The sequence below is a fragment of the Acanthopagrus latus genome, chromosome 15 (assembly GCF_904848185.1).
Source record: "Acanthopagrus latus isolate v.2019 chromosome 15, fAcaLat1.1, whole genome shotgun sequence".
NCBI lineage: Eukaryota > Metazoa > Chordata > Actinopteri > Spariformes > Sparidae > Acanthopagrus > Acanthopagrus latus.
This window is the reverse complement of record NC_051053.1, coordinates 9,330,499-9,400,396: the sequence shown is the minus strand read 5'-3', so window position 1 is coordinate 9,400,396 and position 69,898 is coordinate 9,330,499. Positions and strand designations below refer to the sequence as shown.

The 69,898-nt window shown below is 43.3% G+C and overlaps 4 protein-coding genes across 9 annotated transcripts in view; 3 read left to right on the top strand and 1 right to left on the bottom strand.

Moving 5' to 3' along the window:
* thbs2a (thrombospondin 2a) overlaps positions 1-17,834 on the top strand; it is an 18,634-nt gene extending 800 nt beyond the window's left edge. For 2 of the 3 annotated variants that reach the window (XM_037124804.1, XM_037124803.1), the window contains exons 2-23: positions 34-105; positions 326-879; positions 1,301-1,385; positions 3,745-3,944; positions 5,549-5,689; positions 5,776-5,869; positions 6,286-6,450; positions 7,566-7,742; positions 8,088-8,261; positions 9,368-9,495; positions 9,605-9,757; positions 11,008-11,226; positions 11,322-11,429; positions 11,530-11,689; positions 11,768-11,886; positions 11,974-12,208; positions 13,514-13,741; positions 13,858-14,129; positions 14,214-14,311; positions 14,671-14,810; positions 15,703-15,733; positions 16,095-17,834. In XM_037124804.1, coding sequence (XP_036980699.1) covers positions 39-105; positions 326-879; positions 1,301-1,385; positions 3,745-3,944; positions 5,549-5,689; positions 5,776-5,869; positions 6,286-6,450; positions 7,566-7,742; positions 8,088-8,261; positions 9,368-9,495; positions 9,605-9,757; positions 11,008-11,226; positions 11,322-11,429; positions 11,530-11,689; positions 11,768-11,886; positions 11,974-12,208; positions 13,514-13,741; positions 13,858-14,129; positions 14,214-14,311; positions 14,671-14,810; positions 15,703-15,733; positions 16,095-16,098 — 3,552 coding nt within the window. In that variant the 5' untranslated portion in view covers positions 34-38 and the 3' untranslated portion in view covers positions 16,099-17,834. The remainder of the gene's footprint in view (positions 1-33; positions 106-325; positions 880-1,300; positions 1,386-3,744; positions 3,945-5,548; positions 5,690-5,775; positions 5,870-6,285; positions 6,451-7,565; positions 7,743-8,087; positions 8,262-9,367; positions 9,496-9,604; positions 9,758-11,007; positions 11,227-11,321; positions 11,430-11,529; positions 11,690-11,767; positions 11,887-11,973; positions 12,209-13,513; positions 13,742-13,857; positions 14,130-14,213; positions 14,312-14,670; positions 14,811-15,702; positions 15,734-16,094) is intronic. The other variant, XM_037124805.1, reaches the window with a different exon arrangement.
* A 12,125-nt stretch (positions 17,835-29,959) lies between these two features.
* agpat4 (1-acylglycerol-3-phosphate O-acyltransferase 4 (lysophosphatidic acid acyltransferase, delta)) lies at positions 29,960-35,029 on the top strand. The gene is made up of 9 exons (XM_037124989.1): positions 29,960-30,156; positions 30,799-30,982; positions 31,167-31,336; positions 31,436-31,597; positions 31,696-31,849; positions 31,971-32,073; positions 32,164-32,239; positions 33,689-33,887; positions 34,500-35,029. The coding sequence occupies exons 2-9, from the start codon at positions 30,805-30,807 to the stop codon at positions 34,589-34,591; spliced, it is 1,134 nt and encodes a 377-aa protein (XP_036980884.1). The 5' UTR covers positions 29,960-30,156; positions 30,799-30,804; the 3' UTR covers positions 34,592-35,029.
* Positions 35,030-37,231: 2,202 nt separating this feature from the next.
* map3k4 (mitogen-activated protein kinase kinase kinase 4) lies at positions 37,232-57,124 on the bottom strand. 4 transcript variants are annotated; one of them, XM_037123421.1, is made up of 27 exons: positions 56,888-57,124; positions 51,467-51,657; positions 49,942-51,362; positions 48,164-48,424; positions 47,916-48,068; positions 47,649-47,806; positions 47,368-47,484; positions 47,159-47,258; positions 46,921-47,004; positions 46,561-46,830; positions 46,235-46,384; positions 45,741-45,902; positions 45,382-45,515; positions 44,379-44,457; positions 44,185-44,263; positions 42,363-42,456; positions 41,893-42,015; positions 40,574-40,674; positions 40,395-40,475; positions 40,113-40,304; positions 39,951-40,021; positions 39,742-39,858; positions 39,494-39,653; positions 39,254-39,376; positions 38,891-38,997; positions 38,224-38,403; positions 37,232-38,131 (listed from the first exon to the last, which is right to left on the bottom strand). In XM_037123421.1, the coding sequence occupies exons 1-27, from the start codon at positions 56,917-56,919 to the stop codon at positions 38,111-38,113; spliced, it is 4,761 nt and encodes a 1,586-aa protein (XP_036979316.1). In that variant the 5' UTR covers positions 56,920-57,124; the 3' UTR covers positions 37,232-38,110. The 4 variants fall into 4 exon arrangements, with proteins under 4 accessions (XP_036979316.1, XP_036979317.1, XP_036979318.1 ...); XM_037123422.1 differs by having other exon boundaries at positions 49,942-51,359; XM_037123423.1 differs by lacking the exon at positions 56,888-57,124 and adding an exon at positions 56,603-56,776.
* A 3,263-nt stretch (positions 57,125-60,387) lies between these two features.
* Positions 60,388-68,462, top strand: kcnk1b (potassium channel, subfamily K, member 1b). Its single transcript, XM_037123426.1, has 3 exons — positions 60,388-60,941; positions 63,272-63,667; positions 65,612-68,462. Exons 1-3 carry the CDS (start codon positions 60,587-60,589, stop codon positions 65,860-65,862), a joined length of 1,002 nt encoding a protein of 333 aa, XP_036979321.1. The 5' UTR covers positions 60,388-60,586; the 3' UTR covers positions 65,863-68,462.
* The last annotated feature ends 1,436 nt before the right edge of the window (positions 68,463-69,898 follow it).

Below are 69,898 nucleotides of genomic sequence, written 5' to 3'. Positions count from 1 at the left end.
TCTAATCAAAGGAATTTCTGTTGTTTTCTGAAGGAGACATGATTCTCAGGAGGAGTCTCTTCTTGCTGCTCTTATCATTTAATTTCCTCCACGCATTACCTGAAGGTAAGTGGAAAATGACTGTAATGCTGACTGAAAGTAACAACAATGTAATAATAGTCATTAATATGATGATAATGATGCTAGAAACTGAAGTGCAGTCATCCATTCCAGTGATTTTTTTAAGGTGAAAGTGAAGGTTGAAGCTTTGAAGTATGTTTCCATTTCAGCAGCTGTTGTGTTTTAACGAACTACCTGTTTGTGTTTCCGCTTGTCTGACTCGTAGATGGTGAGCAGGAGGACGAGACGTCGTTTGACTTGTTTGAAATCAGCCACATCACGCGCAAGACTCTGGGGGCCAAACAGTTCCGGGGCCAAAACTCAGACGCCCCTGCCTACCGCTTCATCCGCTTCGACCACCTGCCCCCAGTGAGCCCCCCCATACTGAAGCAAATCCTACGACAGATCCAAAACAATGAGGGCTTTGTGTTCGCAGCCAGCATACGCCAGGACCGTGCCTCGCGGGGCACCCTGATTGGTTTGGAGGGCCCCGATGGCCAGCGGCAGTTTGAGATCGTGTCCAACGGACGGGCCAACTCTCTGGACCTGGTTTACTGGGTCGAGGACTCCCAGAACGTGGTTTCATTCGAGGATGTGGACCTGTCTGACTCGCAGTGGAAGAATATTACCCTTCACATTCACGGGGAAAATGCAAACTTGTTTGTGGGCTGCAGCCTGATAGACAGCCACATCCTGGACGAGCCTTTCTACGAGCACCTGCAGGCTGAGGGAAGCCGCATGTACGTTGCAAAGGGATCCATCCGGGAGAACCACTTCAGGGTAAGATAGAGGCTCCGGGCTTTTTGAAAGCTAGACTGGGATTTCCCAGGATATGGGAGCTTGAGTTGGCTTCCTACTTCAGTCTCTTTGTGAGTTTTCCAGCTGGGCTGTGAGAGCTAAATGACCCTACAACATTCTCATACATTACAAGAGACTAAATTGGGGTTTTAGACACATTTCCAGGAGACTAACATAGGCTCTCTTCAAATTGTGGCAGAGTGGCTCCGTGTTGCCCTGGACTTTCTGTGTGGAAAGGACTCTAAATTTAGACTCTAAATTGCCCCTTGTGTGTAGAAATGAGTGTAACTGTGTGTGAGAGGGTCAAGACTTTCCCAATGCATGCTTGAATAAGAATAAGTGCACATATAATGCCAAAGTAGTCCAGATATATAATTAGGACGTGCCTTTTCTTTCCCAACAGGGCCTTCTGCAGAACGTTCGCTTCGTCTTTGACACCCCAGTTGAAGACGTCCTGCTCAGCAGAGACTGCGAGGTCTCCAAACAAGGTAAGAGTGATGAATGTGTGTGTGTGTGCGTGTGTGTGTGTGTGTGTGTGTGTGTGTGTGCGTGCTTGCATGCAGGTGTGCGTGTGTCTGTGTGTTTAAAGGTGCTTAAACCAGCATTCACCCCAACTCTCCAGCCATGCTCTTGTTAGTGGGAACCATTTCTATGTGTGTGATTTTCACAAGCCAGATGATGAGTCAAAATAATTGTATTTGCAAGCTGTTTGAAGCCTGAAACCTCACAGATGTGATTGGGAAACTCCCTCACATGCGATCCTCTCAAAAGCACGGTATCTGCGTTTCGTTAAGTATCGACCACGACAGCTTTCCATACCAAGCAGTTTAGCGTTCCCAGGCGCCTCTCTTTTAACTCTTTCGGTCGTTTAAATTTTTTATTTATTTTTAGTCTAGAAGTGGGCCAGAGAGCTCGCAGATTCGATATGAGGCAAGATCTCCCACCATTACTTCATGTTTACGGAAACAGCCGTGTCGACGCGGTGGCTGGAGGTCGAGCGGTGTGCGCGGTGAACAAAAGGAGATGCAGATGCTTACATTTATTTCCATTGGCAGTGGACTTGGGACAGTTCCCTGGGAAAGAAAAGAGAAAGTGAATGCTATAGCGCAGAGAGGGGAGCTTCCACTTCCAGCTGCACACACACACACACACACACACACACACACACACACACACACACAATGAAGTCATGAATTGGCCGACTGTGTTGCTTTTCTCAGCTGAAGCTTTGCTCACATGAGGAATAATACCTCTTGATCCTCACGCGAAGAGTGGCTGCAGAGTAAATATGTTGATAATCATCGTTTACAAAGCTAAAGAGGCACCAGCCCTGGAAACAGCATCCTCGGCTCACCGTGACAAAACAAATCCATATGCTGTGTGTGTGTGTGTGTGGTTTTGTCCACGATGAAGAGGTCGTTGCCACAAGCAGTGTTGAATTCCACCTCAATGAGTTTATTTGTTTAACAAATGTCACCAGGGCCTGGAAGTTTTCTGCACGCCGGCTGGTACCAGTCAGGGCTCTGCACTGGGTAGTACTCCTAATGCCCAGAGTCAGTCATAAACCCACACAAGCCACGCTCATAAAACCCTGTCATGTCAGACATTAATGAGCAGCACTGAACCTAGGCAAGCCTTTTTCATTTGTAATTCTCTCCTCTACCTCTCCGAGAAAAGCGGAGACTGTCCGTCAGCGAGAGAAGAATGTGTGAACGCTTTCGCAGGCGAGCTAGCACGCGTTCACATGCACACACGCAGCGTGCAGCCCCGCTGAGATTTGAATGAATCCAGCAGACTTAAAAAAAAAAAGGGGGAAAACACAGGAGCGGCTACAGTGGGACATCATTGGGCAATTTGGACGGCTTCATGATTTAGAGTCCCCCTGCCTGCCATTAATCTTCACCAATTTACATAGCGAGGTCCAAAGCAGTGGCAGATATGCGCTTGTGCTTTGGCTGAGCGGAATCCCGTGGAGCTTTGATATGTGCGTTGTGTGTTTGTTTTCAGCATCGCACAGCAGGGAAGGTTGAGCGGGGGAGCCTCTCGGATAGATGCTCGGGACTTTGATATGATTTGATGCAAACTCAACGCACACACAAGATCCCCCCCCTCCTCGTCCTGCCTTGTGATGTGCATTTCTGTCTGTCTGCGTTGCACAAAGATCACAGCTGGCAGACGCGTTAATCTGTGGTGGGCTTCCTGCTGCAGATTTTACAGATTGTGCAAAGGCTCAACATTTAGCCTCTTTATGCCCATCAAACCCCGCAGTTTTAAAACTGCATCCTTCCACAGAGTGTTATGGGATAAGTGATGACCGGAGGGATTTTCACACACACTTTGAATTCTGCTCTGCCGACATCGAGACGAGGGTACCTCCAGGACGAGACCGTGAGCTGCACGGGCTCCTCGTAAATCCATCTGTGTGGTCATTCTAGTCTGTTAAGTTCATGTTGGATGTGTCACATTAGCTAAAAGGGTCGAAGAGAGCTACGACAGCAGTGTGGTTTCACACAAAGAGCATCCAGATTTCAGTTTCTTGTTTGTCTTTTTTTTTATAGCCAACCCTGCTGTCATCTCTGGTGGAAAGATTTAACGTCACCCTTTCAAACAAGATACATTTCACGAGTCGAACACCGCTGACCGAACATCTGTTTTTTGGGAACACGATAAACATCGTAATCGCCACATTGTTGTGAGCTTTTGTCTGCGTACGTGAAAACAGGAAATCTGAGTCCTCGCGTTTCAATCATCGTATCTCTCGAATATGTTTTCCATCACCGTCGTCTGTGTTGCTCATTCGTTTGCCTCTCCCGCCCTGACGTCTCGTTTTTTTCCCTGCCCCTCCAGACGATGCTAACACTGTGAGCGAGAGCACAGAAATTGTGGATGTGAGCCCCTCCATCACCACAAACGTCATCGGTCAGAAGACGGACGATGCGGGCACCGATATGTGCGAGCGCTCGTGCGAGGAACTCAGCACCATGTTCCAGGAGCTCAAAGGCCTGCGACATGTGGTCAGCAACCTCATCGATGGCTTGCAAAAAGTGGTGAGTATTAGACGTGACAGAGTGTAAATCAACTTATTCCTTACTTTGACTTTGTTTGTGCTGCACTTAACAGCCCAATTGAAGTGACGCATGTGAAATCAGCAAAATCTTTCTCTCCGAGAGGGAAGAGAGTCAACATTTTTAAAGGAAATTGACATTTTAGGAAAATAAATGACCCAATCCTCTGTGCGGCAGCCAGGACGTAAGAGGTTTGAATTAGGTTACTAGGTAACCTACATTGGTTTTAAAGCAAACAGTAAGTAGCCGCAGGACTGTTTATAGAGTCGCCTGTGATGGCTGAACCCGCCTGACTCTTGCTATCTGTGGCAGCGTGAGTCAGACAGATTTTATGACATGTTACATGTGGATATAGGAAGTGTTCCCCTGGCAGCGATGGGGTCCGGCCTAATGTCTGGCTGTGTTTAAACAGCCCATGTGTTTCCTTTGGGAGCCTCCCAGCAATAAGAGAGTCTGGGCATGAACCTTGGGAAAAAAAAAGAAAGCGACTGGGATGAGAAGGGTCCCTGAGGCTCTTCCAGACCGAGTGGTGTCTCAGATTCTAGTGCTGCACACTGCCGCCTCCTTTTTCCAAATGGGCGGACGCACACACACACACACACACTTGCATACACACAAACCTTTGGCAGTAGTTTATCGACTGACAGTTCCCAAGTGTTCAGGCGTCCAGCCAGAGAGCCCCTGGTCTCCAATTGGGTTGGAGGTCACAAAGTCCAAAGCTAAGCAGCACTTTTTCAGTGGGCTGTTTTCCAAGCAACATTAGAGACATAAAGAAATTTAAGTCTTTGCAATTTGCAGTAATGAGAAGCACATTTTGAAAGTAGCATTTTTACAAGTTCATGTTCTCGTTACTACAATGGAGTAGCTTTTTTGAGTTCCTTTAAGAATTTGTCATTGCTTTTTCTGGTTCGCGACCCTTTTTTCCCTCATGAAGCCTAAAGAAAGATGTCTCAAAATGACCTGATGCTTCACTGAGCCAGTGAGGGATATATGCCGGTAGGACAGATTCTTTACAAGTATGACAGCATGCTTCATTCAGCCCTTGAAGGTCCAACATGTAAGAATTCTCCATCCTTTATGTTCATACTCCAACACAATAGGGGGCAGCATATCATATAGCAGATATATCACTTATCACATATCACTGCTAACTGCAGCTGCCATTAGCCAGTTAGCTTAGTTAGCCTTGCAGTAAGCAACCAGACTGGGAGCTTGGATCGGTGTTATGAGAAAACAGAGGCCAGTGCCAGCCTTAGAACACTTTTATTTCTTCACATTTTATTGATCATTTTAGTTTGTTTTTTGAACTATTGCAACTTGAAATGTTATGATGTGTGTGGTTGTGGCTTTGCTCCTCAGAGAGTGATATTTGCGCTTTAATTTGACTAATATATTTAGGTAGGGAATGCTATCCCTGTGGAAAAGTAACCTCACATGTGCGCTCTTAAAACCGTCTTGTCAGCAGGTGTATACCTTCACCTTCACGTACTGCATGGAATGCAGCGCACCTTTCTCGCGAGTTAGTCCTCACCTTTTCTGACTGATCGGCGCCCTGACTACAAATCTGTCTGTTGTTGTGTGTTCAGACGGAGGAGAACTCAGTCATGAAGGAGGCCCTTGGGAGGATGAAGAACACTAAAGAGAAAAACATGTGCTGGCAGGATGGCCGGCTGTTTGACGATAAGGAAGACTGGGTTGTGGACAGCTGCACCAAATGTACCTGCCAGGTAGTGCCAAGTCATAATGGAAACATGTATCGATGTACGGTGGATGTCAGTGACCCTGATGTAACTCTAACATTTATGGGTGGCAGGAGTCCAAGATCGTGTGCCACCAGATTACATGCCCTGCAGTGGCCTGTGCCAGCCCCTCATTTGTCGACGGCGAGTGCTGCCCCGTGTGTCTGCGTAAGTAGTCGGATTAGCCAGCACTTCCAGCATATAAACATGCTTATAAACATGCAGAGTTTTACGCATGCATGCTATTTTAAATTAATGGCTCAGCGTGCTGTAAAAAAAAAAAAAAAAACAATATTCCACACGTATTAAATTTTAATACCACAGGACCGTTGCAGCCAGTTTGTCTTTGTGAGCGAACCACATTATTTATTGGCTAAAATGTGAGACACCCAGAAAGGCTACTGTGGGCTTTTTCAGATGAGGTCATGCGATGAACGGGCCGACATAAAGAATAAAAAGCAGTGTGTGGCTGTGATCTCTTTTTATTGCCCTGTTTTGACATTACGTGAACATTGAAGGGAAGTGTTTCTTATGCCAGCAAAGGACCAAAGTGTTCACTGTGCTTTGATGCTTTCCAACTAAAGACAGTGAGGATGGCTGGTCCCTGTGGTCGGAGTGGACGGAGTGCACAGTCACCTGCGGGACAGGAACTCAACAGAGGGGTCGTTCGTGCGACGCAACCAGTAACCCCTGCGATGGACCTTCTATCCAAACCCGCAAGTGCAGCCTCGGAAAATGCGATAGCCGTGGTGAGCATAATCTTCAGTTCTTCTCTCGCACTCATGCAAAGTGTGTTTGCAGGTCTAGAGGGGCACCACCGCATGCTTGAAAAAGGTAGTGTAAAGCCTTTTGTGGCTCCAGAGGAAACTGCATGTAATCTGATAAATTACCTGCCTGGTAATATCTCTGGTTCTGCCGTATCGATTATGATTCCAACAGTGTTACAGGAGTGCAAAGTAAGACCTGTGGACTTCTTTTGCAAAACCTGGTGCCTACATAACCCACAATGCAACCATTGCATGTGTGTCATCCCAGTTTATAAGATTACATGCAGCTTCCTCTGGAGCCGCTAAAGACTTCACATTACTTTTTCACATATGCATTCGAACTCCCAAGAACTGTTAAAACACTTCAATGTATAAAATTGGTGGAACTTCCCTTTAGATATATGGCATCCAGTAGCAATGGGAGAGAGGCTCATGACAGAACTATGGAAAAATCAACGCAGAGTTAAATATGAGATGAGATCCTCCAAAGTGCGAGTTCACGCTTCCATAAATCTGTTGAAAATGGATCCATCTGAGTGAGGCTGAACTCCAGTGAAGAGCTGGATCTCATGGTCTGGTTGCAGGGTGTGCCCAGTCAAGTTAATTCCAAATAAATCATTGGCTGAAAGGGTGTTCCATAGTGCAATGAATCACCACCGCCTGCCATGCAGACCCCTGAAATATAAATGAATTTGAGCATTATATGAACTGTACGTTTGGTGGGGTGTCAGGAGACGCTTGATTTCAGAACTGATGGTGTTCGGGTGTTCGATAAACTGCGAGGGTTCACGTGTTTTATTGCTTGCAGCTAACGTTGCACTGCATCTGTGTGAGTGACTGAATCAGCCTAACCGTTGGAGAACAGTTTACCCACAATGACATAAATGCTGCCGCAAGTGTCTTAGAACATCTTTGAAACCGAGCCATCGTCACCAGAATCACATGTTTACTTGTAGAAAATGAGGTGCCCATTTTGTTTTTTTACTCCCGCAAATTAAGCACGCCTGTAACCATTTGACTGAGTGGAAATCCAGCGGACAATGCATGACGTCCGTTTTGGTTGTCTCCGCCTCACGCATTTGGTGTTTGATACCCAGTTCGGCAGGACGGAGGCTGGAGTTTGTGGTCGCCGTGGTCGTCATGTTCTGTGACCTGCGGAGAGGGACAGATCACCAGAATACGCCACTGCAATGCTCCCGTGCCACAGCTGGGGGGCAAAGACTGCGAGGGAAGCGGGAGAGAAACTCAGCGCTGCACTGCACAGCCGTGTCCCAGTAAGTCTTTTTTAAATTTTTTTTTTTTTTACTCGCACGCAAAAGCAGAATCGATTACTGACTACCAAACTTCATTATGCCTAATAGTTCCTTTAAGGCAACATTCCCCATGTGTTTTGGACTGACCTCTTGTCTGTCTCTCAGGAAATGTTGACTCAAATCAGCTCAATATGTTTTCTCTTGTGGGATTAAATTCCAGGCTTCTGACTCTCCTGCAGCAATCCAGATTTTAGACTTTAAGCATTGACATATTTTTATTTAGTGGCAAAGAATTTGAATATTTGTGGAATAAAATGCTCAATGTCAAGATTAACTACAGAAAAATTTATTTCTGTATGCTTTCAGTTGATGGTGGTTGGGGTCCCTGGTCTCCATGGGCAACCTGTTCAGCAACATGTGGAGGGGGAGTCAAAACTCGAATGCGTGAGTGCAACAGCCCTCAACCTCAGCATGGCGGCAGGAAGTGTATTGGAGAGGCCAACGACGAGGCTGGCTGCAACAAAAAAGACTGTCCAATCGGTGAGTAGCATTCACTTTACATTTTATTTTCAGCCATGCAGTCAGCGGTCGATCCACCACTTTGGTGCAGACAGAAATATCTCACCGACTACTGGATGGGTGCAATTAAATTTGTACAGTCATGCATGATCCATGATTCATGATTAACTTTCATCCAGACCTTTGGTAAAATACACACTTTGTTTTTAATTAGCGAGGTTAGCTTGTCAGCTAGCCTAGCTGGCTGCTAAAATGACAGGCCTTTGTAATTGAAGATATGCTGGACACATAAAATTTAAATCCCTTATTGAGCAGTGAGGTTGTAGCTTTACTGCTCGTATGTCAGTCACTTTGGTTTTTGGCAGCTCCTCCAAGCAACGAGTCTAAAAAAAAGAGCCATAACAACATAACGTTGGCTTGTGACTAGCTTACATTGCCAATGGTTATCTATCTATGTAAAGGATAGTGGAGAATTGTCGATGAATAAACTGCAAAATTATGACATACCCATCAGCCTTTGCTCTATATTAGCAAATGTCAGCATGCTAACACCCTGAACTAAAATGCTTAACATCTTAATCATTTTACCTGCTAAACACTCACGCATATTAGCATGCTAACATGAACATTAACGCTAAGTAGCATAGCTAGCATGGCTATAGACTCATAGTATTGTTGCTACAAGTTTAACTTTATGATTCTATCATTTTTGACTGAAAGCAGACTTGGTTCAGAGAGCAGGGTTGGTTCACACAAATTATGAAAAAAAGATTTTCTCCCTAACGTCGCTGCATAAGAAACAGAAGTTCTGCAAAGAGCCCCACAAACGCAAACCAACACTGTATACTAGTTGTCTCAGTTGGTTCAGCCAGGAGGCAATAAAAAGCCAGTCTAGGGCAAATAAAACCCTCACGTTATGAAACCACAAAAAATATGTTCTCTTGCGTAGTTTGGGTGAAAAGTGCGTCACAGCTGCTGGGGGTTTATCTTGAAGCACCATCACTGAGGTAAAAACCATCACAAATTAGAGTTAAGTCACTTGGAGGCACTCTGTTCAGATATGTCCAGGGATTTATAAATCAGTTTCCCCTGTTTATATCCATTCTTGTCATCCAAATCCCTTGCAGATGGCTGTCTATCTAACCCATGCTTTGGTGGAGTGGATTGTAACAGCGCTCCAGATGGATCCTGGGAGTGCGGCCCATGCCCTGCTGGTTTCCGTGGAAATGGCACCCACTGTGAAGACATTAACGAGGTAAAGGGCCTTGTTTTTCTCGTGTGCATAAACCATACATGCGTTTAAGACTTCAATTATGTAATTGTTAGTTTGCATTTTTACTGACGCTCTTCCCTTCCGCTTCCAGTGCGACATGGTATCTGATGTTTGCTACAAAGTCGCTGGAACGCAGCGCTGCGTCAACACCGATCCAGGTTTCCACTGCCTGCCCTGTCCCAAACGCTACAAGGGCACCCAGCCCTTCGGTATGGGTGTGGAGGCCGCCAAGAAGAACAAACAGGTGAGCTGAAGGTTACTTTGATTCAGTGGTAATAACAGACTGGTGACTGGATGCAAGTCAAACAAGTGAGAACAAAATGCGGTAAAGGAAAGGATAAGCTGTGGGCCTTGCGCTCCAGGCACTGTGGATTTTTGCATGTCAGATCCAAATTTATGAATGATGGAAGAGGCAGCACCGGTGATTTATATCCCTCATTCTAGCTGTGAGAGTGTTTGCGCAGAGTTTGAGGGGAGGCCCTGGGCCACCATATATGAATTAGGCTCACCTTGACCCAGTATCAGCAAGCAGAGAGGGGAGGGGAGGGAGAGTTGGGCAACTTTTAACAACAAACATCTGTTATACATCTCCTTCACTGTAAGATCAGAGGCAGATTGGAACAGTACTTTATTTCTGCTGTAGACATCGAATGGATCAGTGCTTTTATTCGGGCAAAAATTATATGAAGCCTTTTCTTTTGCAGCTCAGTATTTCCACTTTCCAATCCTGTCATAACTCCTGCTATAATTTAGCTGTACGACAGGTAACTTCCAAATATGCCATATTACTTACTTGATTGGAACACACTTTTTCTGCTCCCTGAATTCACAGAGTCCCTGGAGAACTGAAAAAAAAACAACTTGTTGTGCCACTCCATCTGACACTTACATAACATCCCTTGCGGACCATTTTGTCACCCTGCGGCCTCCGCAGCTGCTCGTCTTTGAGATGATGCCCCAAATTCACTAATTGATTTGGGGAAAAGGGAATTGTTTCATTGCTGGCAAAAAGGGGCTCTATTTCACAGTTTCGATGAAAGGCCCGTTCATACTGTCACTTTCTGCTCGATGAGCTCATGGAGTGGCATCCAAACTGGTGTTCTGTTCATCCTCTAGTAATGAGTGGCAGCTGTGAATACCTTGTGCTGCAATAAAGGGGCAACAGTGGGTCATAGTGGGATGTATGATGCATTTACTGGGTTTTTATAAAAATCAACTGTGCCCAGAAGTGCCCCACATTTTGGCTTTGTCCTGCATTTCTCCACAAGACCTTCACTTTAATTTGCAGCAGCCCTCAGTTTGGAGTGCCTATCCAAAAAGAATCATACTAGGAGTTGTAGTATAATCTTAACTTCGACATGTTGTTAGAGCCTGACATCAAAATGGAAACTGTTTATAAAAAATCTAATGAGAAGGACAGAGACTCATATCTTTCCTCTGTTTCCTGCCTGTTTGGATATGGTTGGTGACAATTCTGCCTTGTTGCTTCTGTAGGTGTGTGAGCCAGAGAACCCGTGCAAGGACAAGACCCACAACTGTCACAAGTATGCCGAATGCATCTATATCAGCCACTTCAGTGACCCCATGTACAAGTGCGAGTGCAGGACTGGCTACGCTGGAGACGGCTTCATTTGTGGAGAGGACTCAGACTTGGATGGCTGGCCCAACCTGAACCTCGTGTGTGGTGCCAATGCAACTTATCACTGCAAGAAGGTATTTCATTACATTTTCTTCAGCTTATTTGATTAAATCCTATCCTGCAGTTATTCTAACCTACACCACTTCTGAACTGCCCACCACTATTTCAGGATAACTGCCCTAGCCTTCCGAACTCTGGACAAGAAGACTTTGACAAAGATGGTCAAGGAGATGCTTGCGACAAGGATGACGACAATGATGGAATTCTAGATGAGAGGGTACGACACTTTCTAACACATGGAGGACATGTTTAAATCTATGATCAGATTCATTTTTCGATTCTATAGTTCCCTACCAACCTAATTTTTTCCACCACAGGACAACTGTCCCCTCCTTTACAACCCTCGCCAGTTCGACTTCGACAAGGATGAGGTGGGCGATCGCTGCGACAACTGTCCGTATGAACACAACCCTGCTCAAATAGACACTGACAACAATGGAGAAGGGGACGCCTGCGCAGTGGACATTGATGGAGATGGTAGCTATACTGAGCTAATCATGATGTTTGTATCTTAAACTCTTGAGAGTAGATCATCAACTGCCCCTTTTTCCTCAGAAATCATGAATGAGAACGACAACTGCCCCTATGTGTACAACACTGAACAGAAGGACACTGACATGGATGGAGTTGGTGACCAGTGCGACAACTGTCCACTGCTACACAACCCTGACCAGGTATTGAACTACACTACATAAAAAATGACATGATCCACGACAGTAGCTATAGTAAGTGTTAAACCTCTGTCCATATTTATCCAACAGACTGATGTTGACAATGACCTGGTTGGAGATCAGTGTGACAATAACCAGGACATTGATGAAGACGGCCATCAGAACAACCTGGACAACTGTCCATATGTGGCCAACGCCAACCAGGCTGACCATGACAAGGATGGCAAAGGAGACGCTTGTGACTATGATGATGATGATGATGGTGTACCTGACGACAAGGACAACTGCAGGCTGACACCCAACGCGGACCAGCTGGACTCTGATGGTGAGGGTTGTAATGTTTAAAGAGTTGAAAGGTTGCAGTGTTGGGGGAATCAAGCTGTGCATAGTTGTGCATATTTGCCCAATAGTATACATACAGTTTAATGCAGTGATGCGTAAGTGACAGTACAAAGAGTAGTACAAAAATCTTTGGTTTTAAAGGGGAACTTTGCTGATTTTCAGCCATCTTTGTACAGTGCGGTTAGTTTATGTGAATAAAAAAATGTTTAACTTCTTTGAATGGCGCCTGCATCAAAGCTCCCCACTCTAAAATCTGTCACCGCTGCTGCTCAAACTACAGATTGCACTATTTGTAAGCTTGTCTCCAAAGTACTATAAGGACTTTTGGTCCACATTGGCTTGCATTCGTGATTAAGATTTAATTCTTGACCAGGGAAACCGCAGTTGACAAATCAATTGCGCCATTAATGGCTCATTTAGCATCTTATTGACACTAGCTAGCAGTCAATGACATATGCCTGGTTCAGTCAATGTGCTCCATGCAGTCAGACTCTGTACTCATTACTCTGTGATGTTCACGTCTTGCTTTGGTGCGCCTTCTCCCAGACGTTTTTGCAGTTAGCAATTAGCTTCACTACAGCAGGTGTGAAATGTGGTGGCTGTGGAAAGAGTCAATGACAGGGTTGGCACGGCTGATGTCATTCTGCATGACTTCAGTGGCGGGCACACGCCAGGCTGTGAAGGTTTTATTTCCTTCAGGCTTCGCTCGTGATTAATCCACAGCGTCCAATTTGAGCAGGGTTACCTGGAGTTTGTACAGCTGTCTGTAACTGGAAACAGACCGCGAAAGCAGGAAGGGCCTGGACACTGACACGTTCACTTTCTTCACAGCTCGTCAGATAGTGTTTATTTGATAGAATCGTTTTAGCCCCTCGTGAAATAACAACGTTGATGACAGAAAGCAGCTAGCTACTCCGACACAGTGGCCTTCATTAGCCACTGGCGTCCTTTCCACTGTGAGATCCTGGCCTGCAGTCTGGCCATAATAGACTTCAGGCCCCAGATAGTTAGAGTATCAGTGGAAGTTGTCACAGCATGAAATAATGGCTGAATTTCCTTACACTTGGCAAATGTAGTAAAGCCAGTTCCCAGGGAGGAACTGCTCTTTTCCCCACTCATATTATCTTGGAGAAGCTCCTCAATGCTCACTGCAGTGGGAGTATTATGACACCCATGTGAGCTGCCATGGAGATTTTCCAAACCTATGGAAAAACAGGATAATATGTCATTCATGTCATGCATGTACAATCTTAACCAAGGTCAATGCTATTCATTTGACATATTACAGGCGATGGAAGAGGCGACGCCTGCAAAGATGACTTTGACAACGACAGTATCCCAGATATTCTTGATGTGTGTCCGGAGAACAACGCCATCAGTGTCACAGACTTCCGGAAGTTCCAGATGGTCCACCTGGATCCCAAGGGAACCACTCAAATTGATCCAAACTGGGTGGTCCGACACCAGGGCAAAGAGCTGGTTCAGACTGCCAACTCTGACCCGGGCATCGCAGTAGGTGAGCAGCACAGCATCGTTCACCCCCAACAACCACTTCATATTAATTTGCCACTCTTTGAAAGAGTTTGAACAACAGCCCGAAGATAGCCTCACACATCTCTCACACCCTCGCAGGTTTTGATGAGTTCAGCGCTGTGGACTTCAGCGGAACTATGTACGTGAACACGGACAGAGACGACGACTATGCAGGCTTTGTGTTCGGCTACCAGTCGAGTGGGCGCTTTTATGTAGTGATGTGGAAGCAGATCACACAGACATACTGGGAGGACAAGCCCTCCAAGGCCTTTGGCATTTCTGGCGTTTCGCTCAAAGTCGTCAACTCGACCACTGGCACCGGAGAAAACCTCAGGAATGCTTTGTGGCACACGGGCAACACTCCGGGACAGGTGGGCAGCAGTCTAAGTGCTAGTTGGTCTGTTTTAAAAGGCTGTATGTTGCAGTATTAAGTCTTGTTAACTTTTTTTGCTTAGGTGCGTACCCTGTGGCACGACCCCAAGAACATTGGTTGGAAGGATTACACAGCTTACAGGTGGCATCTCATTCACAGACCGAAGACTGGTTTTATAAGGTAAGAGACAGAGTTGAGCAGCATAGTTGCAATGATCAGCAACATTTCCGACAAAGGGTCCCTCCACTGCAGTGTTTCTGCCACATGACCTTTTACAGGATCACAGAAAGGATTTGAAAGATGTAATATTGTGAGAACAAAGAGAAACAGATCACCTCAAGAAAGGTTTACAATAAGAAATTGCTGAAATGTTGCTTAAGACATGAACGTAGAGGTTTATTTACCAGTTAATATAGTATAATTAAATTATATTTATTCACTTTTATGATTTTCATCCTTGAATATAGTGACATAATTTTCTGTACATTAATAAGCTTTATAATCTCAGAACACTGAGAATTTTGTCTTTGATTTTGCAGGGTTGTGGTCTATGAAGGTAAACAGATCATGGCTGACTCGGGACCAGTTTATGACAAGACTTTCGCTGGAGGAAGGCTAGGGTTGTTTGTCTTCTCGCAAGAGCTGGTGTTCTTCTCCGACCTCAAGTATGAGTGCAGAGGTTAGTGCCAACACTTTCATTACCTTAAAGTTCCTACCATAAATGTTTGTCCGTCAAATATCATGTGGGGGAGTCGGTCAAGGCACAAAAAATATCTTTGGAGTTCTTTCCTGCTAGTGGGTAAGAGTTAGGATTTTGCACAATTAGTAAATGTAAGTAGCTGTACATGCAAGTGCTTATGGTACGTGTCCACAGGATCCGTCATTTCCAGGCTTCCCATTCATTGTCTTTTTAAGCATCATTCCTGGCGCGTTGCGTTGCATTCAAGAGGTGGGGCATTGCATTGCCCGCTCCTCATTTGCATAAAGTTGAGGTCTAAGCGATCTTTATGCAAATCAGGTACATGCTGCACCACTTTCTGCATCTGAAAACATCTAGTATTGCAAACTCACCGTATTCAATCTAAAATGAAGACAAATTCAGCAACTAGGTGGCTTACTTCTCGCCTAAGATATTTTCAGAAACACATTTCAGCTAACTAATTTTGTAAAACATAAGAGGTTTCCAAAATGAGCCGCCATGAGTGGCTCTCGTCCATTCAAGCCAGGAAGTGTGCACGTTTGTAGGTTTGTTTATCCTTCTGGTCAAACTACAATTCTGGGAAGCAGCGCAACGTCTTGTGTCCAAAAACTCCCCTGTGGACACGCACCATTAGCCTTGGTGGTGATGAGTATTTTAGGTGTTAGCTATGTAGGATCTTCTTAGTCTAGTCTTGCTTTACTTAGTGTGTGTTTGTGTGTATACTGTATGTGGATGCCCGTTGCAAACACTGAAAGGTCAACACACCTTGATATGTATAAAGTACAATGTTAGAAAATGGGGGGGGGAACCTCCTCCTTGCTAGTAAAATGGCTGAAGTCTTTAAACCTTCAACATCTTTCTCAAACCTCAGATAAGCCGGAGTTGCCAACAGTGTTCACAAGGTAACGATGAAAGGAATTATGTGTTTTTGTTTGGCTGAAGCAAGAAAAAGAGTCACGCTATGTTTCTGCCTGTCCGCTTGCCTGTGTACAATGCCCCAGATGCATTGTGAAAGACCTTGTGAGTCGGTCCAAGGACTTCAGATCTCTTGTTGAGTGCTAAACAGTGGAAAATAAGCCTGCAGCCTTGTTCACAATCACAGCCACATAACGGAAGGCACGCTTTTTTGTTTTTTTTTTTGAGGCACACAGAGCACATGTTGCTGCCGCACTCTGGCACTTTGACCGTGTGAATCTCATCGACTGTCCTTGATTCGATTATAAATGTGGTGGTAATGGAAGCTATTTTCTCATCTCTTCGCAGATAACTGAATCAAGCCTGGTAGGAAAACACCAGAAGGCAAAAAGACAAGAATCCCTCAAAGTAAACATCACGTCATCGCTGAATCCATTTCAACGTAAATGAGACTTTCCGTGCTTTTCCGTGTTGTGCCACTGGAGAGGAAACCGTGGCCGACTTCAGTTTTCCTGTTGATGCATTTCCCACGCTGGGAAAGAAAAAAAAAAACGAATGAGAGTGGACAAGTTCTTAAAAAAAAGCCTCAGCAGATTATCTAATTATAACTATTGTACCTATGTCTACAATTTAAAGGACTCATTGTACAACCACTTACATGCTGTATGTGCTCTCCTACAGTTCCTTACTCTCTAAAGCTTGTAAGCGACTCGGTTGTTCTCTGTCTTTCGGCTCATTCATGGCTTCTGTTTTAAGAACAACTGGTCATAAAGTGTCTTGACATCTAACATAAACTGTAACCAAAGCATAATCATCTCTCAAGTCCATTACTATTTCTCCTCATCCCTTTCATCCTGAATGTGGTTTTTTTTTTCTTCTTTTTTTACGGAGAATTTGAGTGAATGATTGAAATAAGCCATTTTAGTAAGTGCCAAAGATGTTTATACTAAGTCTGTATTATAATTCCTTTTGTAAATTATTTATGCTTCGCCTGTTTTGTTTGTTCGCATTTTTTTTTTTGCTAGTTTGTAAATAATTATTTATTTGTTTACACTGACAAAACGCATAATTGAGTATCACGAAAGTCAAAAATAACACATTATATTACAAGATCTTTTTTTTTCTTTAGCATTATCATGCACTTCCTTTCCTTGTTAGTTTTTCTTTTCCAGACAAACTGTAGCGTAAAGCTTCAGAGAGGATAAACATCAGCTGCTTTTAAGTAATCACATACATAAGCAGCTGCCGAAGAAAGTTTATTTGGGTAGTATGTGTATGTAAAAAAAAAAAAAGAGAAAATAAAGCCACTGTTTATTTTATTTTATTTTTTTAAGCTGTCCAGACAGTGCCTCGTTGTCCTCAAAAGTGATATATCACTTTGGTACACGTGAAACATTTCTCAGTGCTTATTAACGGTCCATCGCCAAAATTGGCTACAAAATGTGCTTCTGGCACCGCAGCACCCTTTTGTTTGTTTTTCTTACCTGATAATGAAAGACTTTGTATCTGTAGCACAAACAAAAAAAGATTAGGGGGAACACGTCAGTTTAAAAGTTAGTGAAATAAAGAGAATTGCACAAGTGCCTGATTCCTTTTGGATCTGATATTGTGTACCGAGCGCCAAGTGACATATCACATTAAAAGCTGAGGGTCTGAGGTTCAGCAGGCAGTCATTATGTGCGATGGAGTCACGATGATCAAATACAGTGAAAATATTTTATACAAATTACTTTTTTAAATGCATATGTTTGTCATCAGTATCACTTGCGGATGTTGTGAATCTTTGCAGTGTCGGTTGGAAAAAAAAAAAAAAAAAAAAGGAATCCCGACGAAGGTCTCCACAAACAGAGTGTGACTGTGTGACTGTGTCGTGTGGATCAAGGACATGTCAGTGAAAAACCTTTCTGTGGTTAGTCTGTATAGCATTCGTGTTCTTTCATGTTTGGTTTCCATCTTGTTCATTTTGTTTGAGAGTTTGCAATGCACAAAATGTAAATTTCTTTTGTATACTTGTGTTGTTAGATATACATTTTCTACAAACATTAGTGTAAGATTGTTCTGTTTCATAAATAAATCACTTGTACACCATTTTTGTTGCTTATATACATGAGGACCGACAGGCATCTCATTAATAATCACCTTCATCCATCTATAGTCATCGACTCGTCATACAAGCTAGATCTAAACCAGCTGCCACAAAAAATGGAGTTTCATTTTTAACAGAGGCTTGATAATTTTCATGAAGTGACTGGGCACTGTGGTTTTTAACAAATGGTACTCAAACAAGAGTAAATTACACATTTGTCTGGGACTATTTTCAGTGGCAGATTAATACATATTTGGTGCACTAATGAGCATTTACAGCAGCATCTATGTCAGACTGAGTCAAAAACTGCAGTTCATGGTAAAGAAAGGAACATGTCACACAGCGCAACAGTTCGGCTGATTTATGTATTTCTAATTTGGCACAGCAGAAAAACCTACATCAAGTTTTGGCTGCATAAGCAGACGGATATCATCAATTCATTGTTGGCTGTTGTTTTATCACAGGAATCTTGTGCAAAAAGAAACATTTGCATTAAGAATCCCCATCTCAAGCAAAACTATCAATACTTTATTTTTATGTAAGCAAAAAAGCACTGACAGTGTAACTTCAATTCAGAGAAAGAAAGTGCACTCAAACATATGAGCACCTACATTTTTATTTCCTTTTCAAATGTCCCCACATCTTTCCTCCTTTGAAAGATTTACAAAGCAGAGCAAGTTTGCTCTGACCCATGTATGGATGAAAGACTGTGAACAGTCGTTTAAAACCTCCCCTTTTTCAGCTTGAAAGAAAGTCAACCTCCCACCACAAGTCCCACTCTGAAAATTCCCTTCATAGTAAAATAGAATTAGAGCATTTACCTCAACAGAAGTCTTTGTTATAATCTACAGTTAAGTTTGCAAGACTCAATTCATACAGTTTAGAGAGATGAAAATGTTATTTTTGTTGTTGTTTTTTTCAGTGGTTTTGCTCCAGACCATTTGTCTCGCAGTGCTGAGACCATGTCGTGAAAGGGTTAAGTAAATGATGGCGAGGCCAGGAAAAAAATGCGCTATTAGGGAAAGTGGGATAGTCTTGCTTGCTCTCGTAGCTTTGTGGCAGAGATATTTGGGTTGAGGCTCTTGGAATAGTCCACGTGGCACACACCAGAGACCATATACTTTGGCTATACGGGTCTGGCATCGGTGGTTGGTTCGAAGCCCAGAGCACGTTCCAGGGTGGTTCACACAACTTTGCCAAAGGATGTCAATGTGTGACACAGTAAACCAGCTTTTTCTGCTGAGGCGGGTATTTAGCGACCAGCAAGTATTTTCAAAGAATGAATAACGTCAAAGCACACTGGCTGCAATTAACTGAGAGAACACAAAAGGAAAGTTCACTTTCACCCACAGTTTCTAAGAAGAAGGTGAGTGGTTGGATTTGGCACCCGGTGTGAGATCATCAGTGCTGAACAAGTTAAAGCTCAGATAGTTTGGTGTTGATATGTATTCATCTCAGCGGTCCAGATGTGGAGCTCGGCACCAGATTGTCAGTTTGAACAGCACAAAGAGACACAGGGAGTTGAGGGTGGACAGGGAAGCTTTTTTTTTTTTTTTTTTTCCCAAAAGTTTAAAGGGAGAACTGCTGTGCGGTTCATGTTCCCCCACACTCACATCGGTGTGAAATACCAGCCTGTCCAATACCTGGCTGCCATTACAACAGATGATTTCCTGCTCACTGAATTCCCCCATTCTATACAATCTCCACTTCCTCTTCACCGCTTTTCTTATGCCCATTATACATAACGTCTTGTAATGTGACTTTATGAAAATAATACTCTGATGAAGCTGGACAGATGGAATAAGCCCCAGAAAGGGGAGAGAGATGTTTGTTTTTTAAAGTTATTGCCTGTTAAAGGGTCACTCCACCAATTTTATACATTCAAGAGGGAGTACAGGTACATGAGAAGCTACATCAGATCTGAAAAGTTGCCTTTTATCTACAAACTGCCTCCAGTGATGTCACGTAGTGGTTACATTGCATTGTGGGTAATGTAGGCACCAGGTTTTGAAAAGCAGTCCACTTGTCTAACATTGCACTCCCACAACATTTCTAAATTATTACGGACAGTTTAAAAACAGATGATCTAAATCGATGCAGTTGAACCTTTTTAAATTCCATTTAAGTACTTGCCTACATTACCCACAATGCAATGTGACCATCACTGGAGGCAGTTCCTCAGACCACAGCTTCCTCTGGAGCCACAAAATGCTTTATACTTCTTTTTTCCCCACATTTGCAGCATTACTCCCCAAGACCTATAAACACACTTTAATGTGTAAAATTGGCAGAGTTGTCCTTTAAATCAGTAGTTTAACATTTTGGAAGGTACACGAGTTAGGAGAGGAGATTGATACCACTGTCATGTCAGTGCTGTGTGAAGCTCCAGCCAACAGCCTGTTAACTTAGCTTAGCACAAAGGCTTCAAACAGTTGGAGACAGTTAACCTGGCTTTGTTTAATCGCAATAAAACCTGCCAACCAGCACCTTTATAGTGCACAATAAATTGCATATTTTTCGCAGAAAATAAGACCCTCAGCCTACGCTCAAAAAACCCCCAGCCACCCAGCTCGGTGCATCAACGGAAACATATTTTTCATCAAGGACCAGCAGTAGCTTCGACTCACGGGAAACGCACGTTTTTCTTCCTGCTTCCCGGAATCCAAGTGAGATCAACATTTAGCGTTCCCAACTGGCTCCCGTAATGAGTGAACCTATGTTGTAGCCGAGCAAAGTAACTGAGGGGCTGCCAAGGGCAAGTGTGAAGGAAAGAAGTAGGTCTGTCATTTGAAATAAAGTCAGTCATTTATTTGAGGGCATGAGCTCCTCTAGTCATTGGGAAAATATCCACGGTCCTCCTCGGTGCCAACCTTGGGGGCGCTCACTCACCGCTCCCAGAAAACAGAGGTGCCAGGAGTGTTGGGAACAGGAGCTGAAGTCCTGCAGCACCGAGGGCTCCAGGCTGTCTGCGTGAACCCAGCTCTTTGATGTTACTCGTGGGTTTGAGATGCTTCACTTCAGATGCTTAAAAATGACTGACATCAGTTAGCAAGAAAGCAAGGGAAGGGAAAGGGAAAGAGGGACTCTTCAAGTGGAAAAAGAGGGAGAAAGAGAGAAGTTTTCCCATGCAGAGGTGATTATATGTTTGGATGTTTGCTCAAATCTGAAAAAGGGCTCTCATTTTTTTTATTTTATTTTTTTTTGTATGTTCAACCAACCCAACCCAAGAGAAAAAAAAACAAAAAACATCCAGGGTGTCAGAGCGAGGCTTGTTTCCACTTAGGTCTTGATGGCACCGGTGTGAAACAGGGAACAGCTGCATCGGGTCCCATTAAATCAGGTTGTGAAGTCTTGGCCCGGCAGTAACCTTACGGAAAACAGAGAGACGGAGCAGATAGCTGCAGGCGCTCAAAAATCTGATTTATCTTACGAATAAAAATAAACTCAGATCAAATGCAGCCCTCATACCTTTTGGAAAGTGGAGACAATCAAGATAACCCGTATTTCCTTTCCTTTTCTTTCGCATGGAGATAAATCACCTCTCTCTTTTTTTTTTCTTTTTTTTTTCTTTTTTTAGTTTTTTTTTGGATGGTGCATGAAATTGTTTTAATATTTGGGAATCTGCGTTGGCGTGCGTTGTGGTGCTGGAGCCAATCAAGAGGTCCCGTGTCACCAGATAAGCTTTAATCTCGGAAAACGGCGATGTTAGGCACGATACGGTCCCCGCCTACCGAAGGAGTCGACTGTCCAGGTCACGTAGAAGTCAGAGAGAGACTGAACCATAGGGAAATACAGCGAAATACAATTCAGTTTGCTGTGCGCTCATCTAAACACTTTGTCTGAATGAGGGCCGAAACGTGACGAGTTTGAGACGGACTCATGCGTCCCAGCTGGAAACCAGACCCCTGCTCTGCCACGCTCGGTGATGGGTGCTGTCCACGGGAGGCGTGTGGAGGGGTGTCAAAGCTTTTGGCGCGCATAAACACTTTTACACAGTCCAGACATCGCGTTACACCCCACCTGCACCTGAAATAACAGCCGGAGCCAGATCTGCATGGTGTTGAGAATCGTCACAGGGCTGCATCTGTCTGCTGCAAACCACCAGAAGTACAAAATAATTCCCTGGTGATTCAAGCCGTATCACTTTACTTAAAGATTTAGCATATATAATCAGTACATGAACAGTTCACAATCAGCCTGTATGTAGTTATAAGCACATGTAAGTGTTTACCGAAGTAAAAAAAAAAAGGCTACTTTTCAACTTTCCCTTCCTCGTAGAGTTTCCTTGTGTCACAAAGACAGGTCTAACAACACGGCTACAACATTTATCCCAGTTCAAACTGGAAACATGGATCTCAGCGTAATGAGGCGGGGGGACAGACTTTGACACAACACCGGCACTTTCCATAGAGTTCCATCAGTCGGGTATCGACCTGAGAAAACAATTCCCCTTCCTGTCCAATGGCAGCAATGGCGCAACTGGTGTTTTGACATTTAATTACAGCTGTGATCATATTTAATGGCATGAACACACTGTTACAGTATGTTACAGAGCTTGAGGCTTTAGTTTCATTCTTGATGTGGTAAATTATAGTAGAAACCTTTCAGCTCTATCTGGTGGCATTAGCAGATTGCAGTTGCTCTTGTCATGGAGAGTGAAGAGTTAACATTTATGACTGTATTTCATTCTTATGTATTTATATGCTATGTGGACTATAACAAAATATAATTGCACACATTAGAATACCTCATATTTTCATTCATATTCATGTTTCAGGGTTAATGGTTCGGCAACTCAATCTGATGAGTTGGCAAATCTTTTTACTCACCTTTTCTATCATTTAAAATCCAACAGTGAACAAAATGATCTGTATCCAATACAGACAACAAATCAAACATTTAAAAAAAAATGGTTTGTTTGACCATAGTTTATACGTGCATGCAGAAATTAACAGTTACATAAAATGCTTTGTTGTTTTCTCTCAGTCCTCATGCTGAAAGGGGTGTACATGGAGGCACTGAGTATGTCTGTTCCAAAGGCAGCAGAGGCACCGTCAGCCTGACGGACGGACACGACAGGAGACGAGGGCCTCGCCGCGTCTGCTCTTTATGAGCGGGACTACAATGCTACAAGCTCCCCTCCCATTTTTTCACCAGTGGAAACAAGTGATCACGTCGTATCCTTTTACATCTCTGATGGGTTTTTCAGCCATGTTGCGCTCTGCTGTAATGGAACATCCACTCATGAAAATACACATGGCAGGCTGTTTGAAGATATCAGCCATTCACTCCTCTCGCTCCTTTTTTCTTTTTCTTTTTTTCCTCCGGAACCACTGGAAAATCCGTCAGGGTTTTTCCACTCGTTGTGCCAAAATACTTTGTATTAATGATATTTGTAGATATGGGATATTATCGCGCATTTCATCTTCTTGAATCAACTGCTCACTTACTTAAGATAAAGTTGTGGCTTACTTAGCAATAGAAGGCTAGAAGTTCATATTGACAATACATGAAATTATGACCACACGAAGCTTTGTAATGTTATTTTGAAGGAAGGTTTTGGATTTATGACACATGTCTGAGTGCCTGTCATAACTCAGAAGAAATGAGCTGCTCCTGAATAAGTTCTGACTTTGTCGTGTGTGTGACTTTAAACTCATCTCAAAAAGAAAATACACAGAAACATCTGGAAACGTCATCAGTTCACCCTCTAAGACTTAGAGGCTAAGTGATAAGAACGTATACAGCTGTCCGCTGACTGACTCCAACTCGGTGCCAGCGGTTCACTTTGATGGACTGAGGTTGACTCATCTCCAAAAGTGAGAAAAAGAGCAATTGTAGCTGCTTTCAACATATATGATACATCTTAGAGAGTATGTGGTGAAGTCTCTGGCTGCACTTGCCGCTGTGCCAGGTCACACCGCCTCCACATCTAATGATATAGCTGGATATATATATAAAGTCTGGCTGGTTGTGGAGCCAAGTTTTTTTTGTATGTTAACAGCTCTTCCGACTGCTGTGAGAGGGTTGTTGGCTGCACACATGTTCAGGAGCACAGCTGTTGGCATCGTCCGAAACGACGCAATGTCAGAATGCGTGTGAAAAAAAAAAAAATCTTTCGAGGCATTTCTTGGTTGGAATAGTCTTTTTATGTTCGCTGGAGCAGTAAAAAATGGCCCTGATAACGTCGGCCATTAGTCAGAGAAGTTGACGCAGAACCATGGGGGCTTACTGTGTCTGGTGACGAGTGGTTGTGAGGAGCTAGTGACTGGGAACTGTATTTTTGGACGGACCTTCAAGTCATAAACGAATCATCACATTGATCTGAAGGGCCGCAGGAACACAAAAGCACAACAAAGAAGTTCCAGAAGATCTTCATTTATGTATGTAACATTTTCTTGGCTAGATTTTGAACAATTGCACTCTAATACTGATAATAATAGTGTTCTGCATTGATAAATAATTACGTACATGAAATGCGCATAGTGTCACAATTTCATGTTGTATTTCAGTGATTTAAAGGCCCAGTTTGAAGGATTTAGGTGATCAAGGAGAAACCTCTCGAGCTCAACTATCACACTCTGCACCAAGGCAACGAAACGTTAGAGATATAACGGCACAAACTGCCGCTCCCACACATGTGCGGCTCTGTGACCTCATGTTGATTCACTTTCTCATCCCCCAGCACTCAAATCCCAATTCTGACATCTGTCAGAGGAGGCAGGAGTAAAAGTTGAGAAAGGGGACATGTAATTGCATAACCATGCAGTATTTTAATCCTCCTCACCTTGGTGATGGCATTACATCAAATAACTTCACTCGGGCCAGCACTTTTTGGCACTGGAGCCAGGCCGCATGCGTGGGCCCCTGGGAGCAGCCGAGCAGGTGTCTCCAGCAAACCTCCCAGTGCTTCACTGACAGTCGGATGTGTCGGTGGGGCCCGCAGTTACTTGGTCTGATGAACGAGGCCGCCGAGCCGAACCCCAGGAGAAACAGACGCATGCATACATCAGGATCTCATTACTGGCTTACTGCGTATATACACTGTGTCATATAAGGTTTAGGTTCCAGGCTATGTTGTCACTTTTTCTGATTTGTACTTTTTTTTTCCCCCTGTATGTCCATGAGCCCGATGCATGCACTGAGAAACTCTGAGTGCATTGTCTCCTTTCATGACCTTCCAGCGCACAGTCGTCCGGGGGAACTTAATCAGATTTAGCGCCTTATTTACTGAAGCCTGCACAAAAAGAAAAAAAAAAAACCTTAAACGAACGCAGCTTTTTCCAGGTCAGAGTTCTCCCTGATTTATTCAGACCATTTGCGCAAATGTAGTCACTCACAGTTTTCCAGTCAGAATAACAGCTGATGCAGCTGACTGTGAAGTCTGCTCAAATCATTTGCATCGAATTTGTTGTGCAGCTGCACAGCTATTCTTTTTTTTTTTTCCTTCTTTTTTTTTTTTTTTCTTCTCACACTTTCAAAGCAGTCTTTACTTTAGCTTGCACATCTGATGATAAATTCACTGCATGATGGTGATTACACACGTCGGCTTTCTCACGGTCCGGCCCAAAACTAGAGTGGAGTGTTGAGACACGTCCAGCGACCATTTACCTTAAAGAGTTACGCAGAGGGGTCGAATGAGTGTTAATTTGTTTCGGGTAAAAGGAGTCAACGCTGGTCACAGTCTATTGATGCGGAATAGCTCATAAATCACACTTATGCAGTGATTTCACTTAATCCTCGGTGCATTCTTCATACAGCGCGCTCATCCAAATCACCCCTGTGTTGCTGAGCCAAAAGAATGGTTCTTCCTGGCTGAAAGCTGCTGGCTCGGGGCCGCTGCATTAACCTGATTCGGCCTTGACCGTCGAAAAAATGTCGGCTGATTTTTATGAGGGCAAGTAATTAATGTCGATGAATAAAAAAAGGAGCAGTCATCAGCTGTTTAAACGTTGTCCGGCGACAAAAGAGAGATTTTGGAAGATTGAGGAGGATGTTTTGGTGCCGAGTCCCCCAGCATCGTCAACGAGGCATGTTGTCCAGCTTCATTACATCTGGTCTGGCCTTCAGTTTGATCTCGCAGGGAAGCTTTTTAAAATCATTTTTATAGTCTCCCCGCTCGATTTAACAGCGGGCGATAAATAAGGGTAGGGGGTTGTCATGCACCAAATGTCAAGACTCACGACATTACTCTTATATGGTATCCAGTTGCCTGCTGTACCAAAAGAGGGCCCGAGCGGGGCAACTTTAACAGTAACACATAACTCATTTAATGGAAGCTGACATTTCGTGGAACGGGGTAATTTCTTGCGGTGATGTGCCCTCCCCCAGCACCTCCCAACACATCTTTTTAAGTCCAGTAACCTCATATCAACTGCACTTTTTTTTCCCTTGGAAGAGCCGGTGAAATGTGAATGAGACACTCTCCCTCCAGGCTACCCACTTTGGGCAGGAGGCATGCTGATGGTCAGTCTTTACAGTTTAACAACTGATCTCAAGACGTATGCTCCCACCGTGATATATGTTTTTCATTCAGCGGTCGTTCTCATGGACTGCCTCATGCATAGTTGCGCTTTCGGTTATGTCCTACAGCTACAGCAAACGAGGTCGCTCCTGGAGTATCTATAGAAGACAGGCAGATGTATGAGGGGTTATTTCAGTTTATCTCGCTTCTAGTAGCTTGTTTTATATTGAAGCTGGATTTAGTGACATTAAACATATTTTGGAAACGATCCAATATTACAACTCACTTTTCAGTGAAGTAGGAGACATCTTCTATCCACATGCCTGACCCAGCACTGCTAACAACAACAACAACAAGCCAGTCGCTACACATAAATCATGCAAATTTGTGACTCTGTGAAGCAGTGTTATGTCACAAAGTCACAGAATTAAAGGCGGGACTACTGACAAGGCGTATTCTGTGGGAGAGAGGAGTTCCTCTTGGGGCAGACGTTGACCTTTTTAACTTTTCAACATATTTTACACGCACAATGACATTTATAACACAATAAGGGAAAGGAAAAAATGAAAGGAAAACACATAAGAGGTCTCCTGTAAGGAGGCGGGACTACAAGCATGATTTGTGACATCACAAATTGTTTGGAAGCCAATGCTGGACCAAAATTCAGCGGACAGCAATTTTGATGTGGAAACCTCCCAGTGCACATATACAGAGAAATGAACTTTACAGTAAAGTAGGAGACATCTTGTGTCCAACAGTTAAACATGCAAAAAGAATGTTCATTCATTCTGGGATTTCTAATGAAGTGCCATTTGAAAGGATGTTTTAATGGGATAACTATACTTTTGCTCCGCACAAACCATGTCAAACACATTAGATATCCTCTATGTACGCCCTCATACAAGTGTGGAGGAGACCTTTAAACATTTGAGAGAAAAAATTACTCACAGAAGCTTATTTATTATTATTATGTACCTTTAAATAAATCTCAAGAGGATCTTTAGTACCATGCTTATGCAAATTGCCCTCTAGAGCTCTAGCAGATAAACTGTTCAACCCTAAATTAAGAAGTAATGCATTGCCACTTTTAAATGCTGCTCTGGCTGAAAGTGAGTTAGGTATACATAAATGTTGACTCTGGCCACTTCGTAAAGGTGCTGTGGGATTTATAAAAGCCAACACATGTGATCAGCCTCTGAGTGATTCCTCCTCACTCCGGCTAGCAGCGTAAAACCTGCTGTGCCTCATCACTTCTGGAGCTACAGAGTCACTTACTGCGCATTATTCCCCGGAGCCCCCTCACCCCGCCTTTGGTATTCGAACATAAAGGGCTTCCTGAGCTACTTCACCGTATTTCTGAACCCCTTCAGACAGGCACATCCTTCTATTCAAGGTTATTCGGTCGTAAACGAGGGTTGATCGTTATGGGACCTGTAAAAAAAAAAAAGAGAGAGAGAGCTTGGAAACACTTCTCAACAACCCCCAAGGTGGGACGGTCACAGGACCCCAGTGACCTCCTTCAGGGGTCCCTGGGTTGCGAAGAAAAACAATCAAAAGCTGTTTGGTTTGGCACTGATGCTCCGTATAGATAAAACAGAAAGTCGATGTGCGCAGGCCGAGAAGTCCAGGAGCTTTGTCATCTCTGTGCAACAGGGAAAGTCTGGAGCTGTGTTAAACGCATCTTTACTTCCCTCTGGGGTTGGAAAAAGGAAATGATCTTGACACAGGCTTTTTTTTTTGGTCAAATAAGGTAAGCATTAAAAGTGAATGTCCAACAGCAGACAGGAAAAGTATTGAGCGTGGCTGTTTCCACTTCAGCTCTATGTTACTTTCAGCTGAGGCATGATATTATTCTGTGTGAGAGGAGAGGGTCTATCTAACTCAGTGTTTCCATGAGCCAGCTCACACAGATGTAATTATTAGCTGCGAAAAACCTGATTGATGCCCGACTGCTTGACTCACTTGACTGTGACTTCTCGTTGTGCCTCACGGAGAACCTTTAATTACGGGCGGTGGATAACTTTGCCCGGTTTCAAATATTCATGTCGCAGAGTCAATGGATCGACCTGACCTGACTTTGTGTCCAGAAAACTGGTTTTATATCATAATTGAACAAGTTAGTGGAAGCTCTCCTGGTTCTGAGCTACAAAATCCAAAAGTCCTATAAGAAGTTGTCAGACATTTAAGGAAACAAACAAATAATGCTGTAGAAATTTTAAAGCTGCATGAAGGGAAATTTAACGGAGCAAGTAGTGTTTACAAGATCACTCCTCATTCTGTCTAAAAGATTGCCTTCAGATCTCTCAGGCCTGCTGCTCCTGGCTGTCCCTCTCTCTCCAGGCTAAGGGGTAAAGGTGATCGTACGCTCACAGTAGCCGACCCCAAATCTGTAGAACGGTTTACAATTTTCGAGAGTTCCCCCTCTGCAGACACTTAAAAGGCTACACTTCAGATGTTTTCTCAGGTTTTTGAGTGACCTCTGGGTTTTATTTGGTTTTTCAATCATTTTTCAATCACTTCTCCCACAGTAATTGTGGAGGCAAATATTTTACTTAGTTAATGTTACCAGTTACTTTGCAGATTTGCAGGCTGAAAATTAGGTCTGATCATCAGCATGACAGATAGTCGGTAAAGTGCAGTTAAAGTGAACTACACATATATTCACATGTATGTAGATAGTGTATACTCAAAATCAGTTCAAATCAAAAACTTGCAGCGGTGCCTCTGCTGGAGCATGCCATCCACAAAGTACTTAGTAAAGTAATTCAAGCAATGTTTGGAGTAAAAGTAAAAGGTGCAGGAAAATGCACATATTCAAGTAAAGAACAAGTTCAGTGCTTGAGCAACTGCACTTAGTTATCACTGTCAAGTTCATTTAAGATCAGATATTGAATTAATTTCGGGGGCAACTGCTCCTTTAAGTTGCACTTACGACGCATCGCCAGCAGGTGGTGCTGTCCACCAAGCAGCGGCATGGCTCACCACATCACTGACATCATGGTGAGGACGGAGGAAGCTGCTGTGTAACCGAGGTCATGACTCATATTCAGGCAGAATGAAACAAGGAAGTAACTTTGGTGCAAAAAAAAAAAGAATGTAAATTAAAAAAAAAAAAAAAACTACCTTCCTTGTGATATTATATTACATTTGTAAAGAAAAGGCCACTGCGCATGTGTCCCAGTCCTGGTTTGACATCCTCGTGCCTTTCCTATTACCAATAAATTCAAGGCAGAGAGGAGGAACAGGAGGAAAGAGGGCTCACTCGGTTACGGTTTTGTGGCACCTAAAAACACTTGTAACGTAATTGCGTCAGAGGGAGGAAATATTGCACTAAAAGAGAAAGTAGTTCACTTTTTAACGGTTTGTGTGGTCCACATCACCGAAACCTACATGTAAGCTCGATTAAAAGAGCGAGTTGAAGGCTAATTGAATGAATGTGTAACTTATTAAGTTGTTATAAGGCTGTTACCGTTCTAACAGAGCGGGGACGGTGCGGCTTATGTTCCTAATCTCCTTCGCATTTTGCGGAGCATAGACGATCTTTGCGGCCGGTCTAGCTCCAGAGTTTGTAGAAGAAAGCGCAGCTCTCGCTCTCCATCCTCCTCGGCTCCAGGCGGGGCTCACCAGATGGGAGTGGCCCCTTGCAAGGGGAAGTTTGCGCTCAGCGGTGTGTCAAAGGGGGGAAGATACAACTTGCTATATGAATCACGACTTGAAATCTGTCGGAGGGCGGCTGTAACTCCCTGTGGCATGGAAAAACATTGAAGACTGGTGCTTTGTTTTGTTGTTGTTGAAAATATTTATTCGTCATCTTTGAAAGGTCAGAGGTGTTTGTGGAAGGACAGCTCTCTTGGATCAAGGTAAATGTCACGTGTTGGTTGTGGGCTTAAGGTGTGTGTACCTGTGTTTTATGTTCGTTAACGGATGAGTAATGAGGCGATCCTTGCCAAATGCTGAGCCTTTCGAAATCATGTTTGTCACATGTTGTTCAGCTTTATTACCATCTGTTAAACCTAGGATTTGACATGTTATTAGATTATAGATGCAGTTTGCTCTGCTGACATGCAGCCCTGTGTTGTACAATACAACAACTGTTTGATGGTAAATATGAGGATAGTGTGGGGAGCAGATATGGGAAAATGGGAAACCTTCCAATGAGCTGCCAAACTACAGTATGATGAGCATGCATATAAGATGATAGTGCTGAACTACAGATCGTTCTTGATAGTAGAGTTCCTATCCCTGGAAAAGTCATGTGTCTGTCTGTCTGCACAGTCCAGCTCAAAGGCTCCATTCAGCACATGAGATGAGTCCAGTCAAAGGAAACCTTTATGTCAGAGTGGGCTGAGTGGCAGCTAACAGTCGCTGTCACGGCCCCGGCCAGCACTGGTGGCTGGCAGCTCTGCCCTGTGACAGGGCTGACTAATGAAATAGTTGCGTGTGTGTGATGGGAGGAGCTGGTGTTGGTGTTTTAAATGCTGAAAGTTGTGCAACTCCTGCAGAAAACAATGGGCGCCCTGCAGCTCCTGAAATCCCAGTTCGTGTGCCACCTCGTCATCTGCTATGTGTTCCTGTTCAGCGGCCTCGTTATCAACCTGCTGCAGCTCTGCACTCTACCTCTGTGGCTGGTCGATAAGCAGCTGGCCCGCAGGATCAACGTCAGGCTGGGCTACTGCATCAGCAGCCGTAAGTACTGGTTGGCGACACTGAAGTCTGGCGGCGGTACCGGGTGGACACGTTGTTGTAATAAACATAATCAAGGGCCAAAGAACACTGATCGATCTGCATGAGGCGTAACACCTTTTTACAAATGCCCCGTTCAAAGTAATAACAACCGTCTTCCACGATTTCATGTCCTGATGCTCCTCAGAGATGGTAGCCGCCCTGGAGTGGTGGTCCGGGACAGAGTGCACGCTCTACACAGACCCGAAGAGCTTTCCTCTGTATGGTAATGAGAACGCAATTGTGGTCCTCAACCACAGTTACGAGATAGACTTCCTGTGTGGTTGGACCTTCTGCGAGAGATTTGGAGTTCTCGGGGTGAGAGAAAGTCTCCCACAAATGCCACAGATCTACCTTGAGTGCGTTTTTTTGTTTGTTTCTTTTTTAAATGTGCTTTAAATGTTACTGTTCCTCCAGAGCTCGAAGGTGTTAGCCAAGAAAGAGTTGAGTTACGTACCTGTCATTGGCTGGATGTGGTACTTCCTGGAGATCGTTTTCTGCAAAAGGAAGTGGGAGGAGGACCGCAGGACGGTGGCTCAGAGTCTTCAGAACCTGCAGGATTACCCGGAAAACTTCTGGGTAGGTTTCAGCATGCTGTACAATCAGCATGACTGAAAGTGATGGTTTTATTATTTTGGATTTGGAGTAATTCTTTTAATCTGCTTTCCTTGGTCTAGTTTTTGCTTTACTGTGAAGGAACACGGTTCACGCCGAAGAAGCATGAGGTCAGCATGCAGGTGGCTGAGAGCAAAGGTTTACCCAAACTCAAGTATCATCTTCTGCCCAGGACCAAAGGATTCTGGGTAACAGTCCAGAACCTCAGAGGAACCGGTGAGTTGATGAAGTGTTCTGTGAGCTGGATGTCTGTTTGAGGAGGAAGCTGGAGGCATTTGCATATCAAACAAGTCCAACAGTCGCAGTTAAGTGCCGCCGCTTGCTTTGTCCCACGCAGCTGCAGCTGTTTATGATTCCACACTGAACTTCAGAAACAACGAAACACCGACCCTGCTTGACATTCTGAACGGGAAGAAATACCACGCGGACTTGTATGTGAGGTACGAGGATTGCTACATTAAATTTCCTGTTAACTGGCGTAATGGTTGTTTGTCAGGCCGAGAGATCTGACTTCCCCCTCTCGCTTGCAGGAGAATCCCTCTAGAGTCGATCCCGGAGGACGAAGCAGAGTGTGCCGCCTGGCTCCACAAACTCTACCAGGAAAAGGTTAGTGTGCTGAAGGTGGCGGTGTCGGATGGATACAGGGTTTCCCAAAGGGGAAGTTGAGGCAGTAACCAACCACACTGTGATTGCCTGAACCATTTGTTTAGAGCCTTGTGGGGGGGGGGGGGGGGTTAAATATTAAATAGATGTTTAAGTGTTAAATGGCTCTGTATTGTCTCTAACCCTCTCCCTGGACATGCAGTAAAAGAGGTACTGTATCTCTGTCTGGTGTCGCTGCCCTCTTCATCCAGTGAGGACAGAGACCTCCATGAAGAGGCAGTAATGTCTGCCTGGCAACAGGGCAGCCGGCGTACATTACCAAACACGCAAAGCCAAGAAAAAGGCTTGGAGAAAGGAAAGAGGCAAAGAGAGCTGCCTCTGCAAACGAGAATGAAGTTGTGCAGAGCGGCGACACAGAGAGGATGGAGGGGATGTCTAACTGAGAAACGGACAGGAAGTGAGCTAAAACGACGACAAGGCTTAAAGCAGCTTTGAATATAGCGTGTCGTTTTCTAGCCTTCCTCTGATCACAGTGCCGACAAAAGACATCGTTCGATGACACTGGGAAGAGGCAAGGGGCCGTGGGAGTTGTCTGGCTAACGGAACACGCCGCAACAGCAATGACATCTCACGCTGCATCACCAGTGAGCAATGCAAACAGTAGTAAACTAAAAGGCCCACGTCCTTTCTCTCTCTCTGACGGATCACCTGGTGTTTCTCTCGTTTTCCTGGATGTTAATGCACCTAAAGAGGGTAAAGCAGATATGACACCATTGACATTGCAATATGTGACATGTATGTGAGAATTTAAATTTGAAACGTTCAAAAATGAAGAAAAAAAAACGATCAGCAGGATCTGAAGCCACAACAGTGTTGACACAGTGTCAAAGACGGCTATGTACTGTGCTGCAGGGGTGCTTACTGAAGGTAGCCAGCTAGCCCCAGCCCGTCCTGTCTTGTAATACCTCTTTGAACCTCAAGAAGCAATATTCTGATACAGCAGCCTTTGCTACTTCTCACACACTCTCTTAGCTTCAGCTTAAGTCTAATAAATACATAAAGTCAACTCCCTTCCCCTGCAATCTGAGGCAGCCGCCAGTCAGCTAATACAGACATAAGGGGTTGCTCTGGTGATATGCTGCCACCTATTTGTTAGGCGTGAACGTCAACATGTGGCCAAATCTTACATATTGCACCTTTAAGGTCACTGTTGTGTTTCATAGAAGTTGGGAAGATTCCTGTCTGACTTTAGCGAGTTCCTCCTTATTTCAGGTGAGGTGGGCTGCGTTCGCGTTAAAACACGGTGGGTGACCTTGGACTAAAGTGTTTTTGGTGGATTTGGCTTAAGTCTGTGGTTTCTCTCATTGCTTTCCTGTTCCCACGCTTACTACACAAGATATTTAGATTTTTTTTTTTTGGTTTTGAGTTGTTTCTGTATGAATGTGTCACCAGGACAGTTTCCAGGAGTACTACACACAGACGGGGCGTTACCCCGGGCCCACGATGAGCCCTCCACGCCGACCCTGGTCCTTGATCAACTGGCTCTTCTGGTCCTGTCTGCTCCTCTACCCGTTAGGCCTGCTCGTCGCACAGCTGATCAGCTCCGGATCGATACTGACCATCTTGGCGTCCGTGGTTCTCTGCTCTGCAGGTTGGTTTCATACATTCCCCCCTGAGGTGAAGTCACCCTGAAATTAAAAAAAAAAAAAAAAAAAGTCCCCTTCCTTCAGTTTAACCAGCTCCTTTTTGTCCAAATGTTCCATAAAGCAGCAGATTTGCCAACTCAAATGTAAGTCTCCTTTTTGTTGAAAGTACGATTCATCAGTCTTGGGAGCATGTCCCTAACAGCGTGCAGGCATGTGCTCACCCAGCAAAGTTAGCTAACGCTCAGCCATCTGAACATTTGACTTAGATGTTAAATGGAGAGATAACAGCATGTCAAAGTTTCCACAATAACTGCGGTAAAAATCACAAGCTCGCTCTGAAGCATTTATTAAAGTGTCGGTTGAATTGGAACAAAATTTTGCATTTTTTCCAGACATTGGTTGCTGACAGACTTTGCTCTCAGCGTCCAATCTGAAAACAATCTGAACAACCACGTCAGCCGAGTCCCATCCTGAAGAGAGAGGAAATTTACCAAATGAAAAAGAGTTTGCTGTGGAAATAACAGTGTCTTGTACAGGATCTCGAATCCTGTCACATCTATTCTGCAACTTCTCGAATAACATTCCAGATGTCCCCTCTCTCAACCTTCCCTCCGCAGCTTCACTGGGAGTTCGCTGGATGATCGGCCAGACTGAGATCGGCAGGGGCTCCAACTACGGGGACAAGGAGGTTCCTCTGAACAACAACTAAAGACTGCCGACCCGCTCAGAACTGCTTCTTTGCACAGCTACTAATCTGCAAGATTGCCGGCAGCAGAATGTGTAAACACTCCTCAGACAGGATCTGCTGGTCTAACAAGTGCGAACCTGCTTGAAAAGCACAACCCTGCCAGTTTAGCGTTGTCTTAACGGTGCGCTGAAGAAGCTGGAAAATCATGAAATCGGACCGCAGTGGGTAAGCTTCCTTCAGGGAGCTTTCAAAGAAATGAATAACAACTTTACCACATGCTCCTCGAATCAAAATGTAAATATTTGAATACAGTCGGGACAAATACTTTCACTGGTACTCAGGCTGAAAGTCAACCAAGTTGAAAAATGGACTACCTCTTTGTTTTTAATGTAAAGCATAAAAGGCATTTCGATGGCAGGAGATAATAAATATTCTACTTAAAAAAGAAAAAAAAAAAAAGGATGAGTTTGTGAGTGGTGTTTGTGCCCAGGAGCAGGAGTTGTGCTGTGTTTCAGCGTCTGTGTTCGGTTGTTTTGTGTCCAGGGAGAGCAGGCCCCGTTAGTCATGAACCGCTCATCAGCAGGGCATCGCTTTATCTTTACGACTGTAACAAAAGCTTGGACGGCAATCAGGTATTTCAGTCAGTCTCCTCCCTCAGTTATCAGCTGGAGACTCAAAGTTTGCAGCATTAAAAAAAAGCATATGACATCACCAACACTGTGAAACATCAGCCCGTGTCATTCCGTTAAGGAAAGGGAAAAATGGGAGGGAAAAATCACATTAGGTAGGGTTTATTCTGTGGTCACGCCCGCAAAGGACAATAGTTTGTTGATAATCACTAAAAAATAGGAAGAGAAAATGGAATATCAAGCTATAGCAACCTCTGGTGGTGATGTCATAATACTGTTGGCTCCTAATACAGAAAGCCTAAAAATTTGAGTTATTTCAAAATTACACACGAAGGCGAGTAGATCACCAAATTATGACGTAGATGGTGACATCACGGAGGGCGCTGGTGGCTGTGGTGGTTCGTTCGGCCACTTTTCCTCCAATAACCAATTATATAAGCCAATGTGACTGGTTATAGCCCAAAGCTCAGTGAGGACCAGAGCTGATTCTGATGTGGCATTCAATTCAAGTTTGACTGATGAACCATTCACTAAAATTTTAATGTAAATACATCCCCTTTTACTATATGTTGTGATTTAATAATGACAAAATAACTAAATATATTAAATGGAAATATTAGATAGTTTTTGAGCAGCAATTTAAATTCTCCATAATGTAGTCCTTTGAACTGGACTCAGCAAAGCCTTATATTAGCCTTAGAGACATTAGAATCAAGTTGGGGGGGGGGGGTTCTCCACAGTCATGGACAGTGGGAACAACCAAAATGACCATTAGCTCAAACCACATGTATGTGCGTTAACCAAGTTTTAAACCTCATTTTGAGGACCTGTAACCACAAGCTAAACCAATAAATCCAGTTACTGTACTTAATATTCCAATGCAGAGAAAGAGGGTGTGATAAAAAACTAAATAAAGCATCTAGTTTTACCAAGGGGAAATTCATCTTATTCCCAGTATGTGCACTGAAACCCATCAACAGCTCAGCATGCATCAGAATCACTTACAGTTCAAACACATTTGACGGTCAGGTCTCTAGTGTGTGTGTACTGATTCCACAAGCACACAAACACATCACAAATCTAATGGTAGTGAATCACCAGTAGAAAGGTAGGCGTGATGGTAATATATGCCAGAATATTACACATCTATTCTTCAGTGTAAACTGATATTATCTTGACTTTGAGGAAATGCTCTCACAAAACCGCAGCATAGTTTGGGCGTCGGGAGCTATTAATGGTTGGTGATGCAGCGGCAGTGTTTCACTGAAAAGGTCAGCTACCCGTGCTGGTTTTGTCGCACACCAACTTGACAGCTCCATTCAGAATATGAAAGGAGAAAAATCCAATCAAAGTTCATCCGTGTGTCAGGAGAGGGCTGGGTGCTGTAAGGTCACACCCTGAGACAACACCGGCCTCGAGCTGATAGGCCTGTTTGACGGAGCAGAGCTGAGCGATATTACACTTGCGAGGTGTGTGTGTCCTCTGACAAGGTGGCTGTCTCTTTATTGCATTAACGGTACACATTGCGCTACACTGCTAAACATTTGCATTCTGCAATTCTCCACTCGTTACACATCTTTGAGTGGAGAGGAATTGCCCAATATATACATTTCTTGTTTCTTTTACTGCATACTGAACATGACATTTTTACTCTATGCACCTTGTGCGATGTTTCCTGGACACTCAGCCTCCTGCAGCTGTTGAAATCCAGGTTCTTGTGCCAGCTCATCATGACTCAACGGCCTCGTTAGCAACTTCACCTCTGTGGCTGGTCAGAAAGCAGCTGGCCTGCTGGATCAACATCAGACAGGGATACTGCATCCGTAACATAAGTATTGTTCTTCCTATCTGCCTACGATAAGTTAGCCAGTGGGAGTTGGCTGACGTTTTGCTGCCAGACTGGCTGATGAAATTATGAATCATTTTCCTAGTTGTTCTTCTACTGCTGTCCTACAACAGATTTGACAGTCACCTGTATTTTCTTGTTGCGTCAGGAGCTCGAAATGTCAAAGAAAGTGGAAGAAAACAGACATTTCATTAAAAAAACGATTGGTTTATTAATATTGTTTGTACATAGCAAACACTGTAAGAGCAGCAGAGGACCAGAAGTTGTGGTGTGTGTCAGTGTCTGGTTGTGTGGATGTTCAGCAGCAGGGAGGGAGAGCAGGCCCCGTTTCTCCTCTCAGTTTTGGCTACGCTCCAGTCACATGAACAGCTCTTCAACCGGCAACCAGTAGACTTGAACATTGCTCCAACTTGACATTTAAACTCCTCAGCAAAGGCAAAGAAAAAATACAATTAAAAAAAAAAAAAAATTCCTTCCTAGTGCCCACGCTTGCAAAAATGACAAGTCATAAATTCATGTAATATTTGGATGGTGTTCGTTTCAGAAACCAGTCCACTCGGTTAGGCTTACCACACCTTTTTTTTTTCAGCCCTAAAGGGCAACTGGTTCTTCCCTCCTCTACTCAACTGCCCCTTGGGTAAACAGTTTAAAAGTGCCATAGATTTCTTCCCCCCCACCCATGTCCTCCCATTTGTTTAAAAAAAAAAAGAATCCTCAATGCCTTTTCAGAGGTCTCTTCACCAGTGAGAACAACACATGTGGCAATAGTTACTTTAACTTTACAATATTGTTTATACAAGAATTAAAGCCAATCCTATTCTTACAGTATGTACAGTCCCACCCCGGCCCCTCCATCCCCCAGTCCATGGGTACATAAAGACACAAAAAACCTATACTTCGTAGGTCCAGTTGTCCTCTGAAATGATATTGTATTAGTTCCTCAGTTTAACTCCATGTGCCTTCAGCCATAACTTCTTCTCCCCGTCCACAGTTCTTTTTCTTTTGCCGACAGCATGTACAGTAGTGCTTTAATTTGTAAACTTGAAAGCCACAGAGGAGGTCCATTCACTCTTCATCCGTACAAACCTGAAACAGACAACAGATAGCAGTTGTAATATGGGAGCTTGTTGGATGCTTTCATGTGATTTCACGGGGTTTTAGCCCTGGAAGCGCCTCACCTTGACAAACGGGTGGTCTAGCAGCATGCTAGCTGTCCAGCGGCGCTTGGGTTCGCTCTCCAGACAGTGGCCGAGGAAGTCCTTCCCCTCTGTGCTCAGCTTCTCCGGGATGGGGGGTTTATGGCCCATTCCCACTTTGTACATGATCTGGAAGTTGTGCTCATACTCGTGCCAGGGCCTCTGCAAAGTGAGATAAAAGTGAGAACGGAAACTGATTTACATGTGGTTTTTACTTCCGTTTTTGGTGGAGGGTATTTTTCTTAAGTAAGACGAAAGAGGAAAATGAATCAACCACAATATGGGCAAGAGCACTGCCTATGACACGTGTAACTATTGTTAGGTGTTGTAACTTCAAGACATACATTTTGAAGTGACTGAAAAAAGCACCAGCACACTCAAATAGGTGCAAGTTGAAAGATTAAAAGAAGATTTTTGCGGTTTCAGACTTTTTTTTTTTTTTTTAGAAAAACCTAAATAACCACTATTATTTAATTTCTCTAGATGCAGCGAATATGCTTAAGAGCCAACAGCTCCACAGGTTTGATAGACTCAAAGAGCAGTTTACTGATAGGACAACCAGCTTCTTTATTTAAACCTGCTTGATTTGAGACAAATAGAAAATATACTGAATGTAATTGTGAAATTCTTCTTTTCCGTCATTCCTTACCTTTCCAGTCACCATCTCAATGAGAACACAGCCCAGACTCCAGATGTCCGCTGCTCGTCCATGACCTTCACCCTTTGCTCGGGTGATGACCTCAGGTGCCATGTATGCTGAGAAAGACAAACAATTTAATTGAAAACACTCATTTGTTATGCAATTATATGTAATAACACATGAAAGAAATGCATAAAATAAAGATTGTAAAAGTCAAGTCATTAACTGCATCCATAAAACATCGCACTATACTAATACAGCACATTATTTAATAAGACACAGCATGTGGGTAGAGGCCTATTTGTGAAGGGAAAACATTTAAATGTTGAACAACAGTGACCCCTGGTGGAGGCACAGGAGATATTTTCTTACCTGCTGTTCCCAGTGTGCTGTTCACCTCCCCTGGCATTGTGTGAGTGTTGTTCCTCAACTTGACTGAGCAACCAAAGTCACCCAGCTTGATCAGGCCTGATGATGTCAAAAAGATGTTGGCTCCTGATATAAAAAACAAAAAACAAAAACAGAGAGCGGATCAGAAGCATGTAAACAGTTTTCTGTACTTCTAATAAGGATAAAAACTCGACAATGTGACAAAGAGCGTGTGGCACCGACCCTTGATATCCCGGTGGACGATGCCGTGTTCGTGGAGGACGTTGATGGCTGTAGTGATCTGTTTACTGTAGAGCCTGATGACATGTTCCTGCAGCCCCAGTCTGGACACCTCCTCCAGAGTGCCCTCATCACAGTACTCCATGAAGATGTACATCTCCTCCTACAGGTGGAGAGCATGGAGATTTACACCGAGCTGCTTCGGTAAGTGCCACATGATGCCTGAACTGACATAAACATATTTCTCTTACCCGATGGAGCTCTACTCCAAAGTATCGCACCAAGTTCGGGTGTTTAATGCCTTCAAATATTTTCAGCTCATCTGCAGTCTCCTTGATTGTTTTATGATCATTTGGCTGGAATCGGATCTGTTTCAACAGCAAGAAAAGAAATGTGTTACCTCAACCTCAAATGTGCGTCCTTTTAGTTATTTTGTAACTGATACCTGTGAAATACATACCTCCTTCATGGCCATTAGCTCTCCAGTGTCGACATTGATGCAGGTGTACACCTTCCCATACTGGCCCTCACCTATTGTCATACACAAAAACCATAACATCACAGCCTGCTCATGCCTCACATAACCCATATCCAAACAAAAGCCGTCAGAGGGCAGTCATACCTATCTTGTTGCCCCTCTGCCATTTGAAGGTCACTTTCCTGAGCCCAACATGCATGACGTTGTCATAAGACTTGGGTGTGTGGCACACTTGGCCGATGATGTTGCGCTGCTTCATCACGGCGTAGCGCTTGTCCTCAAACTTGCGAATGGAGCGACGCACGGCCTCCATGGGGCTTTGCCTGGCTGCTGTGTCTGAGACAGGAAACAGGATTTATTTAAAAAAGCAATTCATGACCGCATACTTTAATAGATCCAACATGCCTCATCACTCGAGACTCTCACCCTTGGACTGGCTTATAAAAGTGCGGAGCTCCCAGCTTCGCCGTGCAGCGCTGTTAGGGTCTCCCTTAGGATAGGAGGGCTCTGGAGGACAGAATCACATGAGAAACGTCAGCCCATCAGTGCGGTTATTAAGCACAATGTGGATCAAATCACGCAGACCGATGAGTGACTGTGCCCACCTTCTCTGTCCTCCGTGGGGCTGGAGTGGCGACTCAGAGATTTGAAATGCAACTCTGCTGCAACTGACGACAGGCGGTCATTCTCGTGGAAACTGGATCCCCTGCGAGGAAACGGAAGAAACTGATGCAAAAATGTCGAGTGGAACACTTCTGATTAAGATGGTGGGTCTCAGTCTGGGGGGTTTTCTTTGTTATTGGCCCGATTTAAGATCAGAGTACCAGGACTAGACTTTATTTTCAAGCTCTTGATAAAATATAATGCACTTAAGTGTGCCCTAGACGGACACTCCTTCCTAAAAGCATCCGGACGTGCAAAGCAATCAAGAACATCTTCAATATGAGATAAAAATGTTGCCAGTCTTGCTCAAAACAAAAGTGACATAATTACTGTAAAGTACATGAATAAATCAGCCCATTAAATACAAACAATTCTGACAAAATCATCTGAGGTTTCAGGAGAAACAAAGATATTTAGTATGCCTTTTGAAACCCATTAGCAGTTCAGCATGCACCAGCGTCATTAAACAGCTCAAACACACTTGAATGTTAGATCTCCAGAGGGCATGTTCTGACTTCAAAAGCACACACAAAAACACAAGCCAAAAATCTAATGGCAGTGAATCACCAGCATCAAAGCAAGACTAACAGCACTAAAAAGCGCAGTATCATAGCTCACTCTTTCAATGAGGTAGAGTGTGTGTTTTTTTTTTTCCATTTTCACACCATGCACAACAATCACAGTCTCTTCCCCTGACCAGGATTGTGTAAGGCCAGTTCCCTGATTTGGTGACATTTTGCAGGGCTCGTAAAAGCTAAAAGGACGCTTTTAAGGCCTTCAGTAGCCTGCATCGATGCCATGCATTTTAATAAGAAGCATCTTCGTTTAAGTTGTAGCCAGTCTAGATTATTTAAAGTGATCATAGCTGAGCAGCAATGTGGTAAACACTGCCTCAATGCATTAGAGATTTAATTAAAAAAAAAGAAGGGTTCCTGTTTTCCAAAGATCTAAGCTTCATGAACAAAAATTAACTCAGCAGGCTGACTTTGTGAATATAGAAAATAATCCAATATCTGTCACACATATTCTTGAACACGTTTCTTTAGATGTAATCAGAGGGCTTAAAGCAGGAATTCAGCAATCTATAAATGAGAATTATGAATCAAAGCTACAAAAAAAGCAGAAGAAAAATATATATATATATAAACATATCTTTCTATAAGTGTGCTTTCCTATTGTGAGGGCTGTTGTTTTTGTATCTGAGGCTGTGTTTTGTCAGCAATTTCTACCAGGTGACTTGGGGACGTGGGGACATGGCTACCTGACGTCACTGGGGCTGCTGCTGGGTGCTTTGGTGTGGCTGTGTTCCCCCGGGCCCTGAGGGACGGGCCGAGGGCCGTTGGGGAACAGCTGGTTCCGCAGGTCGCAGGGGAGACTTCGAGAGCTGTGTGGTGAAAAAACAAACTGAGGAGCTCGGCCTTTGGAGGAAAGGTGGCTTTGTGTGGGATGTGAAAAGATCATGTTTAAGGGTGTGGACTGGGTGGCTGGCTGAGGGACAGATGAACACGCCCACTCTCCGAAACTATACACATTTCAAAACACTCTCACAGCGTTCACACACGCGCGCACACACACACAGAATCCAACATCACACAAGAGCTGAACAACTACTGAGCGAAAACACCGGGAGGCATAAAGAGCAGAGGTAATGAGCCATGCAGGAAAGAGTACGGACAGTAAAACACATTAGGCACACAGGTTATTGTCAAAACTTCAACTGTCGTCACCTACCTGAACCCTTCAGCATTAGGGATGAACAGGTTGGGGTTTGGTGGGTCACTATGGCAACGAGGGACCTTTACAGGACGAGGACTATTTCTGGGTGCTGAAAAGAAAAATATGAAAAGATTATTTCAACCATGCCGCTTACAAAAGGTGTTTGTCATTCTGGGGGAAATCTACGATGAAGCAACATCACAAAAGAAACATTCATTCAGCTCTGAAGTGGTGAAGTGCTCATGTTTTGACAACCACATACAGCGACCAGCCTGTCTGTGTTGTGTTGCAACATTTAGTTCTTGGCTTAGCTGTTCTAAAGATCAAACTGTCTCTTAGTTTGCACATTGAGAAATTATTTCAGCTTTTTTGTTTTGCATTTCTTTAAAAGGGCTGCTCCATTGTTTGTATGGCACCTTCATTAACAGATGAGTTTAATAAAAGAATGGTCAACATAGATCCAACAGGCAAAATATCCAGACTGTTAGCCCTTTGTATGTGTAAAATTCCTGAATATTACCCTTCATTAGATCTGCACTCATGGATCCACGTCTTCCAAACGCCACACTTCCAGTCTTTAAGAGAGTTCTATTATAAATGTGTAAACGCCAAGCCCAAGATGACATGCCCCTCTAGATGTCATAGAGATGTGATTGGGGTCATTTTCTGGGTCTTCAAAAAGCTCCCACAGAGCAACATAATACAACTAGCTGTGAAGAGTACCGTAATCACGAGGGGAAAAAAGTACTGATGTGTAAAATCGGTGAAGTGACTCTCTACATTGCAGAAGGGAGACCGTTCTACCTCCAGCAAGAAAGCTATAGTTTTGTCTGTAGGATTATGGAAAAACTACTAGGATGGATCCAAGGATGGAAGGTAGTAACATGGGCCAAGAAACAGAAATTGAATTTATTTTTACTTTTATAAACATTTCCAGTTGGGCATTTGGCCTTGACGAAATAAACGCCATATCTCTTAAAATCCAGTAGGTGGTACTTCAATAGTGACAAAAATAATAGCCAGTTGCAGAAATAAAATGACTCCATATCACAAGGTTATAGCAGCCCTTTTCTCCAGTTGTCATCAACAAATCAATGCAATGTGCGCTCCACCAGTGCAGCCAATCACAATATTTGTGTCTTCGAGCAACTATCCCTCTCAGCATGAGTACGGCAAAGCACAAGAGACTGTGATGATGGTAATGAGCATTGTGTGGCTGACTACGTCTCCATTGCACCTACAGTAATGCAAATCAACAGTGGTTCATTGCGGAGCGGGTGAGTGCCTTCATCGCCAAACAACTTACCGTAGTTCTGTGCAGCTCGCTTTGCGGTTTGAGTTTGCAGCCGCTGTGAAGTTATAGTTTTTATACAATCCCATGTTGTCTGCTTTGGTGATATTCATCCTGCTTTTTATGTGGCAGATATCTGAGCTGTCTGCTGTCATAGAAGAGTTGACTGCTGGCCTTGGCAGATGTCTGCGCTCTATGATTGCCTATTTTTGTTTAGTTTTATCTGTCCTTATTCAATCAAAAGAGTTTACTGAGCAAACATGCTCTTCTTCAGTGACATCCGACTTCACAGTCATAGTAGCAGACTTTCACACTTGCCCTGCTTAAAGGAGTCTGAGTAATCAAAAAGGTTACTCAGACTAACAAACATAAGGTCTGTCTCTGCTGTTGCATGGGAACTGATTTGTAATATCACTGCCTATGTGCCTGCTTTGTGTCCCTGTGACACCCAGGTTATAAACTAACAAAAGAATGTAAACACTGAATTAAATTCTGACCTCCAAATGTGGAAGTCACCAACAGTTCGGATCACAATGAGCATCTTACCAATGTACAGGCCGGTGACTGGGCTGTGAGGTTTTCCAATCACATGTCCAATACATTCATTCATCAAAGCTTGTAAATTCTGCAGAGAGATATGTACATTTAATGTCAATCGATAATAAATAAATATTTTTTCAAGCATGGTTGTTGTGCAATTTGTCAACAACAACCAAGAGAAGATTAAAGGGATGTTTTACCAGGAAGTCATCCTCTGGCAGCGCTGATATGAAGGCAGGTTCAATGGCCTGAAGAAAATCAAAACCCTGAGTCGCCCACCTGGAGGTGAAACAGTTACTCGGTTAATCAGGGTCTCCCAAAAATGTTCTCTTGCTGTTCATTTCATTCTGTCCCTCTCCATTTTTTGTATCTGAACAGAACAAAAGGTGCAGCTTTCATTTAAGAAAAAAACCCAGCCATCATTCAGGTACAAATATTGGACATCATATAATCATAATAATACCATATGTAGGACAAAGGACATGGTCTAAGTGGCTCTTTGTGTTCTCCTCTGTATGGCCCACACAGTTTTAGATCTTATAAACAAAACAACTCAGCTCATGCTCACTGACATGTGCCTATTTTTGTTTGTATAGTTGTCATATTTATATATAAAAAGGTCTCTGTTATTCTCCAAATGTCATGCTACTATTTCAGTTGTATTCCATGAAATAACCTAAAGGCTTCGGTCTATTATTGGAGTACAATATTGCCATGGTAGCTTGTTATGGGGTCACAACGACAGCTCTTGACAAAGAGAGTAAAAATAAATATATTTCAACATGATGTCTCTCTTCCACAGAAGATTGATATAACTGGCTGGAAATAACAGATCAGTTCAAACTAACAAACAGCAGGGCAAATAAGGAATGTATCACACAAACAAAACCTAATTAACTACTATGAACTTGGGCCGAGAGAGGTGTTTTATGTTTTTAATAGCCTGCAGTTTGTTTAATGTGACGGGGAACATTGTTTACTTTTTACCCAAGATTAATTGCCTCAGTAGGAGTGCTTATTAGTTAATGAGGTTAATGCCCCACCAGAGGGCATGGCTAAAGCATCTCTGAGCCACATGCTCTTACTCATCCCTCTTAAATGCTGGAACATCACACTAGCTATCCAACCAGAGGGAAAAAAACAAACTAACAAATTACTTAAAACTGTATACAAGTGCTCAACTGATAAAAGGTAAAGCCTTACCTTGGTTTGGTGCCCCTGCCACTCTCACATTTCGTCAGGACATAGGTCATCCATTTGCGGGCAAAAGCTATGTAGCGCTCCCCGATCCTCTGCCTGAACTCCCCAGACATCAGGCGCACCACCTCCTTGTGGTACTGAAAATAACACAAAGCAGTCAACAGGAGGACATTTAGATTACCGCCTCAACTCAACCTCCCCTTATCAGCAGACTTCACAAGTACACCCAAAACTCAGTGCTACAGAAGTGGACATATTACATCACAAGCTCTGACCAAGAAAAAAAAAATCAGAAAAGGCATAGATAGGCTGTGTAGCATCTACAGCATCACTTTCCTTAACAATATACTGTACTGTGTTACCTCAAAGGCAAAATTGTAGCCTTGTATCATCGCCTCCCTGTAGTACTGATGCAGAGTGGCCGACTCGGACTCCTCTACCTCTGCCTCAAACTCTGTGGTGAACATGTACTCGACTCGGTCAATGGCAGTGCTGATCTTAATGCATAGCTGCAGTGCCTCATCCTGTGATGAAGAACGAGGAGGAAGAGTTTTATTATCGTTTTCTAAAATCTCTAATTCAAAGTGATCAGTAAAAGCATTCAAAACAAAAACTGAAAACGTGAGACATCACAAATATATGAATGCAACAGATATGAAAGTTTACTGGCCTAATAGTAGCAAAGTGTCTTTATCAGGTAACATTAATAGAGCAGAAATTTAGGGTGAATGATAGCAACTGCAGTGGAAAACAAATCTGAAAGTAGGACACCAACGTGCACCTGTCTTTAGAGCAACACCAAATAAACATGGGGTTTACCAGGGTAGAGAGTGTCAGCATGTGGTCACGTGCGTACCTTGAGCTCCTCCAGAGCACTCGCGATGAGAGGCTGACTAGATGTTTGTTCCCGGCTGAGAGTGAGCACGTCCTCCATGGACTGCTGAAAGGCCTTTCGCTGAGCAACCAGATGAGCCGACTGCATCACGACCAAGAGCATGTTCTCCACCTGAAAAAAAGAGTTTGCATAGCTTTAAGGGTAAAATCACTTTTCAACCATTTTCAATTAAAACCTGTTTACTTGAAAACAGTCAAAATAAGCCCCTTTCAAGTTTATATAAACCTGACTGAAGACACATGGACCAGTGAGGGACTTATTGAGATCAATTAAAAAATGTCCCGTACCTTCATGGCCCTTAAAGTGTCAACAGCTTCCATCTGGGGGACCAGTTTGAGGAGCTGTCCGTCCCACTGAGCCCAGTCAGAGTCAGTGGCAGAGTCCCCAGCTCCGTGTTTACTCATGAGCAAGTAGGCTTCATCCTCTGCAATTTCATCAGGCTCTTTGGAGCAGTCTTTGCCTGCGGCAGCATTGAGAAGCTGCAGAATGAGAGGCCGCTGATCCATCAACCCACAGGGGACAAACACTTGCAGCTCCTCCAAACCTGGAATTTGAACCTAGGTATAATAGAAGAGGGTTAAACAGGTGCGTAAATGACCTGAGAACTGAGGACAAAGATAAATACGTGCAGAACAAAGGAAACGCACCTTGACATGGTTTCTCTTCTTCAGTGCCTCCAGGAGACATGTCACCCCATTAGTGATACTGAAATCGGCAGCAACCTCTAAGTCCTGCAGACATGGAAGCAAACAAAGTGTGTGTCAGAACACACAGTCCCAGTTCTTTGGTGAGCAGAGAAAACAGGGTCACAGACAGACTGCAAAGTCAGTATTGTTGTGGCTTTCTCTTTCAAGGGAATGACAATTCATCACTGCGGTCTCTCACCTTGCGAAGCATCTTGGCAAAGCCCAGAGCCTTGGACGCTCGCTCCCTGGCCTCGTGGAACAGCTCTTTAAGTGACCGACTGGTCTCGATAACCGACCGCCTCACAGAATCAAAAGGTTCAAAGTTAAAAAAGCAACAAAACATCCAGTGGGACAAAATATATCAACAGTGACTGAAACATAAATCTGATAGTCAGTTATTCCTCTTACCTGATCTCATCTGAGGCGGTGCTGTCATCTGCACTTTCCCAGAATTCATTACCACTCTTCTGCAGGCCGGCATCGAGGAACTCTCCAGTGGATTTAAGCAGCATCCCAGCAATGTCACTGCAAAGAGCAGAACAATCCTCATTTTTATATAAATAAAACTCTCGGAGGATAGGTTGAGATGAATGATTAAGAGATTGGTCCACAAATCAATCTCACTGCAAGTGTGGAGGATGAAATCCACAAAGACTTATATCAGTTTTGTTTTCAGGTAGGGGACTGACCAGAAAAGCTTCCCAGACTGGGCCTCCCCTCCTCGGATGTAAGGAGTGATGACCTTGGTGAAGTTCCACTCCTCCTCTAATAGGTTCTTTAAGCTGTGCGAGGCCTGAGGCAGCTGCTGCAACATCTGGATCCAACTGTGCATGTAGTCAAAGTAGACCTACAAAAACAGTGGCAGATGTTGGGATAACCATATGATCCTTAACATTCAACTTGAATTTCAATAACACATAGATTGACTGCAACAAATATACAGGATTTAGTCTTACCACCAGCATCTTGTGAAGGTCCTCTTCAAACTCGTCAATATTGGCATTTGTCTGCAAGCCCTGATCATCAGTCACTACACCTCGCAGCATGAACTGATAATACTGCTTCATCAGGAGACCACCTTTAAGAACCTCTTTACACTCACGCACCAACTGCAAAGCACAAACAAAATAAGTATTCAATATAACTAAGATTGTGTTGGTTAGAAGTAAAAAGGCATTCAGGAGTCACTTAAAAACTCTCTTGCCTGTTTGATGCTGAGCAGTGAAGGCTCTCCAGCAGGCCTCTGTTCAAGTCGCAGTTTAAGGCATTCGTGAATGACATTGAGAAGGACTCTGCAGAGCACGAGGAACGCCGGCCGGAAGGATGGGAGGTCCATGTCCAGCAAATCCTCCCAGGAAACCTGGTCTGCCTCGAGTTCCGGATGGGCCGGACCACTGCAGGACTCATGGCGTGACAGCTCTGGCAGGTAATCACTGTAAAGCATGGGGTCTGGGAAGTCTGCAAACTGCAGGTGGAAGATAGTTCCAGTAAAGTCAATTCATAATATCTAAAAGAGCACAATTGCTAGCCAAGGGAATAAAATGGTGTTACATTAAGTGCCTGCATACTCGGATTCATGATAATTCAAAGCTGTTTTTTATTTTCATTTTGCCATCTAATAAATTATAGTTGTCAAATGACACATAAACACTGATTTTTTTCTGTAAAGGGATTAGTAAAGCACATCTTCTGCTTCCTCAAATTGCTTTTTCATTGTTTGATTCATAGAGACTGCACCTGCAATGATTCTGCGAAGATGCATCCCTGTTGGATTGCACTGCATAGCGTACACTACAAAGAAACAGCCCTAGTACTGGACAAATACATGCTCCTGTTTCCAGTGTTGTACAGCTACAATATGCATCTCCTTCGTCACATTCAGCACATTAGCCCAGGAAGTGCTCACATTCATCACTGCACACTTGCAAGAGCACTGTTGTGTCTGTGAGCCTCCACGTTTTGATCAAAGGTCACCAACACGCAGATGAGCTGATTATTCATTGCAATTAAGTCAATAACAATCCTCTCCTCTTTACTACTATTTTTTTCTTGTATTGGCTTTCTCCAAGTGTCAACACACCCTCTGTTGTTCACAACCTCCTGGGACTAATTAAATTACTAGCATTTGCACTGCAAACGTTACATTTTTGACTACAGTTCCATACCGCAGATGTGATTGCTTTGAATGAGTAAACCACACCATACTACTGTTTTAACTGGATTATGACATGTATTCAATGGAAAAAATGTTATTGCTACAATACAAATAGCAGATTAGCACAAACTTGGGAGACCATAGCCTTGCATTTGACAACACATATTAAAACTGTATGTGATAAAGAAACCTTTACGTCCTTAAACTTCTATGACGTTTCAGTGACTATTAAAAATTGAAATTTTGCTTTAAATACAAACTGTATTGACCTCATATTCTACAGTATGCCCCTTTTCCTATTAAGTGAGTGAAAATGGGGCATTTAGTTGCACCATTGAGCAACAGAGCATGCTTCAAGCTTTATCACCTCTTTTTTTATAAACCTAAAAGGTCCAACAGAAGTAAATTATTTATAAGGCTTCATCCAATAATTATCTAATAGTCAATTAACCTCCCAAATATCTATCAATAAACCGAGTAATCAATCTGTCTATAGAATGTCCCCCCCAAAACAGGAAAAATGTTCATTACTGTTGAAGAGAGCCCAAATTAAAATAGCTTATTGTACTACTCGTTGCAGCTCTAGTTTTTATTATTTTTTACAAAAACACAGTTGTGGTCACCTCCAGCATATACCAAAATGTGTGACACAGCTGTGATGCAGGGCTTTGGCCAACATGAACTTCCATTATTGATTGATCAGATTTTTAAATTCTTATTTAATCAATAAAATGTCAGAAAACAGCGAAAATTGTCATCATAGTGTCACTAGATATTGTACCCATTAACTGTGCAGGTAAAGAAAAAGGTAAGACAGAGATTCATACCTCTAGTGCAGGGGTGTGTCGGAGCAGTGCTGCTCTGGACCTCTGTAATGAGCGGTCCATCAGTTTGTGCAGTCTGAGGATCAGTTTACGTAGTCCCATCTGTTTCAGAGCTTTATCCACAAACGGTCTGTAGATGGCTGTGGGGCAGAATACTCCCCCTCCTGCAATCACTTCTGTACTTACTGCATTAGCAGTTGGGAGAAACTCATCTTCTGAAAACATTCGAGCAAACTTAGGAGTCAGGGAGGGAGACAACTCTTCCTCTGCTACATGTCCTAATCCGCACTCCTCCTCCTCAGCATCCCTTTCCTCTCCTTCACTGTCAGCTGTAAAAGTTGCTGTCGAGTCATTCTCCTCATCTTCCTCATTCTCCTCTTCTTCATTACCACGGGAGCAGCGAGGTGAAGGGATCTCAAAGACAGGCCACCCGATACGGGACAGATCATGGAGGCCCAGCACAGTGGCCATGACACGCAGCTTCTGGTTGAGGTCCTGGGTGATATTGAGCCACAGACAGAGCGCCTGCACCCTGCCCTGGAAGTCTCGTGCTGCATACTTTTCATAATCCTTCTGCAGGGCCTGCAAAGAGGGGTACAAAGCTTCTACCGACTCTAGTAACTCCATAACACGCTTGACCTGTTCAAATGCCAGCCGCTGACGCTGAAGGTGCTCCCTGCAGTCAGCGCCAGAGCCCAGAGGCTCTGCTGCATTCATTGCTGATGAGGGCGAGGCACTAAACCCCCAGGGATCTACTCCACAGTGGTTGGTCTCTGCTACAGCAGACTCCCTGTCCTCTCCACAGATTAGATCTGGGACACTATGATAGTCCCCTTCAATTGCTTGAGAACACTGGGCCCCTCTCAGGCTGGCATAGTTTACCTTAAAGTGCAGCACCTCATTGATGATATCAGGGATGGCCTGGCGGGCGGTGAAAAGAAAAAGGTCCTGGTCACCTGTGGAGCGTTTTGCATGCCAAGCCTGCAGCTCCAACCAGATGACCTCGTTGTTGTGACCCATGAAGGCCATGTTCTCCAGGCCCCTCTGCTCCTTCTCCTTCCTCTTGGAGGACATAGACGTGAGCTTGAGCAGCAGCCGCAAAGTTTCAAAAAACTTGAGGCGGTCAGCAGGACAGTCTGTCCTGGAGGTCTGGCGGTGGGTCCGGGCCATATGGGGCATAGTCACAGGAAGCTTGCAAGTGCTGCAGCCCAAGCTCAGGTAATGTTTCCTGGGATCCATGTTGAGGGCACCAAAAGGGCTCGACTTGGAGAGTGGATCCAGCATGAAGTTATCGAAGGTCTTCTTTTGGTCTCTCTCCGTGGAGCGCAGCGCAGCCCTCTGCTTCTTGCCCTGCTTATAGCTGTGCTCCTCAGGAGTCTCCGCTGGCCGGGGACTCTCTCTCAGGCCAGATGGGCTAAGGTCTGCTGAAATTAACACAGAAAATACATAACCACCAGTTACTGCAATGCATGAACAAAAAGGCAATATGATTTGTGATTTCCATTTATGAACAGATTCATTAACCTACCCTTGTTGGGAGACCGACCAGCACTCCTTGCCTGGCTGTTCCTCTGATGCTTGCCAGACATGCGTTTCATCTGACGGGGGTTATAAGGAGGTGATGTGCCATACACAGCTTCCTCTTCCTCACTGGGAGAGTCCCAGGATTCACCCACCTCGGAGTTCTGCTGGGATGCATCTTCCGCCCGCTTGGCCCGCCTGTCGACATTTAATGATTGCAGCAAAAACGGACAAGACAAATTATCAACATTTGCATATTTCTAATGAAAGTGATGTTAACAGCAGGAAAAATCTCTGGCATGTCACTATGAGACTAATTTCAATCATATCATAGTCACACGAAAGAAATGTGTGTGCAAGGTCAAACAGTGCAGGGTTGTTTGTACCCATAACAGGGAGTGCACCAAATCTCCTCTAATGCCACAGCAAACAGGTTGCTAAACTGCAACTAGACTGAATGTCTGCTGCTACCTACAGCAGACTGACGAGTTGTCTGTCCTTTGGAGCCTGACTGGCTGCCTCCCAAATGTGCAGCGGCAACACTGTGTACGACCACAGCCCTCTAGACGCAGGATAATAAGCTGTGGGTTCCCTACTGGCACCCTCTCATGGTCTAGGTAAACATGGCTGAACCAGAGAGGGAGAAATAGTAACCCTCATTAAATCTGTCTGCTAAGTCATCATCTGTACTGCAAGATTTCGTGGAACACTGATTCACTCACCCACATTGTGTAGATGTGCAGACACAGCGCTAATGCAAATCATCATGTCACTTTGTGCAATTACAGTTCAAATAACAACGCCGCTAAACAACATTCCAACTGCAATATTGCAGATAATGGACAGCCGTTGCAGAGTATGCTGGGTCTAGTTCTGCAGAAAGGAAACACTATAATCACTTGAAACACTTCCCCGAGGAAAAAAAAGAAAAGGAAAAAGAAAACCGAGAGTGCAGGCAGCACGCCTTTTCAGATTACAATGTCAGAGGCTGAGCTTTATTCCCTAATGCCTTTCTGAGGGGTTTTTAATAGGATTAGAGAGAAAGGTTGGAAGGTCTGACCCGGGCAACAAAAACAAAGAGAGAAAAGGAGGGCCATGAAAACGGGCGTTCTATATGCTCGTTACCATGTGTCTCTCCATCGATCATCTGACTGAATGGCATTCCCCAACACGCGCCTGTTAGCGTCTGTGCAGGCGGTGTTGAAAGGGGCACACACTGGGGGGGACGTGTGTGTGAGTGTTAAGGGGAGTAATCGGGGAAGCGCTTGCTTAAGCTTTTCAGAGAGCCACACAGGGAGAAAGTCCAGACTTCTATTGCCCATCTGCCCCACTGCATTCTCTATGCACACACACCGAGTCCCCTGGGAGCAGCTGTGGAAGTACATGCAGGGCAGACAGACACCTGCTGCAAATCCTGCAACTTTATTTGACTCAAGACTTCATGAATGAAACATACTGCAAAATCAACATGAGGAGCACAGCCATGTGAACCATAGCAGTCTTGAAATTACAGAATAACTCCCGCATGAAAGAACACTGGTGCCTTTATGAGTGTATTGTACGGGAAATTGTGAGGGGGCCTGTTCTGCAGGAGCACAACTCGACAGTGATCTTTTCAGTATGCAGCCACAAAAAGGCACAGTAAGCGATCTTGTGTGTTACAATAAGGCATTTAGTACAACAACAACAGGCAAATTTTGAAATTTTCAAAAACTGAAATAGGTAGCAGGAAACAAACAGAAAGAGTACATGCACAGTAAAAGCTCCCCCTGCGTCCATCATGAGTAAGATCAGATCGTGAGCATCTGTAAACATTCCAAAACGTGCACGTGTGTGTTAAGTCTGAGGACAAAAATAGTCCATGCATGTGAAAGAGAACACAAAAAGACACTTCTCTATGCACACAACACCATGACTAAATCACTCAGGAATGACAGCGGAACCAATGACGCCATTGCCGCCGGTTGTTTGTTTGGTTGCCATGAGACACTTGGAGCACAGATTGTGCTGCAGCAGTAAAGACCGAGCAAATTCCTCTTCTGAATTCTTTGCTTTTTTCCTAAACCTACGCGCAGGCCGCACAGAGAAAGTTACTGGCCAGCATGCCCTGCAGTTAACCATAGCTGCACTATGGTCTTCAAGCTGTCCCTGCCTGGCTGCTGCTGGTGAATTATCACTGCAGATGGTGTCTGGCCGGTCTCAATGGCTCATCTGATGGCTCATTGGGGCTCCAATAAAGGCTGGTGGAATGCTAGAGCCCCTAGGCAGAAACACTGAGTGCATAATAAACAGCACAAAATCGAGAGTCTTTTCTGTAGAGCGACTGAAGCAGTGATACCGAGGGCTGCCAGAGTCAGGGGGGCCTGACCTTTGACACCGACCATCCTCACCATTGTACCAGGAAGGGGCACTCTATTGTATAGTGGTGACACGTGGCCAGTGAGGCCCACGGCTGAATAGCACACAGCTGGTTAGTGAGCACACTTGCTCACAATGCCCAAACTAAAGGGATTTTTTTTTTGAGAGAGAGAGAGGAAAAGGAGGAGAATGTGGCCGGGGTTTTTGTAAGAGCAAACTCTCCACCAATTAGGTCAGGCTGGCATAACTGATGCTCGATAAGCTAAATCCAGATTTTGATGACCTCCCGCTGTAAAAAGGATGTGTGCTGGCCGCTTATTTCAGTGCAGGGTTAACTGGAGAGGCAGTAAGAATAGACAACCTATTTGTGCACATGAACAGCAAATCAAAATGGAAGAGTGTTTGTGTATGCATCTCTGACCTACTGTTTATCACTGATAAACAGGCAGAGCTGGTGCAGAATTTGTGCTGGAGCCCGGCAGAATACACAAACAATGTACACGACGTACTTGACCCCACCCTTGGCTAGAACAGTGTGACACTGCCAAGAGTGGACCTCCCAGCCTCTCCTACAACTGTGCACAGCATACTGTACACCCAAAACACAGGAGTTTGTTCCTGCAAAAATGCTGCAAACAGCCACTTCAATTCCTGAAAATGAGAATGTCAATGCATCATTAAAACACTGCTGTGCTTTTATACATGGCATTATAAACTGCTTGACACCAGAGAACATCCTCAGTCTAAGAAAAGATTTAGTCCTTACTGTACCAGCACAAGCTCATGCCATTAACTATGAGTCATATGATCTAAATGTATCTAAATGTAGACTGTGCTTGCAGACTGTGGGCTGCAGCATGAGGTAAACGGTGTAATGACATGTTTTTCACCTAATGCCACTTGCATCATAAATGCAGTGCAGGCAGAAGTCTGCTCCACCTTGAAAATTCAATCTGAAACTACAGAGAGCCAAAAGCAACAGATTTGTCGGTTTCAATCACTTGCAGTTGTGCACGTAAATAAACGTCAAATCAAACCGACAAACACGTCATGCTGCACAACTTCACAATCTTTCCCCCGTTTCCTTGTCACTCATCTTTTTGCAGCTTATTGGTAACATCAAAAGTGTTAGTAGTTACAAAGATCCTATTGTTTAAGAGGAAATGGCAGATGAGAGTGACAGAATGTGAGAGCAACACTCATTTCTCTGAAGCAGGTGTGGGCAGAGACAGGATGCGGATAGGAAATGCTACAGGATGGTCCATCTGTATGCTGCAGCCTGTGCTCCTGGCAAACGCAGGCATTAATGAGTTCTGCCCCGTGAGCGTGTCCGGGGCTCCAGGCAGCCATCCACTGCTCACAGAACACCACATCCTGAAATCTATGGAATGCTTGTGAGCCACATTGTCTTCACACTGACTCTGAGAACAAGATATTATTGACAAAGGACCACTGTACTTGCGAGGACAGTAGCAGCGGCTCTCTCTCCATTCCCATGCAATCAGAAGAGCTTGAACCGACCTCACAGTGAGCGTTAACGTATATACACTCCTCGAGGAGGATGAAAGGAAAAGATGACTCATATTTGCATTTTAAGAGGCCTGTTTTAGTCTGAGCAATGAATGTATGTTTTGCTCCTGCAAACTACACAACTTTGGCCAATGCACCTTTATGTTTTACAATGGCCCACGTTATGTATGTTCCGTTGTAATCTCATTACTGAAGATAAGTAAAAGAGACTGTGCAGCAAAGCCAAAGCATGCATGGCTTTCATCTCAAAGCTGGATGTAAAAAAAATAAAATAAAATAAAAAATAGTAATAATAAAAATGTGACAGTGAAACACCTCAGCTAATGGTTCTGTGTTTTTCTCTGCGCAACAATGCCAGGCAGCAATTACAGTAACAGGGCCAGTATTGCACAATCACGCGAGCTGTTTGTGTGTCCACTTCGGACTGAGTGGCCACAAGAGAATAACAACTCACTGGTGCTCGATCATGACTGAAACAGGCGACACTATAAAAGAAAAAAAAAAAACAAGCTACTAGCTTGAAGAAAAACAGGATCATAGCAGATGACAGAGCTGATCCTGCGTGTTAAATGCCTCTCTCTCTCTCTCCTCTCTGCAGACACACGACTGCACGAGAGGAGGGGGAAGACATAACAGCAGATTCCTGAGGGGTCTGTCTGCCGGCGGTCAGGGGCAAATACTGCGGAATTTCGATTAGGAGATGTGCACGTATGAGAAAAACATCTCGTGCGTGCGTGTCTGTGTGCATTCCCCTGCGAGATTGCAGAGACACGAATTACTGTCCAAGCAACCTCGCCACCCGAGCACTGCGAATACATTTGCAAGACAATGTGCCACCGACTTATAGACATCTACGTGAGGTAACAATGACCCCAAAATGCACAAACTGCGAGCCCGTGTCATGATTCAGCAGTGGCGAGCGAGACAACAACAACAACACGAGCGCCAAGTCTAGCTGCAGGATTAACAATAACAGTGGAGCAACATGCTAGCTAAAGCCTTGCCGAAGTTAGTGCTTCGGTGTTAAAAGGAAATGCATGGGCTGGCACCATGAAATAATAAACAATACACACTCAAGTCCACTTCGCGAACCCACGCTGCAAAACGTACCTAACCTTGGCTCGGTCAGTTTTCTGTAAGCGAACTTGCGGCTGAACAATAAAGTGACAAGCGACAGCTAACAGTAGATGTTAAGCTAGCCCGCTCCCTGACATGTTGCACTGTTACAGCGGTGAGTAACTGCCCGTAATGTTACCTCAGCATGGGGCGAGCATTTTGCCTCTCTTTCTAGCGACCGAGAACCAGGTGAGCGGTTGATATCTGCAGCGAGGTGCGCCTGAAAACGCTGCTCCAAAAAGTTTGCAACTCCGAGTGTGTTGCAAATGCAGTTAACTGCACGCGTTGCACTATTTGGCAGGAAGTCGTTTTCTCAGGGATGCGCAAGCGCTCCTATAGAGCCCGCTGCAGTGTCACGTTCAGCTCCCTATTTGGCAAGTGCGAGGTCCTGATGGTGTAGTGTCTGTTCAACAGCTTCGCGTACCTGCTGGGCTTGTTACGATCCGGAGGCTCCATAGCAAAGTAGCAGCGTCTTGGTCCTAGCCGTGCATGGGCTAAACCATGTCGCAGCGATATAAGATACACTTTGCACCGTTAAATCCTTGCAAGAGAGACGGCTTTGTGTCTCTTTAGAGCACTTTCTATCCGCCGGTACAGTTGACTCTCGCTTGTGCGTATGCCGTCGCCATCTTTCCAACGTTCATTGAGGAGGAGTGCCACAGTCTTGCATTACTACGGCAACCCGGATAGGTCATTTACGGTCAAAGCTCTGCAGAGCTTGTTTTTACCCTCGGAGTACAGTCACAGTGAATCAGTTATCATATGCTTGCCTCTTGACTGAAATGACGAATTGTCATACTGTAAATCACTTGTTCTATAGAGCAGTGAGAGATGTGAATCAGCTTCTAATTACCCGTTTGGATCATTGAGGGTTTTACTAATTATTCATGACAACCTACTTTATTGGTGCCAGTGGGAGAATAATTTCTGATGGCACTTCACCATTAGAGAGCACTATATTGCAAACAGCACTACAGTACAATAGTAGAGTATGGTACAGTAAAATAAAATAAATAGCTGCTGGGCCCCATATCCCACATTTTTGACCAACTGTGAATTAGTATTCTTGATATTACTTAAAATGACCAATGCACAAGTGGTTTTAGCAATGAACTCAGTATGCACACAATGTCAGGGCATCTCTTCAGGATTTGCCTTCTTCCTGGGCACTGCAGAGGCACCCCTGAGCAAGGCAAACCCCTTACTGCTCAGAGCACATGGCCCCCTTGTTCTAACATCCTCCATGCATTAATGTACATGTATACTGCAGAAATGTGATTGTGATTTTGGGCTGTAAATCTAAAACTGACCTGACTTGACTAGTTCTTAAAACAGGTAAACCATAAGGCTGCTCACTGGCTGATACTGTGGCCCTCTGGGGGCCCCTGGTGGTTTTAGGGCAGTTGCCCCCACGTTTACATTTCTGTCCATGCAATTAACCATCTGCAAGCTCATGACAGCAAAATCTAAAGCAGTAAATAAATGAGGAACTCATAACTCGAGAATGAACTTTAATAATCACAGTTATGATCTTGCATCATCCCCAAAATGTGTCCATTTTGATCCAACTGCTCTAGGCATTTATGTACAAAGGGTGACTTTAGGTCAGTTGCAACTTCCCACTCACCCCCCACACACGAAACATGTCGAATCATCTATAGCAGTTTGTGATTATCAGACACATCCTGTCTTTACAAGACAAGAGCTACTGTTACAGCATCTACTGAAGATTCTCTGAGTCAAGAATACTAAGGTGCAAAGTACACAGAAATGTCACACAAGAACCAAAGGAACATCTGTTTGTCAAGCTTATATCCACTGTAACTTCCAAGAAAGCAGAGGAAATTGTATTGTTTGTATGAGTAATTTCAGAACAATTACCTTTCTCAGAGGACATTGTACTGATATATTTTGGGTGCAGTACCACAAATGACAATATAACACAGTTGGATGATTTGAAGCCAAAACATGGTTTAAGTTTAAAGTGTATTTTTCTTACCTACATGCTTTATATTCATATCGTCAGAAACCCTCTACTGAGAAAACTGTAGCCTATTTGTTCATGATCAAAATGATGTGTCATATAGGAATAGCAAAATGACTCACTGGAGTTTGCTATAGCTTAATAAAAAAAAAAAAACAACACCAAGAAACACTCCAGAGAAACAGCTTTAAAAACAACTGCAGATATTATTTAGAGAGGCCTTCACACTTTTATGACTTAATTTAAAAATATCAACACACTGACACTGGTAGGCATTCTAGACTAAGTCTTTATGGAGGATAATACCAAGCCTAGAAGTAAATCCTAGCACCTAAGATAAGAATTCATCAATCACAGATCAAAGCTGCATCTATTCCCTGTTGTTAATACAAAGTTTTTGCTGCTATATTTGTAGTGACTGCTACAATCACAGGATCCCAAAGGTATAGAAGACATTTCCGCAGGTTAATGACTAACACTAAGTTGCTGCTGCCTCTTAATGCACAACCCAATCTACCTCAATGCTACTTTGCACCTCATGGAAATACTATCAATGTCTTATTTTAGTTTATTTTGTCTATTTTATTGTATCTGACTTGTTTGTGTCTGTGTAACTAATGTGTTGACTTGTTTGTGTCTGTATACTTAATGTGCTGACTTGTGTACTTAACGTGCTGCATATGTACCTAACGTGCTGACTTGTTTGTGTCTGTATAATTTACGTGCTGACTTGTGTACTTAACGTGCTGCATATTTACCTAACATGCTGACTTGTTTGTGTCTTTCTACAACTACTCCACATGCCTTTAATTGCTAATTCCTTTAATCCATTCTAATTATGAGATAAAAAAGGTCAAAATGATGTGATCATAATGTGAGATGATAATTTGATGAAAAAAGATATTTTTATTTCATAAATAATATATCTAATACAATGATTATGACTTTTAAAAAAATTATTTATACATTATTATGACTTTAATCTCATCATTTCAACTCTTTATCTCAACTCTCTATTACACAATTCTTCCTTTTTTGTCTCATAAATTTGATGTATTTATCTCATAATTAAGACCTTTATTTCGTAATTCTGACTTGTTTGACCTCATAAGTGTGACTTTTTATCTCACACTTTTGATTTCTAATGTTATAAACAAGATTTACCAAGATTTACTTGATTTTTTTATCAAGCTAATTTCTGTCTTCCTCTTTTTCAACAGGTCAGTGATGCTGCAATGCTGGCTATCATGTACAGGAGTAGGCCCATTTCATTAACTACTTTTTAAAACTTTTTTTTTTTTATTATTCAGGTGTCTTTCGTCTGCTGTCAAAGCTGCCTTTTCTGCACTCCATTCTGATTTATAGCCGTTTCTTTGTTTGTTCTCCGTGTGATCGTCCCTTTTTCAATGAATGAAACTCGTAGGGATACAGTGACAATAGCTGTTGACGTCTCCGATGGTCGATTGAAACTGAAAGGCATCCAAACACACCCGACTACCTGGGAGGAGAGACAGTCTGACGTCACAGGCCTTTGTCGCCGCCACTAGCCACCACCACATCACCCGATGCCTTCATCGTCACTTGAAGCTCGGAAAAGTAAAAACTACAGAATCGGCAGCCCTTAACTGGGTGTTTTTCCTCAGGAATTAAATCTAGATTGGAGTGGTACACTAAGAAATGTCATGTAGTCGCATCGTTTTTACGAGACTGGTTACAAATGTCTATTTGAGGCCTAAAATAGCGGCAGAGATTAACTAGCGTAACTGACACAAGAAATCGCATGCTTCTAATTGTTATATTGCCAGGTCTTCTTACATTTGTTTTTATCTCTCAATGCGAACTCAATGACGACTTCCATGAGCAGCCTATCACACAAAAGTAAATCAGCTCCTATAGTTAAAATACTGTTCTTCTCATCGTGTAGTGGTGATATTTCCGAGTACGCCTGAACGCCTCAAGTGCCACAGCAGGTTTCGCGGAGGGGGAAGTGAGTCTCCACTTCAGCTTTGTCTTTGACGACATCCCTCTGTAAAGGATATATTTCGGCTGCACTACAACACGTGAGACGGTTCAGTTAATAACGTAAGGTTATTATTATCTTCATATAGCCAGCAACGTATCACCGAGGTGGTCTTGAAAATGCTCCAGTCTCTAGCCAGCAATTCGTGTGTGCGGTTGATACAGAGTCACAAATCGACGTGGTATTTTGCATCTCTGGTGTTGGGGTACCTGCTGTATCTCGTGTTCGGCGCTGTTGTGTTTTCGTCGGTCGAGTTGCCGTATGAAGACCTCCTGCGTCAGGAGCTGAGGGCCATTAAGAAACAGTTTCTCCAGGAAAATGAGTGTCTGTCGGAGGAGCGTCTCGAACGCTTCCTAAAAAAAGCCCTGGAGGCCAGTAATTATGGGGTTTCCATCCTCAACAACGCCTCGGCCAACTGGAACTGGGACTTCACCTCTGCGCTGTTTTTCGCCAGCACCGTCCTGTCCACCACAGGTAAGAGTCGGCCTTCGCCGGCAGTGTAGGTGATGCTGCAGACCACCAGGTGCGCAGCCAAGGATATAAAAATGTGTCAGTATATATTTTCCAACCAGAATTATTTTAAAAGTGGGCTCATGTTTCCTTGCATGCTCCTTTATTCTGAAAAACAGCATCCTTTTGTCTGACTTGCAGTGTATCTGGGCTGCTGCTAGGCCACAGCAAACTATGGCCTACCCCTGCTGATGTTACTAGGCAGGTAGTGGCTGCCAAAAATGTGATCTGACATTTAATGTCCTTTACTGCATCACTTTGATATCATTTGATCACATGATATCATCCTACTGCAATACTGCTTATCTTAAGATTTCCGGCCATGAAACTGGGTGTAGCGCCAACCTCAAATGTAGAAATATTGGATGCATTTGCCCTTTACCATTATTTGTGTTCTATTCTGGTACAGAAGCTTAAGCCATATTCACTCCTGCATATGTTGGCACAGTGAACACTGCATGTACTGTAAAGCAGCTGCCCTCGTCCAAAGTGCACAGTATACTTCTGTTTTCAGGTCAGAAGGGGAAGTGCGGGGCTCAGTAGCGCACACACCTGAGTCAGTGTCTATATCAGCCTCATCCTTCTTTCCCCCCTAAGCTATTAACTATTCCAATATATGTGTTTACATATATTAACTAACCATTTAAACAAATAGTTTATATTCCCAAGGCATTTTTTTACCTTTAAAGGCAGTTTTTGTAGGACACAGTGCATAGAGTCACCTTCTGTTATCTAGTGTCTCACGTAACAGCATTGCTTGTAGATGAACGTCAGTCAGGATACCTGGAGAACTTTAGTCTGACCACAAGGCAGCTTTTATCTGTGAGGTTTCAACATGCCTGATTGCGCAGATACCATGTACCCAGCTGCTGAAAACTCCTCTTCTGTTGCTGCAACAGAGACTTGACAGACATCTAGATCAGATATATCGCTGACTCTTCTTCATTTGCTATTTTCGGTCTCAAAATCTCACTTTCAGAATTAGTGTGATGCTCTTTTTCCAGCTATTAATGATAGATAAGACACCTGCTGCCGAATGCTGTTGGTTTTCTTTTCTAATACATTTGTTATCCAGCAGTTATGACAGATCTGTTACAAGATACAGCACCATCATGATGGCATAACCTTTAATTCTCACGGTGTGTAGCCATGCATTGACCTTTTTCTTTGCAGATGTAGTTGTAAAGCATTTAATCAATCCTGAAGCAGAAGTTAAAAGTGAATTGCTTGGGATTTTCTTACAACATGTCATAAGCAAAGCGATTGCAAATTCCTCATTCACACAGCCATGGTATTTTCAACACACTGGCTAGGGCCACTTCACGCGAACATGTTATGTTTTCCTTGCAATGCCTCGTTCACTTGAACAAAACTTAAATACTCTTGACAGTTATCACCCTCAGTCAACATGTAGTGGCTTTAATTGCCAGCCTGCAGCTGGATTATTGTCTGTCATTCTGTTTAACAAGTCTTGTAGTACTTTGTTGTATCTATTAATGGAACATCAATTACTATGTCTGTTCCTTTTATCAAATTAATCAGTGAAACTGTGCTCAGGGATGTACTGTATGCTCATACAACCTAACCTTCCCTGTTTGAATAAAGTGAAATAAGAAAAAAACAGGCTGAAATACAAAAACTTTTGACTAAGGCTGAGTGCAAATGAGTACACATGTACAAGAACAGTATGAAGGTCCACATTGATAAAGTCTGTTATCAGTGCTTTTTGATATTTGTCTGAAAAAGGGCTGCAATAAAGAGCTAATTTAATCTAGTTTGAATTAAAACAGTGTGCATTACAATGTAAATTCAAAGTGCATGAACATGATGTAGCAGAGACATAACAACAGTGTTGTGTGTCAAGTCATGATGTAACATTTGCCAGAATTTAGTACAAGAAGTACTCTTTGCTTCTGATGAATACCCAAAGGCAAAATGGTAGGTCTTAGTAAAATTAGTTTGAATTTCTGTGTTTGTGCTGCCTTTTCATCTTTAAATATTTAACATTTGAACTAAGTGACTTTGTTGCAGAACAACAAATTAACCACTGGGCTGACACATCCTTTCAAAGATCTAACTACATTTGGGTTCTGTTAAGTTTAATGTCCATAAAATAAGCACAGATACAGTTATTTACCCCTTTTCTAAAGTAATGGTCACCAAAATGCTGTTGTCCTCTGTGTGAGATGGTCGAAACATTTAAAAGTAGCTGTTTTGCTCTCATGTCAGTCTGCTCCAGCAGCTTTCTTAATTATAAGTTCAACTTTTTTTCTGTCCTGTTTGTTGTCCCTCAGGATATGGTCATACAGCACCCCTGTCAGATGGCGGGAAGGCCTTCTGCATCATCTACTCGGTGATCGGTATCCCCTTCACACTCCTCTTCCTTACCGCTGTGGTGCAAAGGATCATGGTGTTCAGCACGCGGAGGCCCATCATGTACATCCACACACACTGGGGCTTCTCCAAGCCACTGGTGGCCATTGTTCACGCCACTCTCCTCGCCACGCTGGCTGTCTCGTGCTTTTTCCTCATCCCTGCTGCCATCTTCTCCGCGCTGGAGGAGAACTGGAACTTCCTGGAGTCTTTCTACTTCTGCTTCATTTCCCTCAGCACCATCGGTCTAGGAGACTACGTACCCGGAGAAGCTGTGAATCAGAAGTTCAGAGAGCTCTACAAAGTGGGCATCACCGGTGAGTGCTGATGACTCTTCCTATTTGGAGCTGGTTCTATGGCAAGGTTGTGGGAGCATAGTGTCTATCTATCATTATTGAGGTATCATGGTAATGTGAAGCTCTGTGAACAGCATACTGTCGAATTACAGCAGCCAAAATATATTATATAACAGAGCAGTGTTAATGTCAGTGCCTCTGTTTCTCATAACCTCCTGTACTCCCTGTTGCAAAGAGGATATTACTGCTTGTATTGTGTGCACTGGAAGAACAACACACATTACGTGAGCTGTAAAACTATAAAACTATAAAAATCCAGTATAGGTGCCACCCTGTGTAACATTTAGTATGATGATAGTCTTAGTTTTGTAAATAGTTCCTATGTCTCTGACTTAATGATTCACTGAACATATATATAGCAGGTTTTATGATGGAGAACTTTCACCTTCCCAGGTCTGACACAGTCACCTTGGTCTTATTTTTTGACCTGTTAACCCTTTAATCTATCTTGCAATTTATATATGGCAGTGGTTGTTTTATCTCGGCTTTAAACACTAAAATCACAAACTAGTCACTGCACTTTAATTTAGAGTTCACACAGAACAGCTTGGGTTGATTATAGACCAGAGCATTTGTGATATATAGTTTTACTGTCCACAGTACAATTGGAATCATTATATAGATTTTAGAATAGACTGCTATTACAAATTTACTACTACCAACAACAACTGTTTAATAATACTTTTACTATTAACACTAGAGGGTTAATAACATGACTCAGTTGCAGGCGTATCTGTGTGGCTGACTTTTGCATACATTGAATATTTTTAAGCTGCTTGATGCTACTGACAAATCCAAATGATAAATCCTAATGCTATTTCCCACATGTTCAAAGGACTATTAATCTGTCAGGTTAGACAACACAGTGCGGTGCAGGACAAAGATCGAGCCAACAGCAACTAGAATTAAAAAAGCAAAAAGCCAAATTCATGTTGCGGGCGTGCATGAATGCCAAACGCTACCCTAGTGAGCTGTCACCTGCACGTGTGTGGGCGTGTGGTACGCACCAGCCAGAGAGACGTCATTCTGTAGGCACAATGTGCCAGTCTGTAGGAGGAGAGGAGGCTCTGACAGAGTGCATTTGTTCGCACAAATAACATCAGACAGATTTGTACAACTTCCTCCCAAGAAAAATGACACTTCTGTAATCGGAAGTGACATCAGCACTATCTACGTGCCTCTGGGGCAGTAAAAGAGAAGAAATGAACAGTCAGCCACAAACAATTAACAATATTTGTCCAGTGTTTGCCAGTGCCTTTGGTAATAAGCTGTCTCTCTTGTTGTGATTTGCACTCTGTGTGCAAACATTAAGCTCTTCTCTGTTAAGTGAGTCCAAATGAAAGAATATCAGTACCTGTAAATGCCAGACTTATGCCTACATATAAGGGATTTCAAATGTAATTAGTAATCAGACTCAACATGGCCCTGCTAATGGTGCAATACTCCTGTTGAAAGTATTAATGGCAATAATGCTAGTACTGTACATGCTTCTGTGGTCCACAGCTGGTCACAGGGGGTTCACAGGGTTTTTCATGATAGATGCCAAATATGGTGAAAAGTGAAAGTCAGTCACTGACAGTTTTTACCGCTCGCGCTGACTAATAAACGCTTTCGGGGTAATTTCCAGCATCATCTGAAACTGTTTCTCCCCTTGAAGAAGCTCACCCTTCAGCAAAGCACACACTCCACTGCCCTCTTGTGACGGTTCATATTAACAGCAGGTTATGGTGCAACAGTGAAGAAATGCATTGCTTGTGTTTATGTAGAGATGAATGTTACAGTGCATCCTTGTCAGGGCTGAAGAATCATGGTTTGATCTGCTGATATGTAACAATACCACTCACTGCAGCTAATCACTCATATTTCTTGTAATCCCCTTCCTTGCCCATGTGTTTGTCTCTTCAGTCTATCTGATCCTGGGCCTGATAGTCATGCTGGTGGTGCTGGAGACCTTCTGTGAGCTGCAGCAGCTGAAGCAGCTGAGGAAGATGTTCTACCTGAAGAAGGAGAAGCCGCAGGACCGCCTCGCCATCTTGGAGCATGATCACCTGTCCTTCACTACTGTGTCCAAAAGAGCCCAGCAGGAGGACAAAACCCATCCGTTTGTTAGTGTCTCGACTCTGGGCTCTCCCAACGATGATCCCATGATCCAGTAAACATCGACAGAGCAAGCATCTGCGGAAGGATGAAGACGTGAGAGTAGGGGGTAATGCACACAAGACTATAACTAGATAGAATGAGTAACTCATACGTCTCAGCTGTAGGCATTCTGCAATGCTCAATCCTGCAAATTCTAGTCATAAAATTAGTTGAGACTATTCAGATCAAGCATCCTTTACCAACTCTCAGTACTGATATTATAGTGCTATGCAGCAGATATTAAATTAATGTGTATTAATAAGGCAGAAAACTAATATTTTAACAGTGACGATAAAGACAAATGCAGTGATAAAGAAAAGCCTTCTGCTGTATTTATGACTCACAGGAGCTAAGCTCCTTTAAGAGCTGAACTATTTATTGCATATTAGGAACATTTTAGAAAGTAATTGGTCTCTTAAATCTAGCGAAAACATAGAACAACTGTCTGTAGTCAGTCACAAAACAGTAACATAAATATGTACGTATCTTATAAATACTTGACGGGTACGTGGAATGTACATAATCAGGTAAATGTTTTAGGATGTACAGTATCGAGACATCAAGGATTAACACACCTTTTAAAGATGAGCCAAAGTGTACACAAGACATGAAGACAACGCCAGTATTTCATTTTCATTTTGGTTGCATAATGTGGTTCACATGGTCAACTGAAAGAAAGGTTACAGTTTTCAGTTCCTAAATGAAGCATCTGAAAGAAGAAACAATAGATTTTATGAACAATAAGCGGGCTGAGCTCAGGAGGAGTAATCCTGAAAGTGTGACTGGAAGTTTGCAGAAACAACAGGTGTTGTTGAAGAAACTGCCAGTAAGAAACAGTTTACTCTTCAGTCTATGTTTTGATATATGTTTGGCTCATCTTTACAAAGCTGTTTACTGTTCTGGTGGCACTCCACATTGTCACATTTCATAGTGAGGGAAAATATTTGTCTGTGTATTTTCTGAACATGTTGCAGTGGTATTTCAAAGTAGTCCATGTGTGATAAGAAGCACTATAACTTATAGATTTGTCTGAATGACTTACTGTGTGCTGGACTGTGTGAAAAGGGAAGTGAGGTTAGCCTGGCCTAAAAGGGAACCACACACTAAGGGCCCCGCTGGTCCGTTGCATTACACTGTCAGTAATCAAAGCGCAGTTTGCACATGTTCTGGAGACAGGCAGCAGTACAGAAAGAAAGGGACATGGTTCCAAAGATTTCATCCGTCACAACAGGAGATATTTTTAGTGGAAAAATCTCTCTCTTTTTTTTTTTAAGCAAAGTTCTTTGCACTAAGGAAAAGTAAAGAGCGAGACAGTTGAACAGAAACTACTTAACTGTATTTTCATCATTTGAATGCACAAATGTATATTTTTCAATACGACATGAGGAAGGTTTACAAAATCTTGTTAGTAAATAATGAAATTAATTCTTTACTAGGATTGGTACATGAGGAAAACTTCAACAGCAGCAGGAGTGCAACTAAAACTTCCCAGTTCTGATTATCTGTCACATTTGTAATCTGCTCAAAAACCAAGTCCATGTCTGTCCACGATAACTGTCCATGATTGGAACATAAACCAGTGGATATACACTTGCAAGTTTGTACGATAAAGCACTCCTCTGTGTATTTTTTTAAAGTATTTGTATCTGGAGGAAAAATGTTATGACAGAATGTCCCATTTTCGGTCCACTAATATTCTGTTTAGTGCAACCCACACGTACAGTGTAGCAAACTGCTGCAGCGCAGGATTATATGTCATATTTACCTTTAGTACAAACTTCTTACTTCATATTTTTCCGCTATGTTATGCATCAAGACACAGTCGCAGCCTTTTATGAAGTCTTGAATGTAATGTTTTTATGCCATTTGCTACAGTGAGAGTGCAGCAAATACTCCTTTGCTGCTTTGCTGGCTCTGTTAATTTAGGAGAGCTGCGGCAAAGGTGTCATGCCCGCTTGCAAAATGAGCTTTGACAGTGTCATTATCTGATATCTTACTAACTGATCTTTAATATTGTATTTTATCGATTGACGAGGTTATATTTCATGTTTGTTTTTTTCCACCAGTCTAGGCCTTCATGTAAACTGTGAAGCATTGTTCATTTTGTCTGCTGCGCAAAAGGGAGAACTTGAATTTTGTCGGGGTTGGGGTTTCTCTTTTACTGTAAGATGTTTCATGTTTGGTAGCTATACTGAATAGATTGATGTCAAGCCTTTCGGCCCTTCAGCCTGACTGCTCTTGGCAGTATTTGTCACGCACATACAGTTTGTCTTGAAGGTACGAGCTGTCGGGGTGAAGTAGTTCTGTTCAGGGAGTTAGCATTGTATTAAACGGAAGCACACTGACATTATTTATTTATGCTGACAAAAGTAACGTGTCTGGAATATTTTGAATCGTTGGTTTTCTGTACATATCTCTTCAGTTGGCATTGTTGGTGCGTACTGTGGATTCACATGCACCATCCAGTATTTAAGTGTTATGATTTCCAATATTGTAATACAGGTTTGACAGGAGTACAGAGGTTTTATGTGAAATTCATTTTAGCAGAAGCAGTGAATCCATGAACTGTAAAACATCATTGTGTCTTAAATAAAGTTGGTGGTTTATAAATACTTAATCTGACTCTTGTTGAATCCCTCTTTTAAAAAGTATAAAAAGTAGCTGATTCATTGTTAGCTTATGGGGCATTGTGCTCTGAAACACGTGTGATAATATAACATATTTACCATAACAGAGTGCTTCAAACGGATACACCTAAACCACTCGGAAGCGCTGGACAAATATGAAATAAAGGTTATTATCTGTCGAGTCTTGGGCAGCATGTTTAAAGAGGTACTGTTTGAATCATTCGTCTCATCTGTAAATATGAAATGGGGAGTGTGGACTCAGATGTTTGGCTCATCTTTGTCTCCGTCACAGGAGCAGTCATTAAAGTTGGAGGTGAATGCGAGGGTTTGTAAGAAGCAATGATTTGCACATCAGACTCATTATATGTGGCGCTTTATAAAAGAGTGGACATTGTTCGCCATTGAAAGACACTGAACCATGACAAAAACCTCTGCAAACCAAGAAAGCTTTAAAATTTGCAGTGTGACCGAACCTTCGCAAAGAAATCAGTAAAAAATGTGTATAAAATTTGTCAGTATTCGCTCAACCTCAGCACTCACCCCAGTTCTACAGAATATAGGGTATTCCTTGGCTGCGGGCAGCTCATGTCTCTCTGAGGAGGGTGAATTTAAGTAGGTCTGGGGTGCAGAAAGAAGAGAAACACTTTTTTTTTATTCAGCGGCTGTATATTTTTATTGAACAGAGGCGTAATTACCTCTAACACACAGGCATCTCTCAGTGCAGAGACGCTTAGCCATCATCCATGTTTTCAAGTTTGACTACCTGAATAAAGATGAGGGGAAGGAGCTCCTGGTATTTATTGGATGCACATTGTGTGAGCACAATTACTTGTGGGTGCACACACAGCGAGAATGAATGTTGGGTGTCAGCCTGTTTGATGCAATAAAAAAAATCCACCATGTTCAGAATCAGGATGGCGCAGCGCTTTTGTTTGTTCATGTACACAGTGACAAATCACTGTAATGAAATCAGAATCCCTACTCTAACGGGTGTCATCTGTTTGAATTCATATTAGGTACTGTGCATGAGTTAAACCTATTAGAGAAAAGGGATTTAAACACAGCAATAGAACAGCTGAATGCAGTATGCAGCTGACTCCCTGCCACCATTACATTTACGTACTAAAAATAGTCACAGAAAACTGCTTACAGTAGGTTTATATAATAACATTTGCCTGCACTTTATATATAAAAATATTAAGATCCACATTAATTCATAGCCTCTCCTCTGTATGAAACACATTGTAAGCTTCATGAAAAACATAAGGGTGATTTAAACCAGCTGGCTGTCATCAATCTCATTAAAGCCAAATAGACAACCTTCCCGTTCACGAGTTGCATTCAAACGGCAAGTAATTTCCTCATGTGAATGCATGTGATACATCAAACCAACATATTGCATTCTCGTTTTGGAAAGGCTCGAGGA

Bases quoted from the DNA above. Each gene is read 5' to 3' on its own strand.
- map3k4 (XM_037123421.1), bottom strand. From the start codon at position 56,919: ATGGAGCCTCCGGATCGTAACAAGCCCAGCAG. The intron at 47,485-47,648 runs GTCAGTCCCCTA...TGCTCTTTGCAG, and splicing joins CAGTCTGGGAAGCTTTTCTG to TGACATTGCTGGGATGCTGC. The intron at 38,132-38,223 runs GTGAGGCGCTTC...TGTCTGTTTCAG, and splicing joins TAGACCACCCGTTTGTCAAG to GTTTGTACGGATGAAGAGTG.
- kcnk1b (XM_037123426.1), top strand. From the start codon at position 60,587: ATGCTCCAGTCTCTAGCCAGCAATTCGTGTGTGCGGTTGATACAGAGT. The intron at 60,942-63,271 runs GTAAGAGTCGGC...GTTGTCCCTCAG, and splicing joins CACCGTCCTGTCCACCACAG to GATATGGTCATACAGCACCC. The intron at 63,668-65,611 runs GTGAGTGCTGAT...TTGTCTCTTCAG, and splicing joins CTACAAAGTGGGCATCACCG to TCTATCTGATCCTGGGCCTG.
- agpat4 (XM_037124989.1), top strand. From the start codon at position 30,805: ATGGGCGCCCTGCAGCTCCTGAAATCCCAGTTCGTGTGCCACCTCGTC. The intron at 31,337-31,435 runs GTGAGAGAAAGT...CTGTTCCTCCAG, and splicing joins AGAGATTTGGAGTTCTCGGG to AGCTCGAAGGTGTTAGCCAA. The intron at 33,888-34,499 runs GTTGGTTTCATA...TTCCCTCCGCAG, and splicing joins CGTGGTTCTCTGCTCTGCAG to CTTCACTGGGAGTTCGCTGG.